The sequence below is a fragment of the Aegilops tauschii genome, chromosome 4 (assembly GCF_002575655.3).
Source record: "Aegilops tauschii subsp. strangulata cultivar AL8/78 chromosome 4, Aet v6.0, whole genome shotgun sequence".
NCBI lineage: Eukaryota > Viridiplantae > Streptophyta > Magnoliopsida > Poales > Poaceae > Aegilops > Aegilops tauschii.
In genome coordinates this window covers 78,394,096-78,466,184 of record NC_053038.3, presented here as the reverse complement: position 1 = coordinate 78,466,184, position 72,089 = coordinate 78,394,096, and the positions used below count along the sequence as shown (strand labels likewise).

At 45.2% G+C, this 72,089-nt stretch overlaps 1 protein-coding gene and 1 long non-coding RNA gene across 8 annotated transcripts; one reads left to right on the top strand and one right to left on the bottom strand.

Annotated features, from left to right (window-relative positions):
• The first annotated feature begins 40,010 nt into the window (after positions 1-40,010).
• Positions 40,011-43,256, top strand: LOC109735131 (uncharacterized). 2 transcript variants are annotated; one of them, XR_002226051.4, is made up of 5 exons: positions 40,011-40,415; positions 41,408-41,516; positions 41,826-42,057; positions 42,138-42,182; positions 42,994-43,256. It is a non-coding gene; the product is annotated as an uncharacterized lncRNA (long non-coding RNA). The 2 variants fall into 2 exon arrangements; XR_012181404.1 differs by having other exon boundaries at positions 41,408-42,057.
• A 21,216-nt stretch (positions 43,257-64,472) lies between these two features.
• On the bottom strand, positions 64,473-68,887 carry LOC120962768 (uncharacterized). Of its 6 annotated transcripts, none has more exons than XM_045227426.1 (10): positions 68,316-68,887; positions 67,395-67,511; positions 67,205-67,263; positions 66,698-66,744; positions 66,564-66,593; positions 66,261-66,458; positions 65,967-66,126; positions 65,732-65,822; positions 65,555-65,657; positions 64,473-64,883 (listed from the first exon to the last, which is right to left on the bottom strand). In XM_045227426.1, exons 1-6 carry the CDS (start codon positions 68,544-68,546, stop codon positions 66,448-66,450), a joined length of 495 nt encoding a protein of 164 aa, XP_045083361.1. In that variant the 5' UTR covers positions 68,547-68,887; the 3' UTR covers positions 64,473-64,883; positions 65,555-65,657; positions 65,732-65,822; positions 65,967-66,126; positions 66,261-66,447. The 6 variants fall into 6 exon arrangements, with proteins under 6 accessions (XP_045083361.1, XP_045083362.1, XP_045083363.1 ...); XM_045227427.1 differs by having other exon boundaries at positions 66,347-66,458; XM_045227428.1 differs by having other exon boundaries at positions 66,419-66,458.
• Positions 68,888-72,089: the final 3,202 nt, after the last annotated feature.

The window sequence follows — 72,089 nt, the reverse complement described above, 5'->3', positions numbered from 1 at the left end:
GTAAAGCTTCCCAATAAATCTGATGAGGCATGTCTTCATCGTCATGTTTATGAGTGGTAAGACCACTCTGTTAGGTTCTCCAAAGTTGAGGAAATGGTGATGGTGCCGGTAGACATCTCTCACGAAGTCCATGGCCTAGTCAGTTATGCGGGGTTCATCCCGTAGGTCGGTTGCAAGAACTAGTCTGCAAAGTTTAATTAGTGCAACTTTCCTTGTCTGTAGTAAGTACTATTGTTCAGTACTTGATTTGTGTTTGTGAACCCTCTATTGTTTAGTACTGCCGCTTTTGGTGTGTGGGGAGTCCTGAGAACGGTCTATGTTAATGTATGTCCACTCAATTTAGTCTGTATATTTTGAAGTATCCAGATCATCTTTTTTGTGATTTCCTCGTAAGGATTCACTCGTGTCACATCAAGTAAATCTTATTGTTTTACTGTCTAGATCTTATTGATTTAATGTCATGTTTTCTTTCTTTTGCTGCAATTTTACGATGCAGGTTTTGCCATGTGACATTCATCACAGAATAAATTGTTTGGTTTGCTCTACGATGGATATTTTTACCATGTGTCAGTAACGAAGGCACTGTCCATCACTTATATTACTGGAAAAAATGGGATCAGTGTGTTATCTGAGTACAAGATGAATCCCTATGATGAACTACAGTTTGGTTTAACAAACACGCCACAATTAGTCCTTCTTGTGTTTAAAATAAATGAAGAAAAAGACTGGATCACGGTCACGGAGCCTAGTCAAGTTAGAAAGCTGATCATAGCAGATCAGACACAATCGCCGTTGTCTCGCACAACGGTACCACCTTCAGCAACGGATCGAGCACCGGCAGTTGCTCTTGCACTGCGGCAGTAGCTCAGTTTGATCCAGCTGAGGATTGGGCACCGACCGCATCAGCGGATCAGGCTGATCTACCGGAGGATCGGGCATCGACACCGGCACCTGCTCCGACACCGGCACCAGCTCTACAAGGAGCACCATCTCCGGCAGCAGCAGCGGCACTACCAGTCGCACCGGCACAGGCACCAGCAACGGCTTCGGCACCTGCACCAACACTTGCACTTGCATCTATTCCGGCCCGTGCAACGGCAACGGAACCAGCAGTTGCACCGGCAACAGACTGGGCTGCAGTTCACACTTCATATACCAAAGTCCTTACAAAAACCAACATGTCCATCTTCTTGGTAAGCATTGGCCGCCCAAGTGCTTCGTTCTTTTCTCTTTCCATGTTGTTTCACATGATTCACTGTGTTGATCTAACTGTTTGTGTATGTCTTCTTGTTTGCAAACAGAGAATTCCTAGAGAAATGAGGGAGTCGTTCAACAATCCGGGCGACCGTGGCCAAGTTTCTCTTACCATCCGCAGCCTTGGTGTGAATGAACCTGCTCAATATACCGTAAGTACAAAGGATGGTCGCATGATGATTGACGCTAAAGGATGGTCAAGGTTCAAATCTAAATCATATCTTGCGGTAGGGGATGATGTCAAAATCAAACTTTCTCGGCACGGAGAGCTGGTCCAAATCAACTTTGAATTCTTCAGTAGCAGCACGCAACTGCCGAACTGATCTATCCTCCGAGAGATTTTGATGTAATACTATGGCATGGTGAAACAGGTGTCCTGTGTGTATAAGTAGTAGGACAATATCGTTGATAGAATTGCAACTCTGATTGCTTGTTAGGAACTGTCGTTTGATTTCATTCCAACAGGTGCCGTGCTTTATTCAATTTTGTGTATTCGCCTTGCGACAGCATCTAAAACCAGCGTCGTACCGACCGCTTGCAATATGAAAAGCGCTGAGGTAGAACACATGGGCCCCCAAACATGCAGGCCCACCGGCCTGTGGCCCAAAGTCCAGAACCGTGAGCCTGTCTGAGTATTTCTCAGCTGAACCCCCATAATGCCCGTGCTTTGCACGTAACATCAAGATGCATTTGTATGAGCATTTTATCTTGTGAGAGAAAAGAATGAACGAGGGAAGGCCTTATTTGCAAATGTGGAGAGGTGTGTGGGTACCTTTTTGCAAAATTGCCATAGTTTCCTTCCTATCCGTCAGATATAAATCGGACGGCCTATATTGCAGGATGGGAGGCACACCATCATCACCGACTCATCTATACCGTGTTAAAAAAAACTCTGTTTTTTTATAAATATATATGTTATTTATATTCCCCTTGATTTTTCTTATGTATAAAGTTGTGATATAAAAGATCTTTATATTTCTTTACAGAGGGAGTATCTATCTGTCAAAAATATATTTATGTGTAACTAGTTACTCCTGTCTTTCTACTTCCTTTCGCTGATATGTGGAGCATCCGGCAACGGGGTCCGCATGCCATATGCACCAAATTAGAGTGCACAACTGCACGGTAGACACACCCCGGTCATAGCGCCGCAGTAATGCCCAATGAGCCGTCAAATCACAAAAAAACCACCTTTCCAGCTTTAGCAGTAAGCTGGACGAACGAAGCGGCAATATTTCACTGGGCCTGAATCCCCTTCTCCCTCGTCTGCTTGTTCAGAGAAAGCCCCCACTCGGCGATTGCATAGGGTTTTCTCATGGAGAACCTGGTACGAATTCTTCATCCATCCCCGATAAATCCAAGTCCCTTGGTCGCGGGTACTCCTACGATGGCAGCCGCCGCCGTTGATGAATTTTTCTTCCTACTGAATCTAGTGTGTTTCATTTGCAGTGCCCAAAGTGCAAGGACCCTACAGGTTTTTGCGCCCTCGGCGAGACGCCACACTTGTTCCTTCTCATCCTAACACAGGATTTTAAAACGCGCACAGTATGTTCCTAGAATCCTCTTTTCTATTCGGGAGGGTGGGGTTTTTTGAACATGTTGTCGACTAATTTGTTAATTTGGATTGCTATATTTGGATAAAAGGTACTAGTACCATGGTCAACACTGACGTGAAGGAGGAAATTATTTCTAGATTTGGATATAGGGAATACATTGTGTTCTCATATTATTTTTCCTGCAGTGCATTCCTTTCTCTGCCAGAACACATGTACTCAAGATGCTCGGCCTTGCCATAACTGAATATACCAGTTTAATGGTCACAGTGAAGACAAGCCATGGATATAAGTTTTGAGTTGGGTTCATGAACCAAGAAGATCGCTGCTTTTTTTATGGCCGAACTTGGATAAACTTTCTCAAGTGTTACGGACTGAAAGTTGGCGCACGAATGTTGATGAAAATAGCAGAACCTGGTCTCATCTTCACTGCGATCTTCCACCCTGACGTCATTCCAATTGTTCATCCATGTTAGTTTTGTATCTGGTTCTTGCTTCTTGCATCGATTACTTCTTAATCCACCTATTCTGTCTAACTAATCACAATTTAACTTTAGAAGTAGCAACGAATCTCTCACGAAGATGCTACTTCTAACTAATATTTTCTTATAGTTAGTGGCACGTGTAGGTTTTTTCAGAGTTAAGAAGGCTACTCGTTTGTTATTCTATAAGAACTCGGTTGTTACTCATGGCACTGAAGTTGACTTGGACGACATCCACAAGTTCCTACACTTTATTGATCGTCTTGAGGTCCTTGTGGGGCGTTTCAATGGTGGAAGACCATGTGGGATATGTGTCCACTGCTGCACTCGTTGAACAGGTCCAACTGTGTTGAGAAACTTATGGTACGAGCTGTTTTCTATTATATATGTTGTTCATGAACTCTTGCTTATGCAAAGTTTTACAGTAGTGACCTTCTTGAAACAGGAACTGCCCAGGTCTATTGTTCCTATACAAATGCCTGACCATGGTCAGGTCAGACTTGCGCTTCGTCACAACATGATGTTTATGTCGACCTACTCCATTCCCCTTGGAGGTGAAAAGATACTTATTCATGGGTGGTCTCAAATAATGAAGGCCCGTCCATCTTGGAGAATAGGACAGAAGATTATGTTCCTGCTTTTTCATGGCTCTAAAGCGAATATCCTGTTTATTGACCACATTGCGAGACCAAGCCGCTTTCAGAAGGTTGTGGATGTGCGGGGTGGCGCCTGGGCCTTGTCCTGGGGCTTGGCGGCCTCACCCTTTGGTTAACTGTAGGCAAAGTAGCACTGTTCGAGGCGTGCTTTGTACGGTTGAACCTGTATAAGTACTCATACTGCTTTCAGCTATGGTTGTTAAGTGCCCCTACTAGTTTCAGTTAAGGTTGTTAAGTACTCCTGCTGCTTTTACAGTATGTCGTGTTTCTTCAGCCCTGTCTTCCTCCAGCCGCCAAAACCAAACCAGCGCCGGCGGGGCCGCCTGCTTCCACCTCCCACGGCTGGATGCGCCTCAGCGCATGCATCGCCGCCCCACCGTCTCCTAAATCATTAACGCCGACCTCTGAGGGCTCGTCGTCATCCTCCGCGCACTTTGCTGCACTCGCCGCGGCACTGCCCTCTCGTGTTGTCAACATAGTCAACAAACAAGAGGAATCGGCAGAGGACTGTACGTGGAGAGGATGATAGTAGGGGCCCACCATGTCCATGGCCGAACGCAAGGAAGTTCCTCAGTTTTTGTTATATATATACTCCATTGTCAGCGTATGGAAAAATAAAATGCTTCCTGCTAGTGGGTACCTGACATCTGGGACCCACGACATTGTCCGCGTATATAGTCAATAGACAAGAGAACAGCACAAGATCGGCTGACACCTGGGCCGTAGCTACTCGAGCAGTATTTTTTTTATTGTTGAGACGGAGCAGGGTTTCAACTGGACTGTGGCCCGTCTAATCCAGGCTTATATTTTATGTTCACCACATGACCAGCCCAGCTATTTTTTGTTTGTGAAAATGAGCCCAGTTTATTTTTTCGGAAGAATACCCAATCCAGGCCTACTTATTTTTCTATGCCCTGATGGGCTGCAACTCTTTCAAGATGAAAGTAATATGAAATGGGCTGTAAATATAAAAAACAAATGACAAATTGGCAATTACTTTATAATTTCTGAATTTTGTTACATTTTCAGATTCCAATTTCACTGGGCTTTAACCTAATTCAAATATATATTCAAAGTACTTTAGATCTGGCTCGACATTTTGGTATTAAAAATAGTTTGGAACCCACAAAAATATGCGAAATTTCGTTTAAATTTTTAACCCTGGCCCTGGACAACAACAAAACGGACTGCAATAAATTGCATAAGAAGTTGCAATGAGCTAAATATAAATTATTAAAAAATAGGGAATGGTCTGACTTGTGGGCCTATTAAGTTGACGCGTATCCAAGATTTTTTTTACTTATTATATACGACAACAAACAATTCTAGCAGATGTAACTGTTGGATGTCAATCCAACGGCCGTCGTGTTTCTTCAATCTGTGATCTTCTTGCTCCAGCCGCCAAATCCAGCGCCGGTGAGACCGCCTGCTCCCACCTCCCGTGGCCGGCTGTGCTGCCGCGCCTCGCCCCCCTACTACTCCCACCGCTGGCCAGGCCATCCCTCTACTCACCCACATCCCTCCACTATTGTGGCTTCGCCGCCTCCGGGTCATTCCCTTCCTGGGTCTCGCCGTCGTCCATCGCGTTGGTGTTCTCGGCACGGCGTGGTCAACGTTGTCAACAAACGACAACATCGGAAGAGGGACGTACATGGAAAGGCTGACAGTTCGGACCCACATGGTCCATGGCCGCACGCAAGCAAGTACCTCCTTATTACGCCAAAAAGAATGAATACTCCCACTGACAGCTCGGACCCACCAGCTATATCTTCGCACGCAAGGAAGTGCCTCCTTATTATGCACAAAAAAAATGAATACTCCCCCTGCTAGCTGGGACCCACCATAGTTGCTGGCTGACTTGTGGGCCAACTAAGTTGACGTGGACGGAGTGCTTTGTCAACTTAGTCAACAAACGATTCTATCACCGGTGACCGTTTGATTGTTAACATCTAAAGGTCGTCATGCTTCTTCAACTTCTGATTTTCTTGCTCCAGCCGTCCAAACCACCGCGTGATCTTGCCTCCCGTGGCCGGCTGTGCTGCCGCGGAGGCCTCACTGCCCCCTACTACTCCCACCGCTCGCCAGGCCCTGCGGTGACGACAGCCTCACACCACAGCTGAACCAGTGAACCCTCGTACTCCTCTCGACGTGGGCATCCACTGTCGCGTCTTCCCCGGCCGGCTCCGCGTCGTTCCCTTCCTAGGCCTCGCAGTCGTCCACCGCCTTGGTGCTCTCGGCGCGGCGTGGTCAATGTGGTCAACGAATGCCTTCCATCGAAAGAGTACTGTATGTTGAGAGGCTGACAGTTGGGTCCACGGCCGCAGCAAGGAAGTGCCTCCTTATTACGCGCAAAATAATTATTCCTCCACCTGACAGCAGGGACCCACCGGACGGGCCACCGTATTTCACGAAAAAAACATTTCCCCCTGACTGTTGGGACCCACCAGCTACATCTTCACACGGAAGGAAGTGCGTCCATATTACGGGCAAAAAAATGATTCGCCCCCCTGACTGCTGGGACCCACCAGCTACATCTTCGCACGCAAGGAAGTGCCTGACAGTCGGGACCCACCTGGTCGAAGCGTACGTAGCTTTGTCATTCTGGTCGCGAACGTGTACATACATACTGGTCGATGCAGAGGCGCGCACGTAGCATGTACATGTACGTACAGCGGCCAGGGTGCAAGAAAGAAAATACGGCCACGTACATACATACGGGCGGGGTCTCGAACGCCTACTCACGCATACGTATGGCCATGGCTCGTGTACATGGCTGGGTCAGAACGGAGAAACTGCGTCGTCGTCGTGTTCATGGGGAGCCAACCGGCTGGGTCGGAACGGAATGCGTCGTCGTGTTCATCGGGAGCCAACCGGCTTGGACGGAACAACCGATGGAAACGAGGCCTGGCGTACCGCAGAACGGAGGAAACGACCTTGTGTTCGACCGGCCACGGTGGAAACAGGATCCTGTTCATCGGGAGGGGTCTAGCGTACCGCAAAACGGAGGAAACGGACCTCCTACGGTCGAAACGGGGTCCTGTTGATCGGGAGGAGTGTGGCATACCGCAAAACGGAGGAAACGGACTTGTGTTGGAGCGCTACGGTCGAAACGGGGGTCCTGTTCATCGGGAGGGGTGTGGCGTACCGCAAAACTGGACTCCACGGGCTACTGTTCATCCACCGTCGACCTCCTCCAGCCTCCACGGGCTCCTGTTCATCCACCGTCGACCTCCTCTAGCCTCCACCTGCGACTGTTCATCCATGGGCTCCTGTTCATCCAGCCTCCACCACGCGCTCCTCCATCGGCTACTGTTCAACCAGCCCCCTCCACGGGGTCCAGTTCAACCACCCCTCCACGGGCTACTATTCATCCAGCCCTCCACCAGCTACTGTTCAACCAGCCCTCCACCGGCTACTATTCAACCAGCCCTCCACAGGGTCCCGTTCATCCATCCCTCCACGGGGTCCTGTTCATTCATCCAGCAGCAACGGCCTCTACTACCACGGGTTCCTGTTCAGGCAACCCCCACCGGGAACTGTTCATCCAAACCCCCCAACAACGCTTATTGTTCATCCAGAGGCAGCATTGATCGGCTTCAGTTAGCAGCCGTAGCGAAGGAATCACTCGGGTTCAGTTAACAGCAAGGGATCGATCGATCGCTCGGGTTCAGTGTAATGTGTAGCCTGCAGTGCAATCGCTCGAGTTCAGTTAGTGCCCAACGCCTCGCACACACGCGCATACGTACGAGAAAACCGCGTATCGCTCGGCCCCCGACCACCCACCATAACTGGGAACTCCCCGAAATTTTCCTCGCCCTCGCATCTACCACGGTTTTTTCTGTCATGGACGGCCCAAAGAATGTCATGCAGCCGCGTCTCCGGCCCGCCCAGGACGAAAAGCCCATTTTCTGTCATGATTTTTTGTCACAGAAGTAGGACCCCACCACATCTATGATGATACTGGGTTTTGTCACAATTATCGTCATAGAAGTGTCATAAGTATGACAGGAAAAAATTTCGTTCGGCCCAAAATGTCACGGATGTGTCTTTTTTTGTAGTGAAGGTACACATCAATAACATGTATATCAAATATACCTTTCACTTTGCCATCCTTCTTATCCGCCAAATACTTGGGGCAGTTCCGCTTCCAGTGACCAGTCCCATTGCAGTAGAAGCACTCAGTTTCAAGCTTAAGTCCAAACTTGGGCTTCTTCCCGGGAGCAGCAACATGCTTGCTATTTTTCTTAAAGTTCCCCTTCTTCCCTTTGCCCTTTTTTTAAACTAGTGGTCTTGTTATCCATCAACACTTGATGCTCCTTCTTGATTTCTACCTCCGCAGCCTTGAGCATTGCGAAGAGCTCGGGAATCGTCTTGTTCATCCCTTGCATGTTATAGTTCATCATGTAGCCTTTATAGCTTGGTGGAAGTGATTGAAGAACTCTGTCAATGAGACTATCATCCGAAAGATTAACTCCCAGCTGAGTCAAGTGGTTATGGTATCTAGACATTCTGAGTATGTGTTCACTGATAGAACTTGTTGGAGACTTCATATCTCTCAACTCGGGCATTTCTTGAAATATTAACTTCAACTCCTAGAACATCCCATATGCTCCATGACGTTGAAAACGTCTTTGAAGTCCCAATTCTAAGCCGTAAAGCATGGCACACTGAACTATCGAGTACTCATCAGATTTAGCTTGCCAGATCTTCATAACGTCCGGAGTTGCTCCTGCAGCAGGCCTAGCACCTAGCGGTGCATCAAGGATGTAATTCTTCTGTGCAGCAATGAGGATAATCCTCAAGTTACGGACCCAGTCCGTGTAGTTGCTACCATCATCTTTCAACTTAGCTTTCTCTAGGAACGCATTAAAATTCAAGGGAACGATATCACGGGCCATTGATCTACAGCATAGATATGCAAAAACTACCAGGACTAAGTTCATGATAAATTTAAGTTCAATTAATCATATTACTTAAGAACTCCCAGTTAGATAGACATCCCTCGAGTCATCTAAATGATCACGTGATCCATATCAACTAAACCATGTCCGATCATCATGTGAGATGGATTAGTTTTCAATGGTGAACATCTCTATGTTGATCATATCTACTATATGATTCACATTCGACCTTTCGGTCTCAGTGTTCCGAGGCCATGTCTGTACATGCTAGGCTCGTCAAGTTTAACCCAAGTATTCTGCACGTGCAAAACTGTCTTGCACCCGTTGTATGTGAACGTAGAGCTTATCACACCCGATCATCACGTGGTGTCTCGGCATGACGAACTATCGCAACGGTGCATACTCAGGGAGAACACTTATACCTTGAAATTTAGTGAGGGATCATCTTATAATGCTACCGTCGTACTAAGAAAAATAAGATACATAAAAAGATAAACATCACATGCAATCAAAATATGTGACATGATATGGCCAGCATCATCTTGTGCCTTTGATCTCCATCTCCAAAGCACCGTCATGATCTCCACCAACTATTGCTTCTACGACTTTTACAAAACATGATCATCTTGATCTCAATCGTAGCGTCGTTGTCGTCTCGCCAACTATTGCTTCTACGACTATTGCTAACGCATAGTGATAAAGCAAAGCAATTACATGGCGATTGCATTTCATACAATAAAGCGACAAGCATAAGGCTCCTGCCAGTTGCCGATAACTTTTACAAAACATGACCATCTCATACAAAAATGTATATCACATCATGTCTTGACCATATCAAATCACAACATGCCCTGCAAAAACAAGTTAGACGTCCTCTACTTTGTTGTTGCAAGTTTTACGTGGCTGCTACGGGCTTCTAGTAAGAACCGTTCTTACCTACGCATCAAAACCACAATGATCTTTTGTCAAGTTTGTTGTTTTAGCCTTCAACAAGGACCGACCGTAGTCAAATTCGATTCAACTAAAGTTGGAGAAACAGACACCCGCCAGCCACCTTTATGCAAAACAAGTTGCATGTCTGTTGGTGGAACCGGTCTCATGAACGTGGTCATGTAAGCTTGGTCCGGGCCGCTTCATCCAACAATACCGCTGAATCAAAATAAGACGTTGGTGGTAAGAAGTATGACTATATGATCGCCCACAACTCTTTGTGTTCTACTCGTGCATATCATCTACGCATAGACCTGGCTCGGATGCCACTGTTGGGGAACGTAGCATGCAATTTCAAAAAAATTCCTACGATCACGCGAGATCTATATAGGATATGCATAGCAACAAGAGGGGAGAGTGTGTCCATGTACCCTCGTAGACTGAAAGCGCAAGCGTTAGCTTAACGCGGTTGATGTAGTCGAACATCTTCGCGATCCAACCGATCAAGCACCGAATGTACGACACCTCCGAGTTATGCACACATTCAGCTCGACGACGTCCCTCGAACTCTTGATCCAGCAAAGTTTCGAGGGAGAGTGTCGTCAGCACGACGGTGTGGTGACGGTGATGGTGATGTGATCCGTGCAAGGCTTCGCCTAAGCACTACGACAATATGACCGTAGGAGTAAACTGTGGAGGGGGACACCGCACACGGCTAAGAGAACAATTGATGTGCTTTGGGGTGCCCCCTGCCCCTGTATATAAAGGAGGCGAGGAGGCCGGCCCAAGGTGGCGCGCCATGGGGGGGAAACTGACTAGGACTCCAGTCCAAGTCGCCCCCCTTCCTTCTTTCGGAGGGGGGAAAGGGGGAAGGAGAGGGAGAGGGGGAAGGAAAGGGGGGCCGCACCCCTCCCCTTGTCCAATTCGGACTGCCCATGGGGGGCGCCACTCCTTGTGGGCTGCCCTTTCTCTCCCCTATGGCCCATGTTGGCCCAATACTTTCCCCGGGGGGTTCCGGTAACCCCTCGGTACTCCGATAAATATCTGAAACACTCCAAAACCATTCCGGTGTCCGAATACTATCGTCCGATATATCAATCTTTACCTCTCGACCATTTCGAGACTCCTCATCATGTCTGTGATCTCATCCGGGACTCTGAACAATCTTCGGTCACCAAAACACATCTTATATTTACTAATTGGAGGCACCATACGAGATACGACGTTAATCCTCAAAATCAAGAAGTTTTGACCGTTTGATTAATATATAATGTATCCGTAGCCATTAGATGAAACATAAGGACGTGGTGTCCTATACAAGCACCTACGGGAGTATTGCTCCCTTGGGTCTCTATGTTTCCTAGAAATAAAGGGATCTCTTTCTTACGTAGTTGCACAACCTAGCTTTTGATCGGCACATCACGTTGGATCCTCCCTAATGTAGTGATGCGACCCAACTATGCCCTTCTCAGCATCTCCTATGCATGGCGTGTGTCTACCGTCACCGTCGTTGTCATCTTTACTTGGCAACGCCATCAGGGCTTTCCATCTAATCATGATTAACCGCAGGTTTTACCTACTGCCATACGGCCATCCGGTGATGTACATATCAGGATCCATGCATCCATCAAGCCAGAGTTTCTTCAACCTTCCTATTCTATGCCATGGGTTCGTTTGCTGCACTAGATTGTACGTATTTCAGTCTCTAATGGAAATAGATTGGTGCAGCTGTGTAGGTGACCGTGAAGCATATATTATTGCGCTTGCCGATTAATGTCTGACGAGGAACAAGCTGGCTCTATTGATTACTTGCCAGACTTGCACAGGTACGGAGCAAGAATTCGTTGACGGCGGATGCTTTAGTTAGCAGCAACATGCACATGGCCGTCTACACATGCCCGGTTGTGCAACCAGGTACGTGGATTGATTACGGTGTGAAAAAGAGAGTCCACGACCAATGCGTAGGGCAGCCTCCGGGTGACTTTTCACGGTGTTTGTTCTATAAATGCTAACGCATCTCCTCTCTTTTGGTTATTTCATTTACCTTCGAAGTCTAATATATATGTACCTAGCATTTGTCCTCTGTATAGATGAAAACTGAAAAGCAGATTTATCCTCACTAAATATCTCCATTAGATTTACTATTATGCTCTATTCAATTAACAAAGATTCAGTTGATAATTTGCAAAAGTACTGAAGTCATAGTTCGATTCATTTTTTGTATCCTTCATGTTATAAAGGATTTTATTTCAGCAGTTTAGTTGCTCTGACTTCAGCTACATAAATAAAGCAATATGTATAAGAGGTGCACCTTCTTATTTATTTTTATTTATTGTATTGCGGACAGTGCTACCAAATATCCTTACTTTTCTCATGCTACATTGAGATATTTGTAGATCTATGTGCTGGACGAAGAAACAAACTACCTACCGAACTATGTCATCTAATGCTAAAGCTAGCGTGTTCTGCTATACATGCTAGGAGTTTACTGGGATTATTATCTGGTGTGCTCTTTCTGTATTTGACAAGACTTACCAAGTTTTTGTTGGCATTTAAATAAAATAACTCCCCTTTTGGATAACAAAACTGCAGCTATTTAGCTATGCGCCGAATTAAAATGGTTACTTTATCTTCTATCTTATTTCAGGCTTGGGTGTACTTAAAAATTAATAAGGAAAATGTCATTTCTCAGTTGATCTAACCATTGGTATAATAGTTTATGCAACTTACTAATTAACTGTCGGTTATAGTGTACTATTTTGATAGAAAAAATGATTTGTAATGTTGATGCATTGCTAATGCTACTTACATTTTGTTTTCAGAGGTACCACTTTCACATTTTGTTTAGGTAGCTGATTCATTTTTTCTAAATAGCTTTTTGTGGATCTATTACTTGATGATAATAGCGAGTCAAAACTGTCTGAATTTTACGAGTATATAGCGAGTATAATTACTTAATACATTTTCCAAATATCATTTGAACGTTTTAAAATCATGTGGTTGTATCAACTATGGAAAATTGGATGCAATGGGCAAATAGTTAACTTCTTAATTATGTTTGTACAAACTAATGACTGTTTTTCTCTTCTGTAAAAAAATCTTTTATTTTGATATACTTCAGAAGGTAAAAGAGGAACATGTGGAATCACGTGGTAATTTTTGTATCATGGTAATTCTCCAGTTTGGTGGCTAATGTTTAGGTGAGTTTAATTTAGTAATTCAAGGTTTTTTGTAAACATTGTGACATCATAGTACCTCTTAATTACGATGGCATTGCTCATATGCAACGCAAAAAAATATAATACAATAAATGAGGTACATGTGTTAAGATCATGTGATCAAATGTTTTCCACTTACTTCCTGATTTTTTATAGTAGGTGAGATGTTTCTTTGAAATCTTAATATGATCCATTGTTGCTAATAAATTATGTTCATTTATCTTTGTTACTTGGAGATTCTTCTCCTGCAAACAATTTTATGGTTCTCTACTATTTGTATTAGAAAGAAAAAATTGTATATTTTCTACCTCATGGGGCTAAGTAAAAGAATGACGTCTACACTCGGGCTCTTGCAATACATTCGAGAGTGAAGAAGATCTCACAAAAGCCAAAACAATGAAATTATGTTTCAATATATTTATGCTGCTTTGCAAACATGGATGAGAATGCATTTTCCCTTAGATTTGGATCATGAAACGTGAATATATGATATAATGTACGTTCAAAGTTCGATATTTTCTGAAACTTGCCTAACATTTACTCATATCCTTCCCTAGAATAACCAATCTCAGATAGATTGGCACATCGTAAGAAATGTTTAATGATTTCAATCCTAGTATTTAATAGGTGAATTACTTGATTTCTGTATATACAAATATGTAAGTGTCTATGTATCCAATATGTAAGTGTCTATGTATCCAATAAGCTATTAATATCTCCTCTACTATTACTGAAGGAAATATGCACTAGAGGCAATAATAAAGTTGTTATTTCATATTTCCATATTCAAGATAAAGGTTTATTATTCATGCTAGAATTGTATTGATCAGAAACTTAAATACATGTGTGAATACATAAACAAATATTGTTTCCCTAGTAAGTCTCTACTAGACTAGCTCGTTGATCAAAGATGGTTAAGGTTTTCAAACCATAGACATGTTTTGTCATTTGATAACAGGATCACATCATTAGAAGAATGATGTGATGGACAAGACGCATCCATTAGCTTAGCATACTGATCGTTCAGTTTATTGCTATATGCTTTCTTCATGTCAAATACATATTCCTCTGACTATGAGATTATGCAACTCCCGGATACCGGAGGAATGCCTTGTGTGCTATGAAACGTCACAACGTAACTAGGTGATCATAAAGATGCTCTACAGGTATCTCCAAAGGTGTTTGTTGAGTTGGTATAGATCGAGATTAGTGTCACTCCGAGTATCTGAGAGGTATCTCTAGGCCCTCTTGGTAATACACATCATAAGCTTGTAACCAAATGACTAAGGAGTTAGTTACGAGATGATGTATTATGGAACGAGTGAAGAGACTTGCTGATAACGAGATTGAACTAGGTATGAAGATACCGATGATCGAATCTCGGGCAAGTAACATGTCGATGGACAAAGGGAATTACGTATGTTGTAATAACGGTTCGACCAATAAAGATATTCGTAGAATATGTAGGAGCCAATATGGGCATCTAGGTTCCGCTATTGGTTATTGACCGGAGAGGAGTCTCTGTCATGTCTACATAGTTCTCGGACCCGTAGGGTCCCCACGCTTAACGTTCGTTGATGATATACTGTTATATGAGTTATCTGATTGGTGACCGAATGTTGTTCGGAGTCCCAGATGAGATCACGAACATGACGAGGAGTCTTGAAATAGTTTAAAGGTAAAGATTGATATTCAGACACAGGAAGAGTTTTGGGATGCACCGGGTAGTCATCGGGTCACCGGAAGGGGTTCGAGGCACCCCTCCCCCCTGTAAGTGTATGGGCTTAATGGGCTAAGGAGGGGACATACCAGACCACAGGGGGCTGGTGCACCCCTCTCCTTGGCCGGCCAGTCCTAGGGAAGGAAAAAGGGGAGAGCTAGCCCCTCCTGCATTTCCCTTCTCATGGGAGAAAGGAAAGGGGGGGCGCCTCCCTCCTCTGCCTTTTTCCCGCACCTATACATGGCACGGGGAGCCACTTGGGGGGAGACCCCAAGTAGGTTTCGGCCTACTTGGGGCGCCCTCCTGGCTGTTCCCTGCTCCCCCCACCCCTCCCCCCACCTATATATATGTGGGAGGGGAGGCACTTAGCACACCAAAACATCATCTTAGCCGTGTGCGGCGCCCCCCTCCATCGTTTACACCCCCGGTCATATTTTCATAGTGCTTAGGCGAAGCCCTGCGGAGATAGATTCACCATCTCCATCACCACGCCGTCGTGCTGCCAGAACTCATCCACTACCTCACCATCTTGCTGGATCAAGAAGGCGGAGGACGTCACCGAGCTGAACGTGTGCAGAACACGGAGGTGTCGTGCATTCGGTACTTGATTGGTTGAGTGCAAGAAATTTGACTACATCAACCGCGTTAACAAACGCTTCCGCTTACGGTCTACGAGGGTATGTAGACACACTCTCCCCTCTTGTTGCTATGCATCTCCATGGATCTTGTGTGTGCATAGAAATTTTTTGTTTTCCATGCAACGTTCCCCCAAAGTGGCATCCGAGCCAGGTCTATGCGTAGATGATATGCACGAGTAGAACACCAAGAGTTGTGGGTTGTGATAGTCATACTGCTTACCACCAACGTCTTATTTTGATTCGGCGGTATTGTGAATGAAGCGTCCTGGACCAACCTTACATGTCCACGCACATGAGACGGGTTCCACCGACAGACATGCAACTAGTTTTGCATAAAGGTGGCTGGCGGCACTACTAGGAAAAACACTAGTAGTAGCGTTGTTTTTTCGCCTACTAGTAGCGCGGGGTCCCGCGCTACTACTATGGCGCTACAACTATTTTTTAGTAGTAGCGCGTGTTTTACCCCGTGCTACTACTATTAGTAGTAGCACTTCTATAATACCCATGCTACTACTAACTAATTAGGATTTTTAAAAAATCAACCAATTCCATTTTATACGCTCCAAACATCCATCGATCAGTTGCGTCAACTAGTACACGGTGCATTGGGTTGGAATTCCAGCACAAGTACTAATACAGGCTCCGCAAATCGATTAAACAAGGGAGATGAGCCTGCCGGAGCCTCCTGCTTCCAGGTTGCCTGATCATGTGCGCTGTCCACAGATCAAAGCTAGGTAAGACAAGATCTACCACAAAAAAAGCACAAGGGGCTCCCTTGTTAATTTTTCTGCCTCAGAGCATGAAGAACAGGGAGACGGGAAGGAGAGTGGACTCACTGTTGCTGGCCGGATGCGAGACGACCAGGTCGGGGGATCACATGAGCTCTCCCGCGTGGGGAGGGAGATGTTGAGTAGCGCGTCGGCCGCGTCCTCGCCGGTGGCGGACGTGCAGGTCGCCGTGCGCTGCTGCACAAGAAATGACACGACCCCCACGTACTGCGCCGCGGCCGACATCTGCACCTCGCCTGAGGCTGGAGAAGTAGCCGCTCAGAGCTTGGTCACGGGAAACCTGGGCGGCGGATGGATCCAGTGGTGGAGGAGGATGAGGACGCAGCGGCCAGCAGAAAGATATGAGTTAGAGAGAGAGACCGAGGGGACAGGACGCGTTGGTATTTTATACACGGCTGCTGTAGTTACAGCACAGCTGGCGACAAAGTACTAGTAGCGTGGTGTGTTTCACCTGCGCTACAACTATCTAGTTAGTAGTAGCGCAACTTTTGCAGACCGCGCTACTACTACAACATGTCCGGGTGGTACGACGGGAATCACTTAGTAGTAGCGCGAGATTTATACCCAACGCTACTACTATCAACTTAGTAGCAGCATGGGTTTATATCCCGCGCTACTACTAATTATCAGCAGCGCGGGGTAGATAACCCGCGCTACTACTAAGATTCTACCTATAAGGTATTTCCTAGTAGTGCGCGTGTCTGTTTTCTCCTACTTTAGTTGAATCAAATTTGACAACGGCCGGTCCTTGAAGAAGGTTAAAACAGTAAACTTGATAAATCACCGTGGTTTTGCTGTAGGTAAGAACGGTTCTTGCCAGAAGCCCGTAGCAGCCATGTAAAACTTGCAACAACAAAGTAGAGGACGTCTAACTTGTTTTTCTAGGGCATGATGTGATGTGATATGGTCAAGGCATGATGTGATATACGTTATTGTATGAGATGATCGTGTTTTGTAATTTATTGGCAACCGGCGGGAGCCTTATGGTTGTCTTATTATTATATGAAATCCAATCTCCATGTAATTGCTTTACTTTATCGCTATGCGTTAGCAATAGTTGTAGAAGAAATAGTTGGCGAGACGACCCCGCCGCAACGATGGAGATCAAGGAGTGGAGCCGGTGACGATGGAGATCATGACGACGCTTTGGAGATGGAGATCAAAAGCACTAGATGATGATGGCCATATCATGTCACATATTTTGATTGCATGTGATGTTTATGCTTTATGCATCTTATTTTTCTTAGAACGGCGGTAGCATTATAAGAAGATCCCTTCACTAAATTTCAAGGTAAAAAGTGTTCTCCCCGAGTATGCACCGTTGCTAAAGTTCATCGTTTCAAAGCACCTTGTGATGATCGGGTGTGATAGACTCTATGTTCACATACAATGGGTGTAAGCCAGATTTACACTTGCGGAATACTTGGGTTAAACTTCGCGAGCCTAGCATGTACAGACATGGTCTCGTAACGCTAAAAACCGAAAGGTCGAATGCGAGTCATATAGTACATATGATCAACATAGAGATGTTCACCATTGATGACTACCCCATCTCACGTGATGACTGGACATGGGTTAGTTGATTTGGATGACGTATCACTTAGATAACTTGAGGGATTTTATTTAAGTGGGAGTTCATTAGTAATTTGATTAATTGAACTTAATTTATCATGAACTTAGTCCTGATAGTATTTGCATATCTATGTTGTAGATCAATGGCCCGTGCTACTGTTCCCCTGAATGTTAATGCGTTCCTAGAGAAAGCTAAGTTGAAAGATGATGGTAACAAATACACAGACTGGGTCCGTAACTTGAGGATTAACCTCATTGCTGCAAAGAAGAATTATGCCCTTGATGCACCGCTAGATGACGGACCTGCTGCAGGAGCTGATGCAGATGTTATGAACATCTGGCAGGCTCGATCTGATGACTACTCTATAGTTCTGTGCGCCATGCTTTACGGCTTAGAATCGGGACTTCAAAAACGTTTTGAACGTCATGGAGCATATGAGATGTTCCAGGAGTTGAATTTAATATTTCAAACAAATGCCTGAGTTGAGAGATATGAAGTCTCCAACAAATTCTATAGCTGCAAGATGGAGGAGAACAGTTCTGTCAGTGAACACATACTCAGAATGTCTGGATACCATAACCACTTGACTCAGTTGGGAGTTAATCTTCCAGATGATAGTGTCATTGACAGAGTTCTTCAATCACTGCCAGCAGGCTATAAAGGCTTCATGATGAACTATAACATGCAAGGGATGAACAAGACGATTCCCGAGCTCTTCGCAATGCTCAAGGCTGCAGAGGTAGAAATCAAGAAGGAGCATCAAGTGTTGATGGTTAACAAGACCACTAGTTTCAATAAAAAGGGCAAAGGAAAGAAAGGGAACTTCAAGAAGAATGGCAAGCAAGTTGCTACTCCCGCAAAGAAGCCTAAAGCTGGACCTAAGCCTGAAACTGAGTGCTTCTACTACAAGGGAAATGGTCACTGGAAGCAGAACTGCCCCAAGTGTTTGGCGGATAAGAAGGATGGCGAAGTGAACAAAGGTATATTTGATATACATGTTATTGATGTGTTCCTTATTAATGCTCGTAGCAGTGCCTGGGTATTTGATACTGGTTCGGTTGATCATATTTGTAACTTGAAACTGGATCTACGGAATAAACGAAGATTGGCCAAAGACCAGGTGACGATGCGCCTCGGAAATGGTTCCATGGTCAATGTGATCGCCGTCAGCATGCTACCTACCTTCGGGATTAGTTTTAGACCTCAACAATTGTTATTTGGCGCTCGCGTTGAGAATGAACATTATATCTTGATCTTGGTTATTGCGAGACGGTTATTCATTTAAGTCAGAGAATAATGGTTGTTCTATTTCTATGAATAATATCTTTTATGGTCATGCACCGTTGGAGAGTGGTCTATTCTTGTTCAATCTCGATTGTAGTGATACACATATTCATAATATTGATGCCAAAAGATGCAAAGTTGATAATGATAGTGCAACACATTTGTGGCACTACTGTTTAGGTCATATTTCTTATCATCAATTTCATCCTCTCCCAAGATTGTGCAACATGCTCATGATCAAGTTTCTTAAAATTCATTATATCGTTCCTAAGGGAGATGATCTTAGCAGGCGGAAAGTACTTGGAAATAAAAGCATCTTTACACTTATTCCATGAATCTGTACTATTTTTAGGCAAAGATGAAAACCAAGTTTTAGCACGACCTCGTAGTGAGAACGGAGGTAGCTTCAATTTAACAAGATTGTTCTTTTGCATATCACATAATTCAACGAATATATTTAGATGGAATGCGGCATCTTCACTAGGAAGACCGGAAAATTGTTCTTTCATAACAAGATTCGGCAAAGCGACATTAATTTCATAAGATTCTGCACTAGTGGCGGGAGAAATCGGAGTACTAATAAATTCATTATTATTAGTATTGGAGAAGTCACACAACTTGGTATTCTCTTGACTCATTGTGACAAAGCAAGCAATCTAACACACAAGAAAACAAAAGGCAAACGAAAATACGAATGAAAGAAGGGCAAATAAAAAGGCAAATATTTTTTGTATTTTTGAAGAGGTTTTTGTGGGGGAGAGGAAAACGAGAGGAAAATTGCAAATAATATAATGCAAGAGATGAGAGTTTATGATGGGTACTTGGTAGGCTTGATGTAGACCTCCCCGGCAACGGCGCCAGAAATTCTTCCTGCTACTTCTTGAGCTTGCGTTGGTTTTTCCCTTGAAGAGGAAAGGGTGATGCAGCAAAGTAGAGATACGTATTTCCCTCAGTTAGAGAACCAAGGTATCAATCCAGTAGGAGGTACAAGCAAGTCTCCAATCTATGAACCTACACAAACAATCAAACACTTGCACCCAACATGATAAAGGGGTTGTCAATCCCTTCACGGTCAATTGTAATGGTGAGATCTGATAGAGATAGATATAAAAGATTACTACAACATAAAATAAATTAAATATAAATAAAGTGCATGATGACCCACAAGTATAGGGGATCTATCGTAGTCCTTTCGATAAGTAAGAGTGTCAAACCCAACGAGGAGCAGAAGCAAATGACAAGCAGTTTTCAGTAAGGTATTCTCTGCAAGCACTGAAATTGTCGGTAACAGATAGTTTTGTGATAAGGTAATTTGTAACGGGTAACAAGTAACAAAAGTAAACAAGGTGCAGCAAGGTGGCCCAATCCTTTTTGTAGCAAAGGACAAGCCTAGACAAACTCTTATATAAAGGAAAGCGCTCCCGAGGACTCATGTGAATTATCGTCAAGCTAGTTTTCATCAGGCTCATATGATTCGCGTTCGTTACTTTGATAATTTGATATGTGGGTGGATCGGTGCTTGGGTACTACCCTTACTTGGACAAGTATCCCACTTATGACAAACCCCCCTCGCAAGCAGCCGCAACTACGAAGGAAGAATTAAGGTAAACCTAACCATAGCATGAAACATATGGATCCAAATCAGCCCCTTACGAAGCAACACATAAACAAGGGTTTAAGCTTCTGTCACTCTAGCAACCCATCATATACTTGTTACTTCCCAATGCCTTCCCCTAGGCCCAAACAATGGTGAAGTGTCATGTAGTCGACGTTCACATAACACCACTAGAGGAGAGACAACATACATCTCATCAAAATATCGAACGAATACCAAATTCACATGACTACTTATAACAAGACTTCTCCCATGTCCTCAGAAACAAACGTAACTACTCACAAATCATATTCATGTTCATAATCAGAGGGGTATTAATGTGCATAAAGCATCTGAACATATAATCTTCCACCGAATAAACCAACCAGCATGAACTATAAGGAGTAATCAACACTACTAGCAACCCACAGGTACCAATCTGAGGTTTTGAGACAAAGATCGGATACAAGAGATAAAATAGGGTTTGAGAGGAGATGGTGCTGGTGAAGATGTTGATGGAGATTGACCCCCTCCCGATGAGAGGATTGATGGTGATGACGATGGTGATGATTTCCCCCTCCCGGAGGGATGTTTCCCCAGCAGAACAGCTCCGCCGGAGCTCTAGATTGGTTCCGCCCAGGTTCCGCCTCGAGACGGCGGCGCTTCGTCCCGAAAGCTTCCTTATGATTTTTTCAGGGAAAAAGACACCTTATACCAGAATATGGGCATCGGGGGGCTTCCAGGTGGCCCACGAGGCAGGGGGCACGCCCAAGGGTAGGGCGTGCCCTCCACCCTCGTGGATAGTGGGTGGCCCCCCTCTGGTGCTTTCTTCGCCCAATACTTTTAATATATTCCAAAACTGACTTTTGTGGAGTTTCGGGACTTTTGGAGTTGTGCAGAATAGGTCTCTAATATTTGCTCCTTTTCCAGCCCAGAATTCCAGCTGCTGGCATTCTCCCTCTTCATATAAACCTTGTAAAATAAGCGAGAAAAGGCACAAGTATTATGACATAATGTGTAATAACAGCCCACAATGCAATAAATATCGATATGAAAGCATGATGCAAAATGGCCGTATCAGTGCAGCAAGGTAATTTTGGGTTTTTTGGTTTATAGATCTGAAAATATATGGTGGAAAACAGACCCGGGGGCCATAGGTTTCACTAGAGGCTTCTCTCTTGAAGAAAAATAATTCTGTGGGTGAACAAATTACTGTCGAGCAATTGACAGAAAAGAGCAAAGTTATGACGATATCCATGGCAATGGTTATGAATATAGGCATCACCTTCGTGTCAAGTAGACCGACTCCTGCCTGCATCTACTACTATTACTCCACACATCGACCGCTATCCAGCATGCATCTGGAGTATTAAGTTCATAAAGAATGGAGCAACGCCTTAAGTGAGATGGCATGATGTAGAGGGATAAACTCAAGCAATATGATGAAAACCCCATCTTTTTATCCTCGATTGCAACAATGCAATACGTGTCTTGCTACCCCTACTTTGTCACTGGGTGAAATCACGCAAGATTGAACCCAAAACTAAGCACCCCTCCATTACAAGAAAAACCAATCTAGTTGGCCAAACCAAACCGATAATTCGAAGAGAAATACAAAGATATCAAATCATGCATAAAAGAATACAGAGAAGATTCAAATAATATTCATAGGTAAGCTGATAATAAATCCACAATTCATCTGATCTCGACAAAGACATCGCAAAAGAAGATTACATCGGATAGATCTCCAAGAACATCGAGGAGAACATTGTATTGAGAATCAAAGAGAGAGAAGAAGCCATCTAGCTACTAGCTATGGACCCATAGGTCTATGGTAAACTACTCACGCTTCATCAGAAGGGCAATAGGGTTGATGTAGATGCCCTCCGTGATCGATTCCCAATCCGGCAAATTGCCGGCAAAGGCCCCAAGATGGGATCTCAAGGGTACAGAGGCTTGCGGCGGCGGAAAAGTATTTTCGTGGCTTGTTCTGATGGTTGGGGAATATTTGGGAATTTATAGGCCAAAGAATAGGGTTAGAGGAGCTCCGAGGGATGCACAAGGCAGGGGGCGCGCCCTGCACCCTTGCCGTCGCCTTGGGACTCCTTTTACTTGCACGCCAAGTCCTACATGTGTCTTCTGGTCCAAGAAAAATCATCGTAAAGTTTTATTCCGTTTGGACTTCGTTTGATATTCCGTTTCTGCGAAACTCAAAAACAAGGAAAAAACAGAAACTAACACTGGGCTCTGGGTTAATAGTTTCGTCCCAAACATAATATAAAATAGCATAGTAATGCATATAAAACATACAAAATAGATAATATAATAGCATGGAACAATAAAAAATTATAGATGCGTTGGAGACGTATCAAGCATCCCCAAGCTTAATTCATGCTCGTCCTCGAGTAGGTAAATAATAAAAACAGAATTTTTGATGTGGAATGCTACCTAACATATTTATCCATGTAATTTTCTTTATTGTGAAGAAATATGCCCTAGAGGCAATAATAAAGTTATTATTTATTTCCTCATTTCATGATAAATGTTTATTATTCATGTAGAATTGTATTAACCGGAAACGTAGTACATGTGTGAATACATAGACAAACAGAGTGTCACTAGTATGCCTCTACTTTACTAGCTCGTTGTAGGCTAGGAATGATAATGATGTAGCCAAGTAGGCTAGGAATGACGTGATCGAGTTCAAACTCGTACGTAATGAAGGTTACCAAGAGTTGTTGAATCGCAGTGCGGACTCGATTCAGTTGTCGGTGTCCTTGAGGGGTTCTAACAACTCAGAACCCGTTGGAAAAATGGAATCGGCAAGAATATTAGTTGATGAAGAACTCATAAGAAGTTATGTTGCTCGTGATAATCTCGAGATACCAGGGGGTAATACTCGACGACAGATCAAAGTAGAGGTTAGATTGGGTTTTTCTCTGCAGAAGTCAAGTGCTTAAACTTGCATGAGAAATGGTGTTCAGAGGAGAACGTGGTCGGAACCACGATTGCAAAAGGCCAGATCCCAGATATAAGATGAACTTATACCAAGGGAATAACTAATTTTAAAAGAAGCTTCGATGAGAAGATCTACATCGTGTCCATGGGCATGAACACAAAGTTCAAGGTCGACTCCCACTTCTCCAATGCATATCCTTTCATTTACTTCTCGCGTTCGATGAAGTTGTAGTGTTGAAATTTTATATGGCAAAATACCAGAAGAGTATGACTCGCGAAAACTTTTGAGTTCAACATATTAAGGAAGGCATAGGTTCAGCCATTGGGGCTTCTTAGAACATATACCACGAACTTCAGAAGTAAATAACACAAGCTCGAAAGTAGAGCATGGTTGACAAAGCAGAGGATACTATTTACCAGGGGCATTATGTATCCAAGAAGAGACTCACAAAGTTATTGAATATGAAGGACGTCGTCGGATAAAATCCAATAAAGGTTTTGGTGGTCCTCAAGGGATCGGATGTGAGCATCGGTACTCAACCAGAAGAAGAAAGAAAGCAAGGCAATCGGAATATCAAAACAACTGACTAATTCAAGCTCAAATGCAAAGGAATTATGAGTTCCAAATCAAGGGATCAGAAGCAACGTTCTGATTAGGGATGGATAAGTTGAATAGTCTTAGGGGTACAATCGACGGCAATTGGATTGGCTGAGAACCAGCTCATGTTCAAAATGACATCTGAGCCAGATAGATAATTTAAAAGGATCAACCGATGATTGCGTGCATTCGCACTCATGTTGAATCACAGGGTCAAAATGACGGTGTCAAAGGAGACTAATGAATATTGCCAGATATATGGGAAGCATCCATAATGCAAGTAGACAAGTATTTGCAGAGCAATAAAGCTGCTAAGGATTTTCAGAGGATTGAATAGTATTTCAAAGACTTTTGTGAAACACCTGAACAACTGGGGATGAGCGGATACTCGGAAGTGCGAGAAATTATTCTTAGGGGTATTCAGGTGGCAAAAACTGTATAGCAGTAAGCTCAAAGGATTCTTGGAACAACGGAGAGCGGTTCGGGGCATCTTGTCTTAACAAGATCAACTTGGAATAGAATTAAGAATGACGGTTGTAAGTATTTATCCATAGGGATAGATCAGTGGTAGGGAATTGCAAAAGCAACGAGCACAAAGTCTCGAAAGAGTATCGGGGAGTAACTTCGAAATCTTCTGGTGCGTAGGCGATCATCTGTGATAAGGGGCTCTCTGGGAGACGTAGTTACGAGAACCTAGAGTCAGATTTAGTAAAATCATTTAACCCGAATAGAAGAGAGATCAGAGTCCCAGAGTAAGGATCGAGGAGTAAAAGATCCTAATACCACCCAATGGCGACGTGGGCCCGTAAGACACACAGCCATGTTAGTAAAAGTTTTGTAATGTCTAGGCTCGACTTCGGCCAAGGAGTGTGGAAAGGGGGATTCCTACAGGCAGTCGGCTCTGATACCAACTTGTGACGCCCCCGATTTGACCGTACACTAATCATGCACGCAAATGTGTACGATCAAGATCAGGGACTCACGGGAAGATATCACAACACAACTCTACAACATAAATAAGTCATACAAGCATCATAATAAAAGCCAGGGGCCTCGAGGGCTCGAATACAATTGCTCGATCATAGACGAGTCAGCGGAAGCAACAATATCTGAGTACAGACATAAGTTAAACAAGTTTGCCTTAAGAAGGCTAGCACAAATGTAGCAACGATCAAAAAGGCAAGGCCTCCTGCTTGGGACCTCCTAACTACTCCTCGAAGCCGAACTCCATGTAGAATCATCCTCGGGATCTCTAGCTCCTGTACTCCAGCATCTGGTTGCGACAACCAGGTATGGAAAGGGGAAAAGAGGGAGAAAAGCAACCGTGAGTACTCATCCAAAGTACTCGCAAGCAAGGAGCTACACTACATATGCATGGTTATATGTGTAAAGGGCCATATCGGTGGACTGAACTGCAGAATGCCAGAATAAGAGGGGGATAGCTAATCCTGTCGAAGACTACGCTTCTGGCCACCTCCATCTTGCAGCATGTAGGAGAGAGTAGATGGTAAGTTCACCAAGTACCATCGTCTAGCATAATCCTACCCGGCGATCCCCTCCTCGTCGCCCTGTTAGAGAGCGATCACCGGGTTGTATCTGGCATTTGGAAGGGTGTGTTTTATTAAGTATCCGTTTCTAGTTGTCATAAGGTCAAGGTACAACTCCGGGTCGTCCTTTTACCGAGGGACACGACTATTCGAATAGATAAACTTCCCTGCAGGGGTGCACCACATAACCCAACACGCTCGATCCCATTTGGCCGGACACACTTTTCTGGGTCATGCCCGGCCTCGGAAGATCAACACGTCGTATCCCCACCTAGGATCAACAGAGAGGTCAGCACGCCGGTCTAAAACCTATGCGCGCAGGAGTCTGGGCCCATCGCCCATTGCACACCTGCACGTTGCGTACGCAGCAGGAAGCAGACCTAGTCCCCTTAATACAAGCGCGAGCTTACGGTCCAATGCGGCGCGCGCCACTCAGTCGCTGACGTCATAAAGAGCTTCGGCTGATACCACGACGTCGAGTGCCCATAACTGTTCCCGCGTAGCTGGTTAGTGCGTATAGACCAAATGGCCAGACTCAGATCAAATACCAAGATCTCGTTAAGCGTGTTAAGTATCCGCGAACGCCGACCAGGGCCAGGCCCACCTCTCTCCTAGGTGGTCTCAACCTGCCCTATCGCTCCGCCATAAAGTAACAGTCGGGGGCCGTCAGGAACCCAGGCCCACCTCTACCGGGATGGAGGCACCTGTCCTTTCAGCCCCCTCACCAGAATCACTTGCGGGTACTCAACGAGCCGACCCGACTTTAGTCACCACATGTGTCATGTATATAAAGTATATAGTATATACCCATGATCACCTCCTGAAGTGATCACGGCCCAGTAGTATAGCATGGCAGACGGACAAGAGTGTAGGGCCACTGATGGAACACTAGCATCCTATACTAAGCAGTAGGATAGCATGTAAGGGTAACAACTGTAGCAACAATGACAGGCTATGCATCACTATAGGATTAACCGAAAGCAATAACATGCTACACTACTCTAATGCAAGCAGTATAGAGAAGGAATAGGCAATATCTGGTGATCAAGGGGGGGCTTGCCTGGTTGCTCTGGCAAGGAGGGGTCGTCGTCGACGTAGTCAATCACAGGGGCAGCAACGGTCTCGGGGTCTACCGGAGAGAAGAGGGGGAAGAAACAGTAAATATAAAGCAAACATAGCATCACAAAGCATAACATGGTAATATGTTGTGCCGGGTGTGACCTAACGTATGGCTACATGATAAAGGTGGAAGGGGAATTCAACCGGGAATGTATTCCCGGTTCCGGACCTGTGTCAGACAGATGACCGGAGGGGGAATGTTCCATGTTCAGATAGTTAGAGGCATCTGACAGGTAAACGGATCGCGTATCCGGATTCGTTGGATTTTTCTGAGCAACTTTCATGTAGAAAACATTTTCATCTGAGTTACGGATTATTTTATATGAATTTTTAAAGATTTAAACATTTTCTGGAATTATTTAAATTAACAGAAATAACAGAAAAGGAATATGACGTCAGCATGACATGAAGATGACGTCAGTAGTCAACAGTCACACTGACCAGGTCAAACCTGACCAGTGGGGCCACCGGGACCCACATGTCAGCCTCTATGGGTTAATCAGTGGATTAATTTGACTAACAGTGCTAGTTAGGGGTGTGGGCCCCGTTAGTTAGTGACAAATTAGTGATTTAAACTAATTACAGATTAATTAATGTTTTATCTATTTATAAAACCTGTTTAATTAGCGCGGGGCCCACATGTCAGTGGCATCGGGGGCGGTCACGTCAACGTTGACCCAAGTCAACAGGTCAAAGGGGGCCCCTAGGCCCACCAGTCAGTGGCCCAGGTGGTGCCTCGTGGACGTCACGTCGGACACCGGCCGGAGACACGCCGGAGTTGACTCCGACGAGCCAAACGTGGCGGCGCGGCCTGGGGTGGGCGCGGGTTTCGCGCACATGGGGTCTGCGGGGTTGTGGCTGGGCGCGTTCGACGCGGCTCGGCGCCACGCGTCCAACGGTGGTGGCTGGAGTGGCTGGAACGGACGGGGGCGAGCGCTTCGAGCTCACCGGCGGCGAGGTGCTTCGGGCGAGCAACGGCAACGGTGGTGCGGCGCGTTCGTGAGCGAACTGAGAGGATGGGCAAGGCGTACGCTTTGCGGCGAGGCCAACGGTTGCGAGCCCGTGACCATTTGGTCACTGGAAGCACGCCGGCGGCGAGCGGAGGCGGCGACGCGTTCGGGCGTTCGTTGAGGTAGGTGCTAAGGGGCACGGGGAGGGAAGCAAGTGGCATGGGCGGCTTCAGCGAGCGGTCCTGAGCACGCTCGTGTGCTCGGGTGAGCATGACGATGCCCACAGCAACGGCGGCGAGCTATGCGGCGGAGCTGCGTTCGAGCGGCGATGGCAGCGGCGGCTACGGTGGTGGATTCGTGCGGGGGGAGCGAGGAGAGAGACGCGGTGGCTCAGCGGGAGCCGTAGGGAAGTGGCAGCGTGCTCGGGGAGGCTTATCGGAGGCGTACGGCGGCGGGGATCGACGACGGCCGGGGTCGGGGAGGAGCTCGATCCCAAGGCTGTGGTGGCGCCGGGCTCGATCCAGAGGGCGGAGAGGAAGTAGAGGAAGTCGGTGGAGCAGTCGGGCTCGTCGGAGAGGCACTCGGGGCTCGGTGGCCGTGAGGACGGGCGAGGCACGGCAGCGACCGCGTCGGCCTCCTCTCCAAAACGAAGGAGAGGGAGTGGGAGAAGGGGGAAGTGGGTGAGGGGGAAAAGATCTCGGCGGGAGCCAGGGCGCCGATGTTGGCGTCCTTATCCTCCCCGCGGCGCCTGTAGCGGCGTTGTCGGCGAGGTGGATTCGGCGGCGACCATGGGCACGGTCGGAGGAACAGGGAGGGGGAAGGGGCGATCCAGCGGGAGGTGGGCCGGCTTGCTAGGACGGGCCGAGGCCCAGGGGGCAGGGGGCTTTCTCTCTCTCACCTCCTCTCTTTCTTTTAGTTTAGTTTTTTTTAACTTCTGTTTCAAATAGTTTAGGCCAGTTAAACACTTTGCAAATATGTTGATTCACCACCAATATTAAATATGCATTATTTGGCACAAGATGAACATTTTAGTTTTGACTTTTGAAAACTTTAATTGTTTGAGTTGATTTTGAATTTGAAATTTGAATCGGTTTTGAACTAACCCAAGATTAACTACAGTGACAGAGGTGACGTGGCATCATTAGCAGCGAATTACTGTAGTCTAATTATCCGGGCGTCACAATTCTCCTCCACTACAAGAAATCTTGTCCCGAGATTTAAGAGGGGAGTAAGGGGGAAAGTTCTGGTTACGATATTCTAACGGATCTTCTCGAAGAAGTTAATCCTTTGGTTGATGTCTTCAATTCTTTATTCCAATGCATCATGATGAAGTCGTCATCCTTTCTTCGGGAACTCCATCGTACTTACGAAAGGATAAGGGGGCATTACGGAAAAACGGGCCGCTACAATGTTTGCTTATCTAGTAAATAACATCAGGGAAGGCGGCGGGAGGTAACCCTCGAATTGAAACTTAAGACATTATCGAGAGCAAGTAAGAAGGTGCAAAATAGAAGTTTCAAGCGCATAGACAATCGTTCGTTGCCTGATACGAAATGTGACAGGGGTTCAGAGCAAATGGGAAAGTATTGCGTCTGGTACCAGAATAGATCACTAGGTAGGTGGCCGGTGAATTACATACGAAGTCAAGCTCAAGGAATAACTTTGGCAATAAAGTCTACAGGAGAGTCAGGTTTCGATCTTGTGGAACTGTGGGTTATGGGCCCACCATGTGGGTTAAAAGTAGGAAGGGCGGAGACGTCTTGCATGATCACGTAAGCAAGGCATGTCAGAGGATAGCCTATCTTTTATGTCGGCAACAACATCGGTACCAAGGGCGAGGGACGAAGAGAACCATTTTCCTGCTCGTCGAAACGAGGCGGACCAATAGGCAAAGTTCTCGTCCATCGGTGGTTACCGGAATATCATCGACAATAGTAACAGGGTCTTACTGACAGAATTGTACACCGAGGTGTTTACATAAGCAGGAGAATACTACTGCTTAGATCATATAGATCACCAGAAAGGTTAAACCAAACAATGGAAAGGAAAATATGATTATCAGATTAAACAGAACAATGGAAAGGAAAATGTGTTTAAACACATATTTCAAGGGTATATCCTTCCCAAGGACAAGCAGAGCATGATATCCATGACAGGATATAATGTAGAAAACTCTTTTAGGTACGGGAGAGAATTTTCATGACATTACCCATACGGCGGTGTTTGGATAATTGAGCAGGAAACATTTAGCATTGGGCTTCAAATGTTCCTGTTGAAAATCGGAGTACCATAGACATGCTTCGAGATAGCATTGACATGGTCAACAGGTGAAGATCAGACTTTGGAAACAAAAAGGATCCATCAGGAACAACCTATAGAATAAGTCTTACAATTTCCTCACGGAAGAATGACTAACCTTGCCAAATAGGAAACTATAACAATAGGTCCTCCGGCCAGGTGTGCTAGGCATGACATCACCTTACCGGGTCATATAAAGACCAATGTTATAACTCTTGGAAATATGTTCCAACCATCATATCTGACCGAGATTCAGTTCTGATTGGTGTCAGGATACCTCAGACTTAGGATGCCTGAGAAGAAAAGGTGCGGCACAATTTGACGAGATGACATTGTAAGATTCTCGGGAAATGAACTATGGAAGCGAGTTCCGAAACAAGAGTCCATCAGTAAACCAACGAGAGGATGAGGAGGTGGCTGATGGAATCAGCGACAATTCATCGAAATCAACAAAAGATGGATTTCCACAACTATGTGAACAAGGAGATAACATTTGTCAGATCAAATGGTATAAGGATGTATGCTCGAGGAAAACATACACAATTAAACATTGGTTGAAAGGTGCACCGAAATATGGGGTTAGGTAGCATGATCAATGTTAGAATGGTGGTTCAGCAACTGATAGGCTAAGAATGAATTATCGATCATTAACTTCAAAGCAATAGGGTTGCTAGAAGTGCAGAATCCAAACAACACCGTCCACTTGTGGGTACCCCGGTTGGAATCAACACGAGGACCAAGAAAGAATGGTGATGGTGAGAAGTATCATTATAGCAAGAATTCTTAAGAGGTGGAGCAATCTCCACAACATTCTTGACATCAAAGATGGTAATACTCCGCGGTAGAACTTAACATAAGTTGGATAGCAGGGAAATCAAGATACAACACAAAATGTGAATAAGTTTGTGTTGGGGGGAGGCAAGAATGTTGTCGATGATAACACAATTCATCGAGGGGCAAGGATGGTATTTCTCATCCTGAATTTCGACACACAACTTGGAAGAAGTCAAATTGTTGACAATGATCACGACAAATTTGTCGAGAGGTTTTCAAGAAGATGTAACAGATCGACGATGACATCAAGTCAAAGGAATGATGAAAGCGAAAGGTTATTGGAACCACGGGTAGGACACAAACTCGAAATCAAGTTTGCTGTTCAAGGAGAAGTGATATGACGAGGAAGATCGACGTAAGATTAGCTCACCGTCGAAGGTTGTGCTCCGTGATTAAGGACCAGGTAGCACAGTTAAAATCAGCACGATAATGATGTAGCCGAGTAGGCTAGGAATGACGTGATCGAGTTCAAACTCGTAAGTAATGAAGGTTACCAAGAGTTGTTGAATCGCAGTGCGGACTCGATTCAGTTGTCGGTGTCCTTGAGGGGTTCTAACAACTCAGAACCCGTTGGAAAAATGGAATCGGCAAGAATATTAGTTGATGAAGAACTCATAAGAAGTTATGTTGCTCGTGATAATCTCGAGATACCAGGGGGTAATACTCGACGACAGATCAAAGTAGAGGTTAGATTGGGTTTTGCTCTGCAGAAGTCAAGTGCTTAAACTTGCATGAGAAATGGTGTTTAGAGGAGAACGTGGTCGGAACCACGATTGCAAAAGGCCAGATCCCAGATATAAGATGAACTTATATCAAGGGAATAACTAATTTTAAAAGAAGCTTCGATGAGAAGATCTACATCGTGTCCATGGGCATGAACACAAAGTTCAAGGTCGACTCCCACTTCTCCAATGCATATCCTTTCATTTACTTCTCGCGTTCGATGAAGTTGTAGTGTTGAAATTTTATATGGCAAAATACCAGAAGAGTATGACTCGCGAAAACTTTCGAGTTCAACATATTAAGGAAGGCATAGGTTCAGCCATTGGGGCTTCTTAGAACATATACCACGAACTTCAGAAGTAAATAACACAAGCTCGAAAGTAGAGCATGGTTGACAAAGCAGAGGATACTATTTACCAGGGGCATTATGTATCCAAGAAGAGACTCACAAAGTTATTGAATATGAAGGACGTCGTCGGATAAAATCCAATAAAGGTTTTGGTGGTCCTCAAGGGATCGGATGTGAGCATCGGTACTCAACCAGAAGAAGAAAGAAAGCAAGGCAATCGGAATATCAAAACAAATGACTAATTGAAGCTCAAATGCAAAGGAATTATGAGTTCCAAATCAAGGGATCAGAAGCAATGTTCTGATTAGTGATGGATAAGTTGAATAGTCTTAGGGGTACAATCGACGGCAATTGGATTGGCTGAGAACCAGCTCATGTTCAAAATGACATCTGAGCCAGATAGATAATTTAAAAGGATCAACCGATGATTGCGTGCATTCGCACTCATGTTGAATCAACAGGGTCAAAATGACGGTGTCAAAGGAGACTAATGAATATTGCCAGATATATGGGAAGCATCCATAATGCAAGTAGACAAGTATTTGCAGAGCAATAAAGCTGCTAAGGATTTTCAGAGGATTGAATAGTATTTCAAAGACTTTTGTGAAACACCTGAACAACTGGGGATGAGCGGATACTCGGAAGTGCGAGAAATTACTCTTAGGGGTATTTAGGTGGCAAAAACTGTATAGCAGTAAGCTCAAAGGATTCTTGGAACAACGGAGAGCGGTTCGGGGCATCTTGTCTTAACAAGATCAACTTGGAATAGAATTAAGAATGACGGTTGTAAGTATTTATCTATAGGGATAGATCAGTGGTAGGGAATTGCAAAAGCAACGAGCACAAAGTCTCGAAAGAGTATCGGGGAGTAACTTCGAAATCTTCTGGTGCAGTAGGCGATCATCTGTGATAAGGGGCTCTCCGGGAGACGTAGTTACGAGAACCTAGAGTCAGATTTAGTAAAATCATTTAACCCGAATAGAAGAGAGATCAGAGTCCCAGAGTAAGGATCAAGGAGTATAAGATCCTAATACCACCCAATGGCGACGTGGGCCCGTAAGACACACAGCCATGTTAGTAAAAGTTTTGTAATGTCTAGGCTCGACTTCGGCCAAGGAGTGTGGAAAGGGGGATTCCTACAGGAAGTCGGCTCTGATACCAACTTGTGACGCCCCCGATTTGACCGTACACTAATCATGCACGCAAATGTGTACGATCAAGATCAGGGACTCACGGGAAGATATCACAACACAACTCTACAACATAAATAAGTCATACAAGCATCATAATAAAAGCCAGGGGCCTCGAGGGCTCGAATACAATTGCTCGATCATAGACGAGTCAGCGGAAGCAACAATATCTGAGTACAGACATAAGTTAAACAAGTTTGCCTTAAGAAGGCTAGCACAAATGTAGCAACGATCAAAAAGGCAAGGCCTCCTGCTTGGGACCTCCTAACTACTCCTCGAAGCCGAACTCCATGTAGAATCATCCTCGGGATCTCTAGCTCCTGTACTCCAGCATCTGGTTGCGACAACCAGGTATGGAAAGGGGAAAAGAGGGAGAAAAGCAACCGTGAGTACTCATCCAAAGTACTCGCAAGCAAGGAGCTACACTACATATGCATGGTTATATGTGTAAAGGGCCATATCGGTGGACTGAACTGCAGAATGCCAGAATAAGAGGGGGATAGCTAATCCTGTCGAAGACTACGCTTCTGGCCACCTCCATCTTGCAGCATGTAGGAGAGAGTAGATGGTAAGTTCACCAAGTACCATCGTCTAGCATAATCCTACCCGGCGATCCCCTCCTCGTCGCCCTGTTAGAGAGCGATCACCGGGTTGTATCTGGCATTTGGAAGGGTGTGTTTTATTAAGTATCCGTTTCTAGTTGTCATAAGGTCAAGGTACAACTCCGGGTCGTCCTTTTACCGAGGGACACGACTATTCGAATAGATAAACTTCCCTGCAGGGGTGCACCACATAACCGAACACGCTCGATCCCATTTGGCCGGACACACTTTTCTGGGTCATGCCCGGCCTCGGAAGATCAACACGTCGCAGCCCCACCTAGGCTCAACAGAGAGGTCAGCACGCCGGTCTAAACCCTATGCGCGCAGGGGTCTGGGCCCATCGCCCATTGCACACCTGCACGTTGCGTACGCAGCCGGAAGCAGACCTAGCCCCCTTAATACAAGCGCGAGCTTACGGTCCAATGCGGCGCGCGCCACTCAGTCGCTGACGTCAAAAAGTGCTTCGGCTGATACCACGACGTCGAGTGCCCATAACTGTTCCCGCGTAGCTGGTTAGTGCGTATAGACCAAATGGCCAGACTCAGATCAAATACTAAGATCTCGTTAAGCGTGTTAAGTATCCGCGAACGCCGACCAGGGCCAGGCCCACCTCTCTCCTAGGTGGTCTCAACCTGACCTGTCGCTCCGCCATAAAGTAACAGTCGGGGGGCCGTCAGGAACCCAGGCCCACCTCTACCGGGATGGAGGCACCTGTCCTTTCAGCCCCCTCACCAGAATCACTTGCGGGTACTCAACGAGCCGACCCGACTTTAGTCACCACATGTGTCATGTATATAAAGTATATAGTATATACCCATGATCACCTCCTGAAGTGATCACGGCCCAGTAGTATAGCATGGCAGACGGACAAGAGTGTAGGGCCACTGATGGAACACTAGCATCCTATACTAAGCAGTAGGATAGCATGTAAGGGTAACAACTGTAGCAACAATGACAGGCTATGCATCACTATAGGATTAACCGAAAGCAATAACATGCTACACTACTCTAATGCAAGCAGTATAGAGAAGGAATAGGCAATATCTGGTGATCAAGGGGGGGCTTGCCTGGTTGCTCTGGCAAGGAGGGGTCGTCGTCGACGTAGTCAATCACAGGGGCAGCAACGGTCTCGGGGTCTACCGGAGAGAAGAGGGGGAAGAAACAGTAAATATAAAGCAAACATAGCATCACAAAGCATAACATGGTAATATGCTGTGCCGGGTGTGACCTAACGTATGGCTACATGATAAAGGTGGAAGGGGAATTCAACCGGGAATGTATTCCCGGTTCCGGACCTGTGTCAGACAGATGACCGGAGGGGGAATGTTCCATGTTCAGATAGTTAGAGGCATCTGACAGGTAAACGGATCGCGTATCCGGATTCGTTGGATTTTTCTGAGCAACTTTCATGTAGAAAACATTTTCATCTGAGTTACGGATTATTTTATATGAATTTTTAAAGATTTAAACATTTTCTGGAATTATTTAAATTAACAGAAATAATAGAAAAGGAATATGACGTCAGCATGACATGAAGATGACGTCAGTAGTCAACAGTCACACTGACCAGGTCAAACCTGACCAGTGGGGCCACCGGGACCCACATGTCAGCCTCTATGGGTTAATCAGTGGATTAATTTGACTAACAGTACTAGTTAGGGGTGTGGGCCCCGTTAGTCAGTGACAAATTAGTGATTTAAACTAATTACTAATTAATTAATGTTTTATCTATTTATAAAACCTGTTTAATTAGCGCGGGGCCCACATGTCAATGGCACTGGGGGCGGTCACGTCAGCGTTGACCCAAGTCAACAGGTCAAAGGGGGCCCCTGGGCCCACCAGTCAGTGGCCCAGGTGGTGCCACATGGACGCCACGTCGGACACCGGCCGGAGACGTGCCGGAGTTGACTCCGACGAGCCAAACGTGCCGGAGTTGACTCCGACGAGCCAAACGTGGCGGCGCGGCCTGGGGTGGGCGCGGGTTTCGCGCACATGGGGTCTGCGGGGTTGTGGCTGGGCGCGTTCGACGCGGCTCGGCGCCACGCGTCCAACGGTGGTGGCTGGAGTGGCTGGAACGGACGGGGGCGAGCGCTTCGAGCTCGCCGGCGGCGAGGTGCTTCGGGCGAGCAACGGCAACGGTGGTGCAGCGCGTTCGTGAGCGAACTGAGAGGATGGGCAAGGCGTACGCTTTGCGGCGAGGCCAACGGTCGCGAGCCCGTGACCATTTGGTCACCGGAAGCACGCCGGCGGCGAGCGGAGGCGGCGACGCGTTCGGGCGTTCGTTGAGGTAGGTGCTAAGGGGCACAGGGAGGGAAGCAAGTGGCATGGGCGGCTTCAGGGAGCGGTCCTGAGCATGCTCGTGTGCTCGGGTGAGCATGACGATGCCCACAGCAACGGCGGCGAGCTATGCGGCGGAGCGGCGTTCGGGCGGCGATGGCAGCGGCGGCTACGGTGGTGGATTCGTGCGGGGGGAGCGAGGAGAGAGACGCGGTGGCTCACCGGGAGCCCTAGGGAAGTGGCAGCGTGCTCGGGGAGGCTTATCGGAGGCGTACGGCGGCGGGGATCGACGACGGCCGTGGTCGGGGAGGAGCTCGATCCCGAGGCTGTGGTGGCGCCGGGCTCGATCCAGAGGGCGGAGAGGAAGTAGAGGAAGTCGGTGGAGCAGTCCGGCTCGTCGGAGAGGCACTCGGGGCTCGGTGGCCGTGAGGACGGGCGAGGCACGGCGGCGACCGCGTCGGCCTCCTCTCCAAAACGAAGAAGAGGGAGAGGGAGAAGGGGGGAAGTGGGTGAGGGGGAAAAGATCTCGGCGGGAGCCAGGGCGCCGATGCTGGCGTCCTTATCCTCCCCGCGGCGCCTGTAGCGGCGTTGTCGGCGAGGTGGGTTCGGCGGCGACCGTGGGCACGGTCGGAGGAACAGGGAGGGCGAAGGGGCGACCCAGCGGGGAAGGTGGGCCGGCTTGCTAGGACGGGCCGAGGCCCAGGGGGCAGGGGGCTTTCTCTCTCTCACCTCCTCTCTTTCTTTTAGTTTAGTTTTTTTAACTTCTGTTTCAAATAGTTTAGGCCAATTAAACACTTTGCAAATATGTTGGTTCACCACCAATATTAAATATGCATTATTTGGTACAAGATGAACATTTTAGTTTTGACTTTTGAAAACTTTAATTGTCTGAGTTGATTTTGAATTTGAAATTTGAATCGGTTTTGAACTAACCCAAGATTAACTACAGTGACAGAGGTGACGTGGCATCATTAGCAGCGAATTACTGTAGTCTAATTATCCGGGCGTCACACTCGTTGAATCAAAGATGGTTAAGTTTCCTAGCCATAGACATGAGTTGTCATTTGATTAATGGGATCACATCATTAGAGAATGATGTGATTGACTTGACCCATTCCGTTAGCTTAGCACTTGATCGTTTAGTATATTGCTATACCTTTCTTCATGACTTATACATGTTCCTATGACTATGAGATAATGCAACTCCCGAATACCGGAGGAACACTTTGTGTGCTACCAAATGTCACAACATAACTGGGTGATTATAGAGGTGCTCTACAGGTGTATCCGATGGTACTTGTTGAGTTGGCATAGATCAAGATTAGGATTTGTCACTCCGATTGTTGGAGAGGTATCTTTGGGCCCTCTCGGTAATGCACGTCACTATAAGCCTTGCAAGCAATGTGACTAATGAGTTAGTTGCGGGATGATGCATTACGGAACGAGTAAAGAGACTTGCCGGTAACGAGATTGAACTAGGTATGAGGATACCGACGATCGAATCTCGGGCAAGTAACATACCGATGACAAAGGGAACAACGTATGTTGTTATGCGGTTTGACCGATAAAGATCTTCGTAGAATATGTAGGAGCCAATATGAGCATCCAGGTTCCTCTATTGGTTGTTGACCGGTGATGTGTCTCGGTCATGTCTACATAGTTCTCGAACCCGTAGGGTCCGCACGCTTAACATTCTGTGACGATCGGTATTATGAGTTTATGTGTTTTGATGAACCGAAGGTTTTTCGGAGTCCAAGATGTGATCACGGACATGAGAGTCTTGAAATGGTCGAGACATAAAGATCGATATATTGGATGGCTATGTTTGGACATCGAAATGGTTCCGGGTGAGTTCGGGCATTTTCCGGAGTACCGGGAGGTTACCGGAACCCCCCGGAGAGCATATGGGCCTTAATGGGCCTTAGTGGGAGAGAAGAGAAGGCAGCCTAGGAGCGTGCCCCCCAAGCCCAATCTGAATTGGGTGAGGGGGCCGGCCCCCCCTTTCCTTTCTCCTTCCCCCTCTTCCTTCTATTCCTAGTGGGACTAGCAAAAGGGGTGTCCTACTCCCACTAGGAGGAGGACTCCTCCCCCTTGGCGCGCCTAGAGAGGCCGGCTGGCCTCCCCCGTCCCTCCTTTATATACGGGGGGAGGAGGGCACCCTAGAACACACAAGTTGATCATTGATCCCTTAGCCGTGTGTAGTGCCCCCTCCACCATAATCCACCTCAGTCATATTGTCGTAGTGCTTAGGCGAAGCCCTGTGCCGGTAGCTTCATCATTACCGTCATCATGCCGTCGTGTTGACGAAGCTCTCCCTCGACACTCTGCTGGATCGTGAGTTCGTGGGACGTCACCGAGTCGAACATGTGCAGATCACGGAGGTGCCATACTTTCGGTACTAGGATCGGTCGATCGTGAAGACGTACGACTACATCAACCGTGTTGTCATAACGCTTCCGCTTACGGTCTACGAGGGTACGTAGACAACACTCTCCCCTCTCGTTGCTATGCATCACCATGATCTTGCGTGTGCGTAGATTTTTTTTTTAAAATTACTAATTTCCCCAACAGTGGCATCCGAGTCAGGTTTATGCGTAGATGTTATATGCATGAGTAGAACACAGGTGAGTAGTGGGCGATAATAGTCATACTGCTTACCAGCATGTCATACTTTAATTCGGCGGTATTGTTGGATGAAGCGGCCCGGACCGACATTACGCGTACGCTTACGCGAGACTGGTTCTACCGACGTGCTTCGCACACAGGTGGCTGGCGGGTGTCAGTTTCTCCAACTTTAGCTGAATCGAGTATGACTACGCCCGGTCCTTGTTGAAGGTTAAAACAGCACATAATTGACGAAAAATCGTTGTGGTTTTGATGCGTAGGTAAGAACGGTTATTGCTCAGCCCCGTAGCAGCCACGTAAAACTTGCAACAACAAAGTAGAGGACGTCTAACTTGTTTTTGCAGGGCTTGTTGTGATGTGATATGGTCAAGACGTGATGAGATATAAGTTGTTGTATGAGATGATCATGTTTTTCTGAAGTTATCGGCAACTGGCAGAAGCCTTATGGTTGTCTCTTTATTGCATAATATGCAAGCGCCAAAACTTTATCGCTATGCGATAGCAATAGTTGCAAGAGCAATAGTTGGCGAGCCGACCATGTGACAACACGTTGATAGAGATCAAGATGATGGAGATCATGGTGTCATGCCGGTGACGATAGAGATCATGACGGTACTTTGGAGGAGATCAAAGGCGCAAGATGATCATGGCCATATCATGTCACATATTTTGATTGCATGTGACGTTTATCTTTTATGCATCTTATTTTGCTTAGTTCGGCGGTAGCATTATAAGATGATCTCTCACTAAATTTTAAGGTATAAGTGTTCTCCCTGAGTATGCACCGTTGCGATAGTTCGTCATGCCGAGGCACCATGTGATGATCGGATGTGATAAGCTCCACATTCACATACAACGGGTGCAAGCCAGTTTTGCACACGCGGAATACTCGGGTTAAACTCGACGAGCCTAGCATATGCAGATATGACCTCGGAACACTGGAGACCGAAAGGTCGAGCGTGAATCATATAGTAGATATGATCAACGTAGTGATGTTCAACATTGAAAACTACTCCATCTCACATGATGATCGGACATGGTTTAGTTGATTTGGATCACGTGATCCACTACACCACGCACCATAATTCCCTACTGACGTCTGTTGGGAAAAAGTCACTATTGCCGAGGAAACCTGTGTACGCTGACCTGCTGTTGGTCGGGAATGGTACAACATATAATGTCCAACAGTCGGTCGGGGATTCTATTATGGCCCATGGAGCATCGGTTGGTAAATAACCCCGACCAACAGTCGGACGCTAAAGTGGGCCTCGTACGCCAATAGCCCAAAAAATTAGCGCCAAACCGGCCCAGCCCGCGAAGTTTTCCCCCTCAAAATCACAAGGATGCCGCCGCCCCACGCTCCATTCGTTCCCCATCCACGAAATCCCTAGATCTCTCCTACTGTTCCCCACGCAGCCGGCGCCCCACGCCCGACCGCCGCCTGCGGCTACCGACGACCGGCGGTCTATCCCACCGTTGCCCCACGCGCCCTTCCTCTATAGCATCGCTCCACGCCGCCCTGCCCCTACAGCGCAACCTAACTCCGTCCTGCCTTTCTCCGCCGCCGGCTCCACACCCTCGTGCTCTCTCTCTGGTTGGCCGCCTCTCTCCAGCATCCCTGGCCTGACCTCCCCATCTCCACCGTCCAGCTCACGAAGACCCACGCAACGGCAGATTTGGATCGGGGCAGCGTGCGCCTGGTCAAGGGCATCCCTCTCTGTCTTTGGCTGGGCAGGGGCACCGAAGCGGCTGAGGTACAGCTCCTGCCTCCATACATTCCTCCGTCTTTGCGTCCAGTTATTTTGCCGCATCAATTTTGTATTACAAAGTTTGTTAAGAGATGAACTGGGAGTGAAGGAGTTCGCCGTGGATTATGGGTAGAAGACTGTGTTATTTGCCCCGTCAGTATTCTATTGGTGTTGTTTATGTGGATTTAATATTTTTTATAGTACTGAGTTATGTTAGATGAAAATCGATTTATGTTAGATTTATTTTTTATTACAGTACTGAATTCTGTTGGTAGTCTGCAGCTTCTTTGTCAAAAATTGTGAAAATAACTTGGTTCTCTCGAAAGTGAAGCTTCTGTGCAGTACAAATGGATGTGTTTCTAGTGTTTGTGCCGCTCCAGCTAATCAAATTTCTTGGCTGAGTTCACGACAATGGCGTGTCAGCATACTGCCATCCAACTACCCAAATACTCAATTAACTTTTTCTTACTGAAATCTTCTTCATACTTTACTTTCTTACTGAATTCTTCTTCATGTCGCCCACGAAAAACAGTTCTTCCTTGCTTGTAGGATGGCTCAAGCCAAACATAGACAGCCTTGCGACATGGCTGTCTTGCTTTCCTTGTTTCACTTCATTTTAGTGTACACCACTTTGCTGGAGGACCACATCCAGCCGGAGGAAAGAACCATGGAATCATAATGCAGAACTCCCGCTGCATTGTTTTCGCGTCCTGCCTCTCAAAGAAAAGGACTTGGCCCACAATGGCCTGAATCAAGCTCATCTTGAATCATTGTAGCATATAGACATATAGACAGGTTTATTGTTGTCATGTTTCCCTGCAAGCAACTACAACCAAAATTAACCTAGAAACTAACATTGTGTAGACTGATTATGATGCATACAAAAGATGCTGTGTAGCAGATATGATTTTCTTGATGTAGTGCCTCATAAGTCTTCTGTTTGATCCACTAATATTTTCTATTTTCAGCGATGTACTCATATAGTTTGTCTTTTGCAGGAGGGAAAATGGCAAGCACAAGCGGAAAAGCTAAAGATGGTGGGATCATGGAGGAACAACAGCGGTAGAGTATAAACTACAGAGAAGTAGGACCATAGAAGAAAATGAAGTTAGTCATCCTGCTGAATCAAAACTGTATTATATCCATCCACATACCAAAATTGTAGTATATCCCTGCAGCAGACTCTGTTCTGGACATAAATAAACACATATGCATGTAATCATTCTCAAAACACAAACAATATGCTCCCTCCGTCCCAACATAAATGTCTCAACCTTGGTACAACTTTGTACTAGAGTTAGTACAAAGTTGAGACACTTATTTTGGGACGGAGGGAGTATACTATAACAAAACAGTAGGCAGTGTTGTTGTAAACATGTCTACTCATCATAAATCTCCTTACCTTTTTTCTTATAGTCTCGCAGTGCTATCACCAAAAAGAATCGCGCCAATGAAGTGCCTCATACATCCGGGAGCAAGAGTCACAAACAATATATATATGATAATTTTCTTGTAGCCTCCTAGATCTTCTCATGAGGTTTTTGTCAATGTTGTGATCACAAGGGATGCAACGCTGCCTTATGAATATGATGGTTTACGATTTGTCGCCGATGTTGTCACAAGGTCCATTGCATGGCCATCTAGCAAGGTAATCACCAACAATATGTGTTTTGTCTACTTGGCTCAAATTGTTTCACGTGTCATACTGATTCATGTTCACTTTGGTAGATGAAACCCTACAAGCCAGGGCATCTTCCTCATCCCGCCACTAAGGTATTTATGTTGTGATTCACTATTGATGTGATCCTGCTGTTATCATGACCATTGGTACTGTACAAGAGCTTCTTGGTGCTCCCTAGCTAGCTAAAAGTGCATGAAGAGTTCATCATGTAATCTGGTCATCATGGAATTTATCAAGGTATCCTAGCTCAAAGTGAATGAAGATTCCATGATGACCAGATTCCATAAGTTTATCATGGAATCCTTGCTGCTACTTATTTAGTAATAGTTGCTTCCCTGTTTTCATTTAGGCCCAGTTTGGATGCAAAGTATTTTTTAATACCATAGTTTCTGGAAAAAAAACTGCAGTTTTGAAAATACTTTGAGGTGTTTGGTCCAATTATATACCATGGTTCTACAAACTGTAATATCCCCAATGTATCTATTGCTGCCATCAGGAACATAGCATTATGTTTTTTGTGTCCATGTATCAATTGCTGCCACCAGGAAGATAGCAACATCCCTTTCAGTACCATTCAATTTATGGCCACTACTGAAGAGTAAACAAAGATAACTGAAATACTGTACTTCTCACATGGATAGAAAACACCAGTAAGGTGTATCTCTAATACTTAGCTATATTGTACCAGTTCCCTAGAAAAACAAGTTACATGGACACATAGCTCTTGTGTTCAAGAAATAAAAATTACAGTTTCAATTACGCCTTTTAAACCACACTCCATGTTAATCTTGTCTGAGGTATTCTCTTACACAAAGTCAAACATCAACAGATGACAGATGCATGTGAAACTAGTAGTGAACTGGACTGCATGTATATTAATTGTATGCTCTTTTGTCTTTCCAGGATGCTGTCAGGTTGTGTATGGAAGACAAGAGGAATAAGAAAGAACCATGAAGCTGTCAGTTTGCGTCAACTAGATATCTTCTGTAATGGAGGAAAACGAATGCATCTTGTAGCTACCAGTTTGTAAAGGATATCTTGTGTAAGAGCAAGCATTGAATCGTCAGACATGCATCTATCATTTTATAAACCTATCGGGTGTTTCGGTCACCCAGACAAATGTTTCTTTTATTTAGTTACCTCTATGATGAGAATTATTAGTGTTATTTTTGTTTGGTTCTGGTTTAATATTTGAGAGTACATGCAAGTTATTGTAACTTGATAGATAGTGATGAGATATGTAACCTGATTGATATTGTTTTGATAATATAACATGCCAAATACCATTGGCAAAGTGCAGATGAACCGTCGGTTGGCAAAAGGAAGCACTGTCCTACTGATAGTCCGGAAAGGTTCATGCTAGGGCCAACATAAAGTTGGTTGGCAAACATAATACCATTGGATTGTTGGTCGAGAAAGGTTCATGGCAGGGCCAATGTAAAGTTGGTCGGCAAAGATATTGCCATCAAACAATCGGCCGGGAAAGGTTTGTAAGAGAAAATCGGTCGGGAAAGGTTCATGCTAGGTCCAACAGAAAGTTGGTCGGTAATGTTTCCTTTAGCCGTCCAACAGTCGGTCGGGAAAGATATGTCGGTTGGGAAAAGGCTTTCCCGTCTGGACTTTCCCCAGCAGACCTTGTCGGTCGGCAATAGTCTTTCCCAACCGACTGTTTGTTGGGAAAGTAGTGTTGTGGTGTAGTGATCATTTACATGATTGGGGGGATATCTATCTAAGTGGGAGTTCTTAAGTAATTTGATTAATTGAACTTTAATTTATCATGAACTTAGTCCTGATACTATTTGCATAACTATGTTGTAGATCAATAGCTCGCGATGTAGCTCCCCGTTTATTTTTGATATCTTCCTAGTGAAAAACTATGTTGAAAGATGATAGTAGCAATGATGCGGACTAGGTCCGTGATCTGAGGTTTATCCTCATTGCTGCACAGAAGAATTATGTCCTTGATGCACCGCTAGGTGACAGACCTATGCAGGAGCAGATGCAGACGTTATGAACGTTTGACAAGCTCGGTATGATGACTACTTGATAGATTAGTGCATCATGCTTTACGGCTTAGAACCGGGACTTCAAAAATGTTTTGAACGCCACGGAGCATATAAGATGTTCCAAGAGTTGAAATTGGTATCTCATACTCATGCCCGTGTCAAGAGGTATGAGACCTCTGACAGTACTTTGCCTACAAGATGGAGGAGAATAGCTCAACGAGTGAGCATGTGCTCAAAATGTCTGAGTACTACAATCACTTGAATCAAGTTGGAGTTAATCTTCCCGATAAGATAGTGATTGACAGAGTTCTCTAGTCACTATCACCAAGTTGCTAGAACTTCGTGATGAACTATAATATGCAAGGGATAACGGAAACGATTCCCAAAGCTCTTCGCGATGCTGAAATCAGCGAACGTAGAAATCAAGAAAAAGCATCAAGTGTTGATGGTTGACAAGACAACTCGTTTCAAGTAAAAGGGCAGGGGAAAGAAAGGGAACTTCAAGAAGAATGGCAAGTTGCCACTCCCATGAAGAAGCCCAAAGCTAGACCCAAGCCTAAAACTGAGTGCTTCTACTACAAAGGAAATGGTCAGTGGAAGTGGAACTGCCCTAGATACTTGGCAGATAAGAAGGATGGCATAGTGAACAAAGGTATATTGGATATACATGTTATTGATGTGTACTTTACTAGTGTTTATAGCAACCCCTGGGTATTTGATACTGGTTCAGTTGCTATGATTAGTAACTCGAAACAGGAGTTACAAAATAAACAAAGACTAGTTGAGGGCAAGGTGACGATCTGTGTTGGAAGAGATTCCAAGGTTGATAAGATCACCATCACACACTCCCTTTACCTTCGGGATTAGTGTCGAACCTAAAATAAATGTTATTTGGTGTTTGGGTTGAGCATAATATGATTGGATCATGTTTATTGCAATACGGTTATTCATTTAAGTCAAAGAATAATTGTTATTCTGTTTACATGAATAAAACCTTCTGTGGTCATACACCCAAGGTGAATGGTTTATTGAATCTCGATTGTAGTGATACACATATTCATAATATTGATGCCAAAAGATGCAAAGTTGATAATGATAGTGCAACTTATTTGTGGCACTACCGTTTAGGTCATATTGGTGTAAAGCGCATGAAGAAACTCCATGCTGATGGGTTTTTGAATCACTTGATGCTTGCGAACCATGCCTCATGGGCAAGATGACTAAGACTCCGTTCTCCGGAACAATGGAGCGAGCAACTGACTTATTGGAAATAATACATACTGATGTATGCGATCCGATGAGTGTTAAGGCTCCCGGCGGGTATCGTTATTTTCTGACCTTCACAGATGATTTGAGCAGATATGGTATATCTACTTGATGAAACATAAGTCTGAAATGTTTGAAAAGTTTAAAGAATTTCAGAATGAAGTGGAGAATCATCGTAACAAGAAAATAAAGTTTCTAAGATTTGATCGCTGAGGCGAATAATTGAGTTACGAGTTTGGCCTTCAACTAAAACAATGAGGAATAGTTTCACAAACTCATGCCACCCGGAACACCACAGCGTAATGGTGTGTCTGAACATCGTAATCGTACTTTACTAGATATGGTGCGATCTATGATGTCTCTTACTGATTTACCGCTATCGTTTTGGGGTTATGCATTAGAGACAGATGCATTCACATTAAATAGGGCATCGTCTAAAAATCCGTTGATACGACACCATATGAACTGTGATTTAGCAAGAAACCTAAGCTGTCATTTCTTAAAGTTTGGGGTTGCGATGCTTATGTGAAAAAGGTTCAACCTGATAAGCTCGAACCCAAATCGGAGAAGTGCGTCTTCATAGGATACCCAAAAGAAAATTTTGGGTACACCTTCTATCACAGATCCGAAGGCAAGATCTTTGTTGCTAAGAGTGGATTTTTTCTATAGAAGAAGTTTCTCTCGAAAGAAGTGAGTGGGAGGAAGGTAGAACTTGATGAGGTAATTGTACCTTCTCCCGAATTGGAAAGTATTTCTTCACTGAAATCAGTTGAAGTGATGCTTACACCAATTAGTGGGGAAGTTAATGATGATGATCATGAAGCTTCGGATCAAGTTACTACCGAACCTCGTAGGTCAACCAGAGTACGTTCCGCACCAGAGTGGTATGGTAATCCTATTCTGGAGTTCATGTTACTTGACCATGACGAACCTACGAACTATGAGGAAGCGATGATGAGCCAGATTCCACGAAATGGCTTGAGGCCATGAAATCTGAGATGGGATCCATGTATGAGAACAAAGTGTGGACTTTCGTTGACTTGCCCGATGATCGGCAAGTCATAGAGAATAAATGGATCTTTAAGAGGAAGACGGACGCTGATAGTAGTGTTACTATCTACAAAGCTCGAATTGTCACAAAAAGGTTTTCGACAAGTTCAAGGTTTGACTATGATGAGTTTTTCTCACTTGTAGCGATGCTTAAGTCTGTCCGAATCATTTTAGCAATTGCCACATTTTCTGAAATCTGGCAAATGGATGTCAAAACTACATTCCTTAATGGATTTCTTAAAGAAGAGTTGTATATGATGCAACCAGAAGGTTTTGTCAATCCTAAAGGTGCTAACAAAATATGCAAGCTCCAGCGATCCATCTATGGACTGGTGCAAGCATCTCGGATTTGGTATATACTCTTTGATAAGTTGATCAAAGCATATAGTTTTATACAGACTTGCGGTGAAGCTTGTATTTACAAGAAAGTGAGTGGGAGCACTACAACTTTTCTGATAAGTATATGTGAATGACATATTGTTGATCGGAAATGATGTAGAATTTTCTGGAAAGCATAATGGAGTGTTTGAAGAGAGTTTTTTTTCAAAGAAAGACCTCGGTGAAGCTTCTTACATATTGAGCATCAAGATCTATAGAGATAGATCAAGACGCTTGATAATTTTTTTCAACTAATACATACCTTGACAAGATTTTGAAGTAGTTCAAAATGGAACAGTCAAAGAAGGAGTTCTTGCTTGTATTGCAAGGTGTAAAGTTTAGTAAGACTCAAAACCCAACCACGGCAGAAAATAGAAAGAGAATGAAAGTCATTCCCTATGCCTCAGCCATAGGTTCTATAAAGTATGCCATGCTGTGTACCAGATCTATTTTATACCCTACACTGAGTTTGGCAAGGGATTACAAAGTGATCTAGGAGTAGATCACTGGACAGCGGTCAAAATTATCCTTAGTGGAATAAGGATATGTTTCTCGATTATGGAGGTGACAAAAGGTTCATCGTAAAGGGTTACGTCGATGCAAGTTTTGAAACTGATCCAGATGACTCTAAGTCTAAGTCTGGATACATATTGAAAGTGCGAGAAATTAGCTAGAGTAGCTTCGTGCAGAGCATTGTTGACATAGAAATTTGAGAAATACATACATATTCTGAATATGGCAGACCCGTTGACTAAACTTCTCTCACAAGCAAAACATGATCAGACCTTAGTACTCTTTGGGTGTTAATCACATGGCGATGTGAACTAAGATTACTGACTCTAGTAAACCCTTTGAGTGTTGGTCACATGGCGATGCGAACTATGGGTGTTAATCACATGGGGTTGTGAACTATTGGTGTTAAATCACATGGCGATGTGAACTAGATTATTGACTCTAGTGCAAGTGGGAGACTGAAGGAAATATGCCCTAGAGGCAATAACAAAGTTATTATTTATTTCCTTATTTCATGATAAATGTTTATTATTCATGCTAGAATTTTATTAACCGGAAACTTAGTACATGTGTAAATACATAGACAAACAGAGTGTCGCTAGTATGCCTCTACTTGACTAGCTCGTTGAATCAAAGATGGTTAAGTTTCCTAGCCATAGACATGAGTTGTCATTTGATTAACGGGATCACATCATTAGAGAATGATGTGATTTACTTGACCCATTACGTTAGCTTAGCACTTGATCATTTAGTATATTGCTATTGCTTTCTTCATGACTTATACATGTTCCTATGACTATGAGATTATGGAACTCCCGAATACCGGAGGAACACTTTGTGTGCTACCAAACATCACAACATAACTGGGTGATTATAAAGGTGCTCTACAGGTGTATCCGATGGTACTTGTTGAGTTGGCATAGATCGAGATTAGGATTTGTCACTCCGATTGTCGGAGAGGTATCTTTGGGCCCTCTAGGTAATGCACATCACTATAAGCCTTGCAAGCAATGTGACTAATGAGTTAGTTGCAGGATGATGCATTACGGAACGAGTAAAGAGACTTGCCGGTAACGAGATTGAACTAGGTATGAGGATACCGACGATCGAATCTCGGGCAAGTAACATACCGGTGACAAAGGGAACAACTTATGTTGTTATGCGGATTGACCGAGAAAGATCTTCGTAGAATATGTAGGAGCCAATATGAGCATCCAGGTTCCGCTATTGGTTATTGACCAGAGATGTGTCTCGGTCATGTCTACATAGTTCTCAAACCCGTAGGGTCCGCACGCTTAACGTTCTGTGACGATCGGTATTATGAGTTTATGTGTTTTGATGTACCAAAGGTTGTTTGGAGTCCCGGATGTGATAAGGACATGACGAGGAGTCTTGAAATGGTCGAGACATAATGATCTATATATTGGATGGCTATGTTTGGACATCGGAATGGTTCCGGGTGAGTTCGGGCATTTTTCGGAGTACCGGGAGGTTACCGGAACCCCCCGGGGAGCATATGGGCCTTAATGGGCCTTAGTGGGAGAGAAGAGAAAGCAGCCTAGGAGGGGGCGCCCCCCCCCCCAAGCCCAATCCGAATTGGGTGAGGGGGGCGGCCCCCCTTTCCTTTCTCCTTCCCCCTCTTCCTTCTATTCCTAGTGGGACTAGGAAAAGGGGAGTCCTACTCCCACTAGGAGGAGGACTCCTCCCCCCTTGGCGCGCCTAGAGAGGCCAGCTGGCCTCCCCCCTCCCTCCTTTATATACGGGGGAGGGGCACCCTAGAACACACAAGTTGATCATTGATCCCTTAGCCGTGGGCGGTGCCCCCTCCACCATAATCCACCTCGGTCATATCGTCGTAGTGCTTAGGCGAAGCCCTACGCCGGTAGCTTCATCATCACCGTCATCACGCCGTCGTGATTTAATTACCTACTATACCCCCATCCTGGTTTATAAGTAGGATTTAACTAATAAAATACGAATGCATGTCGCCAAACATTATATAGTTGGATTCATATTTTAACACAGTTTCCAATTATATAATTTTTATAACATGCATTAACATGTTGTTGGTTAAATTTAAGGGCAAAGTATCGCACAGAATATAAAGGGGACTATAGACCAAGACGGAGGTAGTAGAACCCGGCCACTCTCTACACAGCGATGCAACTGTCGGCCGGCTTGTAGGCGACCATTTCCTGCGTGTTCAACTGCTCTATGCGTGTGGTTGCTTGAGGTTCAGGCGGCCGCGGCGCACTCTGCTCGCGTCCCGCCGCGCGCGCTCTGCTCTCGCGTCCCTCCGGGTGCTCTGCCCTCATCCCTCCACGCGCACTGCCAGTGTTTGAGGCTGGCGCACGATCACGCACGTTCGTGTGCATGCGGTTGCGTCGGGCGCGGCGCGACAATGCAGCTACCTGCTGCAAAAACTGCCATGCGGACACGCGGAGAATCCAGGCTTTCCGGCCCCCATTTATTCATGCGGCCATTTACCTTCATCTCTCACGTCACACGACACAATAAGCACACCCACGACAACACATACAGAGAGGACATCCAGCGGTTCCAATGGCGATCCCCGTGGCTCCAATGGCGCTCCCAGCGGCCGACGACGACAACGGCGGGCAGTTCACCACGCATCACGTAGTGGACACCCACGTGAGGGGGAAGGCCCTCTCGGTGGTGTACACGAACGATCCAGTCTCGGTGGAGAGCTCCATCCAAACTATGGAGCAGTTCCTTGCTGAGGACAAGTACCAAGTGGTCGGCTTCGACCTCGAGTACACCATTGGTCGTGCCGGGCACGATCAGAAGGTTGCCGTCGCCCAGTTGTGCGTGTGACATGACGTCCTCGTCTACCACTACCACCTTGCCACAAGGCCTTGCGAGCGTTTCTCCAGGTTTATCAACAACTCCGACTACAGTTTCGCTACAGTGGACACCACCAACGATCTAAAAGAGCTCAAGGTTTCGGGCTTGAAATGCCTGAATCTTGTCAACATCCAGCACCACTACAAGGTCTGGGGCAGCGACAAAAACAAACTGAACTCCCTGGTTGACCTCGCCTCGGCCATCATCGACCCCTACTACATGAAGATGAAGAATGAGAGCAAGAAGGACAAGAACGCCTGGCATAGTGTGTGGCATGAGAGACTGGGTGAACAACATGTCAAGTACGCGGCCAAGGACACGTACACAAGCTACGAGATGTACAGGCGGATCGTTGACATGAGGAAGTGTCTTCTTCCTGCCCCAGACGAGGGATCGAGCCACAGAGCAGTGGCGGGAGCGTCACAAGAAGTAGATGACTAGACGATTGTTTCTCCTACTTTAGAATGCATGCAATTGTTTATTGAGGTGTGTGCAAATGATCTGTATAGTCACTTATGTAATTGGATGCTTATTTCAGTTATATATATACATGTTATTCTTCTATAGACAGATCAAATCACATGGCTTATTAGCAGCAATCATCTGTGTTATTATTGGTCTTCGCACACATCTGTGATTACGGACCTGTTTGCCGGGTATCACACACATCTTGTTCAGTTGAACCGTTTCCATTGTGTTTCCTAATCACACACAGTTCATCCTAGTGAACTGTATGTTGTATATCACAAACACCTTCATCTAGCTGCCCGTTTCTTTTGTTCCTCCTCGTCGCAAACAGCTAATTGAACTTAATCGTATTCCCTGCATCGCACACGCAACTAAAATCTGAACCGTGTTTGATGCATCCGCCATCGCAAATGTTTTGCACCTTTTTTGACGGGTTTTTACACCACCGTTTGTGATTATGGCATCGCACACAGTTTCGTTGAAGGGTCTCTAATCGTAGTGTCGCGTTTGGACCATCCTGCAGTAGTGACCCCCTCTCCCCCTCCCCCTTCCTCCCCCCTTTGCCATCTCCTCCTTTCCCCTCTCCCCTCTCTAAGTAACTTACCCACCATTATTGCCCTTCTTTTCTCTTTCTTCTACCTCTCTTCTCTCCCCATTAATGCCCCCCTCCACCATAATTCTCCTCCATAAATGGCCTCTCTTCTCTATCTTCCTCATTTATTTGGCTCTCCTCCTTCCATACATATATATCCCTTTCCCACTCCTAGATTTGTCTCATAGGTACCTAGTGAAGGAAATATGCCCTAGAGGCAATAATAAAGTTATTATTTATTTCCTTATTTCATGATAAATGTTTATTATTCATGCTAGAATTGTATTAACCGGAAACATAATACATGTGTGAATACATAGACAAACAGAGTGTCACTAGTATGCCTCTACTTGACTAGCTCATTAATTAAAAATGATTATGTTTCCTAACCATAGACATGAGTTGTCATTTGATTAACGGGGTCACATCATTAGGAGAATGATGGGATTGACTTGACCCATTCCATTAGCTTAGCACTTGATCGTTTAGTATTCTGCTATTGCTTTCTTCATGACTTATACATGTTCCTATCACTATGAGATTATGCAACTCCCGTTTACCAGAGGAACACTTTCTGTGCTACCAAACGTCACAACGTAACTGGGTGATTATAAAGGTGCTCTACAGGTGTCTCCGAAGGTACTTGTTGGGTTGGCGTATTTCGAGATTAGGATTGGTCACTCCGATTGTCGGAGAGGTATCTCTGGGCCCACTCGGTAATGCACATCACTATAAGCCTTGCAAGCATTGAAACTAATGAGTTAGTTGCGGGATGATGTATTACGGAACGAGTAAAGAGACTTGCCGGTAACGAGATTGAACTAGGTATTGAGATACCGACGATCGAATCTCGGGCAAGTAACATACCGATGACAAAGGAAACAACGTATGTTGTTATGCGGTTTGATCGATAAAGATCTTCGTAGAATATGTGGGAGCCAATATGAGCATCCAGGTTCCGCTATTGGTTATTGACCGGAGAAGTGTCTCGATCATGTCTACATAGTTCTTGAACCTGTAGGGTCCGCACGCTTAACGTTCGGTGACGATTTATATTATGAGTTATGTGTTTTGATGTACCGAAGGTAGTTCGGAGTCCCGGATGAGATCGGGGACATGACGAGGAGTCTCGAAATGGTCGAGACGTAAAGATCGATATATTGGACGACTATATTCGGACATCGGAAAGGTTCCGAGTGATTCGGGTATTTTTCGGAGTACCGAAGAGTTACAGGAATTCGTATTGGGCCTTAATGGGCCATACAGGAAAGGAGAGAAAGGCCTCAAAGAGTGGCCGCACCCCTCGCCATGGACTGGTTCGAATTGGACTAGGGAGGGGGGTGCCCCCTTCCTTCCTTCTCCTTTTTGCTTCCCTTCTCCTACTCCTACAAGGAAAGGAGGAGTCCTACTCCCGGTGGGAGTAGGACTCCCCCCTTGGCGCGCCCTCCTCTTGGCCGGCCACCTCCCCCCTTTGCTCCTTTATATACGGGGGCATGGGGCACCTCTAGACACAACAATTGATCTCTTGATCTCTTAGCCGTGTGCGGTGCCCCCTCCACCATAATCCACCTCGATCATATCGTAGCGGTGCTTAGGCGAAGCCCTGCGTCGGTAGCAACATCATCACCATCATCACACCGTCGTGCTGACGGGACTCTCCCTCAAAGCTCGGCTGGATCGGAGTTCAAGGGACGTCATCGAGTTGAACGTGTGCTGAACTCGGAGGTGCCGTACGTTCGGTACTTGGATCGGTCGGATCGTGAAGACGTACGACTACATCAACCGCGTTGTGCTAACGCTTCCGCTTTTGGTCTATGAGGGTACGTGGACAACACTCTTCCCTCTCGTTGCTATGCATCACCATGATCCTGTGTGTGCGTAGGAAAATTTTGAAATTACTACATTCCCCAACAGTGGCATCCGAGCCTGGTTTATGCATAGATGTTATATGCACGAGTAGAACACAAGTGAGTTGTGGGCGATACAAGTCATACTGCTTACCAGCATATCATACTTTGGTTCGGCGGTATTGTTGGATGAAGCGGCCCGGACCGACATTACGCGTACGCTTACGCGAGACTGGTTCTACCGACGTGCTTTGCACACAGGTGGCTGGCGGGTGTCAGTTTCTCCAACTTTAGTTGAACCGAGTGTGGCTACGCCCGGTCCTTGAGAAGGTTAAAACAACACTAACTTGACGAACTATCGTTGTGGTTTTGATGCGTAGCTAAGAACGGTTCTTGCTCAGCCCGTAGGAGCCACGTAAAACTTGCAATAACAAAGTAGAGGACGTCTAACTTGTTTTTGCAGGGCATGTTGTGATGTGATATGGTCAAGACATGATGTTATATTTTATTGTATGAGATGATCATGTTTTGTAACCGAGTTATCGGCAACTGGCAGGAGCCATATGGTTGTCGCTTTATTGTATGCAATGCAATCGCCCTGTAATGCTTTACATTATCACTAAGCGGTAGCGATAGTCGTAGAAGCAATAGTTGGCGAGACGACAACGATGCTACGATGGGGATCAAGGTGTCGTGCCGGTGACGATGGTGATCATGATGGTGCTTCGGAGATCATGATGGAGATCACAAGCACAAGATGATGATGGCCATATCATATCACTTATATTGATTGCATGTGATGTTTAGCTTTTATGCATCGTATTTTTCTTAGATCGACGGTAGCATTATAAGATGATCTCTCACTAAATTTCAAGGTATAAGTGTTCTTCCTGAGTATGCGCCGTTGCGAAAGTTCTTCGTGCTGAGACACCACGTGATGATCGTGATAGGCTCTACGTTCATATACAACGGGTGCAAAATAGTTGCACACGCAGAATACTCAGGTTAAACTTGACGAGCCTAGCATATGCAGATATAGTCTCGGAACAATGAGACCGAAAGGTCGAGCTTGAATCATATAGTAGATATGATCAACATAGTGATGTTCACCATTGAAAACTACTCCATCTCATGTGATGATCGGACATGGTTTAGTTGATTTGGATCACGTGATCACTTAGATGATTAGAGGGATGTCTATCTAAGTGGGAGTTCTTAAGTAATATGATTAATTGAACTTTAATTTATCATGAACTTAGTCCTGGTAGTATTAGCATATCTATGTTGTAGATCAATAGCTCGTGTTTAGCTCCCCTGTTTTATTTTGATATGTTCCTAGAGAAAAATAAGTTGAAAGATGTTAGTAGCAAAGATGCGGACTAGCTCCGTGATCTGAGGTTTATCCTCACTGCTGCACAGAAGAATTATGTCCTCGGTGCACCGCTAGGTGACAGACCTATTGCAGGAGCAGATGCAGATGTTATGAACGTTTGGCTAGCTCAATATGATGACTACTTGATAGTTTAGTGCACCATGCTTAACGGCTTAGAATCGGGACTTCAAAGACGTTTTGAACGTCATGGACCATATGAGATGTTCCAGAAGTTGAAGTTAATATTTCAAGCAAATACCCGAGTTGAGAGATATGAAGTCTCCAACAAGTTCTATAGCTAAAAGATGGAGGAGAATAGCTCAAGCAGTGAGCATGTGCTCAGATTTTCTGGGTACTACAATCGCTTGAATCAAGTGGGAGTTAACCTTCCAGATAAGATAGTGATTAACAGAGTTCTCTAGTCACCATCACCAAGTTGCTAGAACTTCGTGATGAACTATAGTATGCAACGGATGACGAAAACGATTAACGAGCTCTTCGTAATGTTGAAATCGACGAAGGTAGAAATCAAGAAAGAGCATCAAGTGTTGATGATTGACAAGACCACTAGTTTCAAGAAAAGGGCAAAGGGAAAGAAAGAGAACTTCAAGTAGAATGATAAGCAAGTTGTCACTCCCGCGAGGAAGCCCAAAGCTGGACCAAAGCCTGAAACTGAGTGCTTCTACTGCAAAGGAAATGGTCACGGGAAGCGGAATACCCTGAATATTTGGTGGATAAGAAGGGTGGCAAAGTGAACAAGAGTATATTTGATATACAGGTTATTGATGTGTACCTTACTAGTGTTTATAGTAACCCCTGGGTATTTGATACTTGTTCGGTTGCTAAGATTAGTAACTCGAAACAGGAGTTACAGAATAAACAGACACTAGTTGAGGGTGAAGTGACGATGTGTGTTGGAAGTGGTTCCAAGATTGATATGATCATCATCGCACACTCCCTATACTTTCGGGATTAGTGTTAAACCTAAATAAATGTTATTTGGCGTTTGCGTTGAGCATGAATATGATTTGATCATGTTTATTGCAATACGGTTATTCATTTAAAGTCAGAGAATAATTGTTGTTCTGTTTACATGAATAAAACCTTCGATGGTCATACACCCAATGAAAATAGTTTGTTGGATCTCGATCGTAGTGATACACATATTCGTAATATTGATGCCAAAAGATGCAAAGTTGATAATGATAGTGCAACTTATTTGTGGCACTGCCGTTTGGGTCATATCGGTGTAAAGCGCATGAAGAAATTCCATAAAGATGGATTTTTGGAATCACTTGGTTATGAATCATTTGATGCTTGCGAACCGTGCCTTTTGGGCAAGATGACTAAAACTCCGTTCTTCGGAACAATGGAACGAGCTACTGACTTGATGGAAATAATACATACCGATGTATGCGGTCCAATGAGTGTTGATGCTCGTGGCGGGTATCGTTATTTTCTGACCTTCACAGATGATTTGAGCAGATATGAGTATATCTACTTAATGAAGCACAAGTCTGAAACATTTGAAAAGTTCAAAGAATTTCAGAGTGAAGTGGAGAATCATCGTAACAAGAAAATAAAGTTTCTACAATCTGATCGTAGAGGATTATTTGAGTTACGAGTTTGGCCTTCATGTAAAAAACAATGTGGAATAGTTTCACAGCTCACGCCACATGGAACACCACAGCGTAATGGTGTGTCCGAACATCGTAACCGCACTTTATTGGATATGGTGCCATCTATGATGTATCTTACCGATTTACCACTATCGTTTTGGGGTTATGCATTAGAGACAGCTGCATTCACTTTAAATAGGGCACCATCAAAATCCGTTGAGACGACGCCTTATGAATTGTGGTTTGGCAAGAAACCAAAGTTGTCGTTTGTTAAAGTTTGGGGCTGCGATGCTTATGTGAAAAAGTTTCAACCTGATAAACTCGAACCCAAATCGGAGAAGTGCGTCTTCATAGAATACCCAAAGGAAACTGTTGGGTATACCTTCTATCACAGATCCGAAGGCAAGATATTCATTGCTAAGATGGATCCTTTCTAGAGAAGGAGTTTCTCTCGAAATAAGTGAGTGGGAGGAAAGTAGAACTTGATGAGGTAACTATACCTACTCCCTTATTGGAAAGTAGTTCATCACAGATATCTGTTCCTGTGATTCCTACACAAATTAGTGAGGAAGCTAATGATGATGATCATGTAACTTCAGATCAAGTTACTACCGAACCTCGTAGGTCAACCAGAGTAAGATCCGCACCAGAGTGGTACGGTAATCCTGTTCTGGAGGTCATGTTACTTCACCATGGCGAACCTACGATCTATGAGGAAGCGATGATGAGCCCAGATTCCGCGAAATGGCTTGAGGCAATGAAATCTGAGATGGGATCCATGTATGAGAACAAAGTGTGGACTTTGGTTGACTTGCCCGATGATCGGCAAGCCATTGAGAATAAATGGATCTTCAAGAGGAAGACGGACGCTGATAGTAGTGTTACTATCTACAAAGCTCGAATTGTCGCAAAAAGGTTTTCGACAAGTTCAAGGTGTTGACTACGATGAGATTTCCTCACTCGTAGCGATGCTTAAGTCTGTCCGAATCATGTTAGGAAATTGCCGCATTTTATGAAATCTGGCAAATGGATAAACAAAACTGCATTCCTTAATGGATTTATTAAAGAAGAGTTGTATATGATACAACCAGAAGGTTTTGTCAATCCTAAAGGTGCTAACAAAATATGCAAGCTCCAGGGATCCATCTATGGACTGGTGCAAGCATCTCGGAGTTGGAATTTACGCTTTGATAAGTTGAGCAAAGCATATAGTTTTAATACAGACTTGCGGTGAAGCCTGTATTTACAAGAAAGTGAGTGGGAGCACTACAACATTTCTGATAAGTATATGTGAATGACATATTGTTGATCGGAAATAACGTAGAATTATTCTGCAAAGCATAAAGGAGTGTTTGAAAGGAGTTTTTCAAAGAAAGACCTCGGTGAAGCTGCTTACACTTTGAGCATCAAGATCTATAGAGATAGATCAAGACGCTTGATAAAGATTTTTCAATGAGTACATACCTTGATTTTGAAGTAGTTCAAAATGGAACAGTCAAAGAAGGAGTTCCTTGCCTGTGTTGCAAGGTGTGAAATTGAGTAAGACTCAAAGCCCGACCATGGCAGAAAATAGAAAGAGAATGAAAAGTCATTCCCTATGCCTCAGTCATAGGTTCTATAAAGTATGCTATGCTGTGTACCAGACCTATTGTATACCTTGCTCTGAGTTTGGCAAGGGAGTACAATTTTGATCTAGGAGTAGATCACTGGACAGAGGTCAAGAATATCCTTAGTGAGGACTAAGGATATATTTCTTGATTATGGAGGTGATAAAAGAGCTCGTCGTAAAAGTTACATCGATGCAAGCTTTTTACACCGATCCAGATGACTCCTAAGTCTCAATCTGGATACATATTGAAAGTGGGAGCAATTAGCTAGAGTAGCTCCGTGCAGAGCATTGTAGACATAGAATATTTGCAAAATACATACGGCTCTGAATGTGACAGACCCGTTGACTAAACTTCTCTCACGAGCAAAACATGATCATACCTTAGTACTCTTTGGGTGTTAATCACATAGCGATGTGAACTAGATTATTGACTCTAGTAAACCCTTCGGGTGTTGGTCACATGACGATGTGAACTATGGGTTTTAATCACGTACATATGTGAATATTGGTGTTAAATCACATGGTGATGTGAACTAGATTATTGACTCTAGTGCAAGTGGGAGACTGAAGGAAATATGCCCTAGAGGCAATAATAAAGTTATTATTTATTTCCTTATTTCATGATAAATGTTTATTATTCATGCTAGAATTGTATTAACCGGAAACATAATACATGTGTGAATACATAGACAAATAGAGTGTCACTAGTATGCCTCTACTTGACTAGCTCGTTAATTAAAGATGGTTATGTTTCCTAACCATAGACATGAGTTGTCATTTGATTAACGGGATCACAATATTAGGAGAATGATGGGATTGACTTGACCCATTCCGTTAGCTTAGCACTTGATCGTTTAGTATTCTGCTATTGCTTTCTTCATGACTTATACATGTTCCTATGACTATGAGATTATGCAACTCCCGTTTACCGGAGGAACACTTTGTGTGCTACATAACGTCACAACGTAACTGGGTGATTATAAAGGTGCTCTACAGGTGTCTCCGAAGGTACTTGTTGGGTTGGCTTATTTCGAGATTAGGATTTGTCACTCTGATTGTCAGAGAGGTATCTCTGGGCCCACTATGTAATGCACATCACTATAAGCCTTGCAAGCATTGTTACTAATGAGTTAGTTGCGGGATGATGTATTACGGAACGAGTAAAGAGACTTGCCGGTAACGAGATTGAACTAGGTATTGAGATACCGATGATCGAATCTCGGGCAAGTAACATACCGATGACAAAGGGAACAACGTATGTTGTTATGCGGTTTGACCGATAAAGATCTTCGTAGAATATGTGGGAGCCAATATGAGCATCCAGGTTCCGCTATTGGTTATTGACCGGAGAAGTGTCTCGGTCATGTCTACATAGTTCTCGAACCCGTAGGGTCCGCACGCTTAACGTTCGGTGACGATTTATATTATGAGTTATGTGTTTTGATGTACCGAAGGTAGTTCGGAGTCCCGGATGAGATCGGGGACATGACGAGGAGTCTCGAAATGGTCGAGACGTAAAGATCGATATATTGGACGACTATATTCGGACATCGGAAAGGTTCCGAGTGATTCGGGTATTTTTCGGAGTACCGAAGAGTTACGGGAATTCGTATTGAGCCTTAATGGGCCATACGGGAAAGGAGAGAAAGGCCTTAAAGGGTGGCCGCGCCCCTCCCCATGGACTGGTCTGAATTGGACTAGGGAGGGGGGTGCCCCCTTCCTTCCTTCTCCTTTTTCCTTCCCTTCTCCTACTCCTACAAGGAAAGGAGGAGTCCTACTCCCACCGCCTTGGCGCGCCCTCCTCTTGGCCGGCCGCCTCCCCCCTTGCTCCTTTATATACGGGGGCAGGGGGCACCTCTAGACACAACAATTGATCTCTTGATCTCTTAGCCGTGTGCGGTACCCCCCTCCACCATAATCCACCTCGATCATATCGTAGCGGTGCTTAGGCGAAGCCCTGCGTCGGTAGCAACATCATCACCCTCATCACGCCATCGTGCTGACGGAACTCACCCTCAAAGCTCGGCTGGATCGGATTTCGAGGGACGTCATCGAGCTGAACGTGTGCTGAACTCGGAGGTGCCGTACGTTCGTTACTTGGATCGGTCGGATCATGAAGACGTACAACTACATCAACCGCGTTGTGCTAACGGTTCCGCTTTCGGTCTACGAGGGTACATGGACAACACTCTTCCCTCTCGTTGCTATGCATCACCATGATCCTGTGTGTGCGTAGGAAAATTTTGAAATTACTATGGTCCCCAACACCTAGCTCATCTGTTGGAAATATGCCCTAGAGGCAATAATAAAATGGTTATTATTGTATTTCCTTGTTCATGATAATTGTGTGTTGTTCATGCTATAATTGTATTAACTGGAAACCGTAATACATGTGTGAATACGTAGACCACAACATGTCCCTAGTAAGCCTCTAGTTGACTAGCTCGTTGATCAATAGATGGGTATGGTTTCCTGACCATGGACATTGGATGTCATTGATAACGGGATCACATCATTAGGAGAATGATGTGATGGACAAGACCCAATCCTAAGCATAGCACAAGATCGTGTAGTTCGTTTGCTAGAGCTTTTCCAAATGTCAAGTATCATTTCCTTAGACCATGAGATTGTGCAACTCCCGGATACCATAGGAGTGCTTTGGGTGTGCCAAACGTCACAACGTAACTGGGTGGCTATAAAGGTGCACTACGGGTATCTCCGAAAGTGTCTGTTGGGTTGGCACGAATCGAGACTGGGATTTGTCACTCCGTATGACGGAGAGGTATCTCTGGGCCCACTCGGTAATGCATCATCATAATAAGCTCAATGTGACCAAGTGTTTGGTCACGGGATCATGCATTACGGTACGAGTAAAGTGACTTGCCGGTAATGAGATTGAACAAGGTATTAGGATACCGACGATCGAATCTCGGGCAAGTAACGTACCGATTGACAAAGGGAATTGTATACGGGATTGATTGAATCCTCGACATCGTGGTTCATCCGATGAGATCATCGTGGAGCATGTGGGAGCCAACATGGGTATCCAGATCCCGCTGTTGGTTATTGACCGGAGAGTCGTCTCGGTCATGTCTGCATGTCTCCCGAACCCGTAGGGTCTACACACTTAAGGTTCGGTGACGCTAGGGTTGTAGAGATATTATGCGGAAATCCGAAAGTCGTTCGGAGTCCCGGATGAGATCCCGTACGTCACGAGGAGTTCCGGAATGGTCCAGAGGTAAAGATTTATATATGGGAAGTCCTATTTTGGCCACCGAAAAATGTTCGGGATTTTTCGGTATTGTACCGGGAAGGTTCTAGAAGGTTTCGAAGTGGGGCCCACCTGCATGGGGGGACCCACATGAACGTGGGTAGTGGGGGCAAGGCCCCACACCCCTGGTCAAGGCGCACCAAGATCCCACCTTAGAAGGAATAATATCATATCCCGAAGGGATAAGATCAAGATCCCTAAAAAGGGGGGATAACAATCGGTGGGGAAGGGAAATGATGGGATTTCTTTCCCCCACCTTTGCCAACGCCCCAATGGACTTGGAGGGCAAGAAACCAGCCCCCTCCACTCCTATATATAGTGGGGAGGCGCATGGGAGCATCAACCCCAAGCTCTGGCGCCTCCCTCCCTCCCGTGACACCTCTTCCTCCCCGCTTGCGCTTGGCGAAGCCCTGCCGGGATCCCGCTACTTCCACCACCACGCCATCGTGCTGCTAGATCTCCATCAACTTCTCCTCCCCCCTTGCTGGATCAAGAAGGAGGAGACGTCCCCGCTCCGTACATGTGTTGAACGCGGAGGTGCCGTCCGTTCGGCGCTAGGATCATCGGTGATTTGGATCACGACGAGTACGACTCCATCAACCCCGTTCTCTTGAACGCTTCCGCGCGCGATCTACAAGGGTATGTAGATGCACTCCCCTCTCTCTCGTTGCTAGATGACTCCATAGATTGATCTTGGTGATACGTAGAAAAATTTAAATTTCTGCTACGTTCCCCAACATCATCTCTCTCCCTCTCCATTAGTTAGCTAGAGTCATCTCTCCTCCCAATAACTAGATCTAGCTAGCTATATAGCCATCCACTTTCGATCCCTATAGGTAGCGAAGGCCTCATCTAACCGTGCTCGATCTCTCTCGGGAGATAGGTTAGTAAAAATTTGTGCATTTAAAGAATGGGAATATGTGTGTTTGCAATATGAAGGGATTTGTGTGAGTGACATGCCTCCTGAGTTGCTTATGTTTTGCCGAAATGACGATTTATTTCCGTTCGGCGAATTTCAAGCAAACTCGATATGTCCTATTTTTAGTCAAGGCCATGCCAAATTTTTGTATGACTTTGATGCATGCATACATTTTGTTTATAATCCCTTTTCTGTTATACCGTGTAGTCGGTCATGAAGGTGAGTGGAAGGAAGGTGGAGTGATACTTGCAATCCGCGGTGATGGACACGTATGCAAATAATCGGACTGGGATTAGATGTATGTGTACAAGATGCAAAGAAGGAGTCATTTTGGACCCCTTTGATTGTGGCGGTTTGAAGATGCACCTGCTCATGAATGGTTTAATGGATGGCTATACTCGGTGGATAAGTGAAGATGATGATGAGGACGTCCACATGGCAGGGAATAATGACATGGGGCTAGACAAAGAGAGGACCGATCGACACGAAGACGATGGCGCCACACATGGCGGCGGGGAAGAGTGCGGACATGGCGGCGGAGAAGATTCCGGACACGGCGTACAAAAGTCTGGACATGGCAGAGAAGAGGCGGCGAACACGCCGCAGTCTTCGACACTATTAAGTTCAGTCGTGCGGAACCCTCATGTTCTAGACATGCTTTGCAAGAGTACGACTAGCGACAGAGCTGCTTCTAGAGAGGAGGCCAAGCTGGCGCAACGAAGTAGACTCGAAGACTCCATTGTATGATGGTTGCGATCCGAGGTGACCCGCTTGAGTTTCATGCTCGAACTTCTAGAGACGAAGGCCAAAAAGAAATGGACAGACACAAGCCTCGATGAGCATTTGAAGTATCTACATAATAAAGTTCTTCCCGGTGGGAACCTGTGTCCTACTATTGTCGAGGAGACCAAGAAAATCATTTGCCCTCTTGATCTGCTGCACATTAGATACCACGCATGCACCAACGATTGCATCATTTATTGGGAGGAGCACGCGGAAAAAACCAGCTGTCTAGTGTGCAATGCTTCTTGATACAAGAAGGCTAAAAAGAAAGCTCCTCATAAAGTTGTATGGTACTTTTCGATCACTCCCGTTTGCAGCGGTATTTCGTAGATCCTAAGGAAGTAAAGCTAATGCACTGGCACATGGAGAGGAAAAAGCCCAACGATGGAGATGATCCGAAGTTGAGACACCTTGTAGATGCTAGCCAGTGGAGAGCATTCAATGCCGAATATCAATTTTTTGCAGAAGATGCAAGGAATATCTTGCTTGGCGCGAGTACCGATGGGATGAATCCATTTGGAAACCAGAACACCAACCACAACACATGGCCTGTCTTTGTATGGATGTACAACCTCCCCCCATGGAAGTGCATGAAGACAAAGTGCATACACATGAGCATGCTGATTCAAGGACAAAAACAACCGGGAAATAATATTAACTTGTATCTGGGTCTAGTAAAAGAGGAGCTAGACACGTTATGGAAATCGTCGGTCAAGACATGGGACGCCAGCACAGGAGATTGTTTCTATATGAGAGTCGCGCTGATGACGATGGTGCACGACTATCTCGGTTACGGGAACGTCTTAGGCCTGGTGTGTGATGTCTACTACGCAACCTTCTTCTTGTAGACTCGTGTTGGGCCTCCAAGCACATAGTTTTGTAGGATAGTAGGCTAGCTTGCCGTGGTGTTATTATAACTAAAAAAGCTTGGAAAATAGAAGAATCGCCTAGAACAAGAGACAATGATAACATAATTAAATCATATGGCAATCCCACAACGTGCGACAACGAGTCACTCCAAAGTTCCTATCACGGAGAACATAAGATGAAATTGCTTGTAGGGTACGAAACCACCTCACAGTTATTCTTTCTGATCAATCCATTGAGCTATTCCTATGAGTGTCACAAACAGCCCTAGAGTTCGTAGTAAAATAACACCATATGATACACATCAATCAACCCTAATGTCACCTAGATACTCCAATTCACTACAAGTATCTGTGGGTCAATTATACGATATGCATCAAACAACTTCAGATTCATAATATTCAATCCAACACAAAGAACTTCAAAGAGTGCCCCAAGATTTCTATCGCAGAAACAAGGATGAAAACGTGCATCAACCCCTATGCATAGATTACCCCAATGTCACCTCGGGAATCCGCGAGTTGTGTGCCAAAACATACATCAAGTGAATCAATAGAACATCCCATTGCCACCACGGGTATCCCACACAAGACATACATCAAGTGTTCTCATATCCATAAAAGTATTCAATCCGATAATAATAAAACCTCAAAGGTAAAACTCAATTCATCACAAGAAGATAGAGGGAGAAACACCATATGATCCAACTATAGTAACAAGGATCGCGGTACAAGTTTGGTAACACATCCTCTTCTCCATCGACTCCACTTGTGGTTACTTCTTATCTTTACTTTGTGCAAGCTTATTTTTGTATCTCATGCTTGCTTGTGAGCTTATTGTTGTGCTTATCTTATATGTTGTCCGCCTAGTTGCATATATAGACAACCTACTTTGTGGTTAACCCTAACTAGATGACTCGGTGCGCCAATGGTGCAAAAGGCGAGAGGGAGCCAACTATTGTGAGAATATTCAGACACCCAAGTCTTTGCTGCTGGTACATAGATGCTTAGTTACAATGTGATACACAAAGGAAGTAGATAGGAAGGGATACATTATTAGCTTATGAAAACCAAACGTGGCCAACACTGCCGCATCCTCTGCTTGGAAGCCGCTTTTTTTCACCGGATCTAACATAGATACATGATCACAAAAGGAAGCAAGACCATCATATATAATGGTCTACTTACTCATTCAGGTTAGTGATCAGGTGGCTGGAACCGCAAAGTAGGGGCTTGACAAACAATAAAAATAGGTGTTGCTCCTCGTCTCCTCCTCCTGAGTCTGGATCGAGGCCTCTCCCCTCTCTTCTCTTGAATGACAGCTTGAAGGAAAGGACACACAAAAGCGCAGTCCTATACATTAACTAACCTGACAGAAAACAGAGACAAATGTAGATATGGTTATCTATTATGCCGCTGATAAAAAAGTAAAACACTAAACAGAGACAAATAGAAGAATAGTGAGGACTGGAGTAACCTCTACATAATAATTCAAATTGCATCATTGAACGTATGAATGACAGAGAGCCCCAAAGAAATTGGCTTTATCAGGTATATGAATGACATTACAGAGAGAATTACCAAATTATCACGTAAGTGACATGATAGAAAGAAGAAGGTGCTCCATGCTTGTTGCTTGAAACTCCATCAACTACCAGTGCATACACTACATAGGTTAATAATAAACTAATCCTTGAATTCCTCTCTCGTTATATTATCACTGGACACATACTTTTTTGTGTGGCTAGTGGATGCTGGAATTTTGCTACTGCGACGCTACAAATCTTGTTTTGTTTTTACCCAAGGACCTTATTATGGTTTGAAAAGTAGTAGTAGTATAGTACTTCGCTAGTTAGCATCCTCTCCTCTCCTCTCAAGAGAAAAAAAGAGAAGAAATGGGTAGGTGTCTCAACTGGACATCTGAAGAGTATCTGACCACCACGCTTAAATCAAACAGAGTGGAAGCAAAAACAAAACAAAAACCTGAATCAGCCTAGAACCAGACGGACTTAACACAAAGGTTAGAGAGGTGAAAGGGACCTTGATGAGCACAAGAGCGGTTTTGGCTGTCAGCGGTGGGGAAGGAGCTTCCTTTGGCTGTCAGCGTCGTCCCGGTGGCTGGCCGCTGTAGCTCCAACCCAACCTTAAACCAACAGAGATGAGACGTGGTCATGGAAGCGAAGAGAGGAAATCGAGAGAGGGTGGGAGGGGGCAGACCATGATGCTGCTGTTGCTGCTGCTTGTCATGGGACTGGAACAAGGAGTAGTGGACCTTGATGAGCACAAGAGCGGTGTCCATGGCGCCTACCTACAGAGACAAGACGAGACCAGTTATAGGTGACACCAAATAGTACGTCATTTTTATAATACACAACCTCCAGTTATCTAGCTTTCAATAATATAAGAAAAAATCCAATTATATGTATACCAGCTATCTTTTGCTATCATATACCTCCAATTATATGTATACCAGAAAAAATCAACCTCAAACTGCAAGCACACCCAGTCAGTCTCTGGTCACCGAGTCAAAGCACTGCCATAGAGAAATTCTTTTCCTATCATACACCTCCTATGGCCGCCTCTCCCGTTTCACACCCGCTCTCATCGCCACCCTGAAATATAAAGAGGCTGAAGAATAGAAATAGATAGGAAAATATGTTTACCTATGGCACACAAGGTCAACAGATATAGATGAAATTTTTGTGTTTTCTGTATTAACAAATCTACGACATCTTCACCGACACACCTATATAATGAATTCCGAAGTACTTCATGGGCACCAATCAAAAGCTAATATATAGTTCAATATATCCACATGCTGCTCCCACTCACTAGAAGAGTAGAGGAGAGATCACAATTGAGAGAGGGTCAATGGGGGGTTGAGGGCGCTGGGAGCCGCAAGACCTGCCGTCCATGTTGTCGGTCTGCACATTTCACTTATTTTCTACAAGAGCAAACCAAACGAAGATAGCATTAGCATGTTGTATCTTACGCAAGTGACCAGAAGATGAGAATGCTTGCCGGCAAAGGGGAGCAAGGAAATAATAACCTGAAAACATCCAAGGAAGTAGTAATCCACCTAGCAAGAAAAACAAAGGCCATGGAATATTCAGTCAGCATTCCGAGACCTGACTTGCCATCTGGATACATATCTTGAGAGTCACAAGAGATGATCTATTTTACCTGTGCCTCTTGTCAAGTCTTCCCAGCCAGCCGAGAACCCTGTATATCTGTTAGAGCAGCCAAAACAGAACAAATACAATTAACTTCGAATTATAGAAGTTGACAATTGCACAGAACATATGTAATAAACTGTCAAAATTGTAAAGTAGGTATTAAAGAAGATAGAATCATGAGTGTGAGTGTGCTGTCTGAAAGTGCATTGATGCCTATTTTGTACAGTGACCTAGAGAAAACTCCAGTACATTAAAAGGAAGGCTAATACATTACGTGTGATTAATGGATGACTTGTTAAGATGTAGGGACATACATTGATTACAATTTTTTTGCAATTCAAGCTGTAGAAAACAGATCATCTCATCATTAATCAGGTTATCCTTGTGTAGCCCATCATTATACGTAGATATTAGAGGTAAATTGTTATCCAAAAATATATAAATGGTTCAATCTATTTTCAGAAACTAAAATTTCTATTTTTTATGTGATCCACATTATAGAATAAGTGCTAACCTTTTGATGAGTCTCTGCAATATCAATAAGCTAGATCCAAATAATGCGCTCGACTTGCTCTGCAAATATATACATGGTTCAGCCCTACTTTTAGAAATTAGGATTTCAGTCACAGTTGCAACTCCAACACCAAAAAGAATTGACTATTCATTTTCTGTAAGTTCAGACAGAAACAAAGGACAATGCTTACCTGATAGAAACCAACAGAGTTGAAACCTAGACTCTGATTGAGAAGTCCAATTAAGATGCCATTGAGCACTCCAAATCCCATGACGGTCCTCGCGTCGAAAGGTTTGTGCTTAAAGGGCTTCATACATAATGCCACATGAAGTCAATAGAATAGAACAAAGAGATGCCAGGTTGTCAACATGGTTGCTGCATAATAAAGAATAAGGGTGTTCTTATTTGTAGGGATAACATTTCTGCCAAGTTATACATGACTTTCAAAGATCAGTAAACTGAATTCGAAATTTATAGGTTGTAGAGGGGAAAAAATGGCAGTCATAACATGAGACACAAAATGATACTACAAACAGGGGATATGCAAACGTCAATGATCTGAACAGAAGCTCTAAATAATAAAGAAACATTAATTCATAAGAATTGAAACTCACTGCCTCCAGTTCCATAGACCAATACTCAGTTTTATGTGAGTAAAGTTTTCTAACACGTGAGAATCCTTTGATCAAAATGTTGACTACATAAATAAAATTAAACAAGAGCAGTGAGCTTTCCATGATGGCATCAGTAGTGCTCACTGGATGTTCACGTTATCTTTCCATTTTGACTGTTGGAGAACTGGAGGTGAGCATGCTTGGACGTTGCTGAAATTTCATCAAACACCTTATAGGCATAAACAAAAAAGAATTTGCACAAGGAAACAGATGAGCTGAAGAGAGAGGGTAGGAGGCAGGGGGAGAGATTAGATTCTACAGAAGGCAGGGGAATAGCCAGGCGCGACATCTCCTGCCTTGCCATGGCCGGTTGCACCTCGGGGCCGGCAGCTGCCCTCTAACACACACACACACACACACAGAGAGAGAGAGAGAGAGAGAGAGAGAGAGAGAGAGATGTAGAGAGGGGAGAGAGCCTGACTGAACCTGGGACTCACCGACGATGGCATTGGCGCTATGGACCAGCGCTGCGGCTCGAGCTCATCCTGGGGTCTCCGCTGCACGCGTGCAGATGCTCCGTGGACCACCGATGGGCTCGAGCTCGCCGGGGTCGCCACAACACGCGTGGAAATGGAAGCAGGGGCGGGGGCTCGTGGCCAGATGGAGGAGGTGCCGACGACCACAACGACCTTGTCCGGGTTGAGCTCGTCCTCCCGCGGCTTCCTCATGACGGCAGCTCTTGGCGCCGCTCACCTGCGAGCGCAGCGGCGACGACGGGGCCGGCAGATCTGCGAGTGCCATGGCCATGGCTCGCTCTCCCTCTTCTCTTCCCTTCACGTCGCCTGACCCGCTCGTTCTCCCTCTTCTCTTCTCTTCCCTTCCCTTCCCTTCTGAAAACGGGAGGGGGGAGATTGCGGGCGGAGGCTGGCCGGAGGAGACAGGCGCGAGTGGCGGCGGCGGCTGGCCGGGTGGACGAGACGACAAGGGCAGGGAGGCGGGCGCGGTCTAGCTAGGGTTTGGAAGGAGAGAGAGAGAGGAGAGGGGCGCGGCGCAAGTGCGGGATGGGCAGAAGGCTAGGTTACCTCCACCGGAGTGGCTGCCTTTTATACGCCCGTGCGAAATGACGAAAATGCCCTCGACGGGGCACAAAATTAACAGGCGGTGGCACGAGCACTATTCATAGCGTTTATAGGGCGACATGGATGGCACGGTTCTGCCTAGCAGTTCTTCAAGGTTTATATGTTCAATATGATAAGAAATAGCTAAAAATTGGTAGTTGTCTATTCACCCCCACCCCCTCCCTCTAGTCAAGCATATCGACTCTTTCAATTGATATCAGAGCCTCATCTCTTTTTAAGGGCTTAACTACCTAATGTGCATGGTCGACGATGGGGTTAGGGATGGGAGATCCCCGTGGTCGTGGAGATGGCCACACACCCGAGATGATCTAAATGAGGCTATTGCATCACTTAAATTATCTATGACGATCAAAGTCAAATCTATGTTAAAGAATTCCTTGATGGCATCAAACTTTGCACCGATCCCTTACAAGTGGTTAAACCTACTTCCTCGGATTCGGATGCCAACTCCATTAAGGAGGCGGCTAATAGCATTAAACCTACTGCTCCTCAAGGAAAGAATGGGTCAGCCACCCATGCTGAGGTTGCCCCTCCCCCAATCTATGCAGGACCGGTCCCCTCACCTCATATCAACACTCATGGCCCTCCTCCTAAGCTTGACTTGAATAATTTTCATGATTGGGTTTTTCGTATCAAGTCTCATTTGAATCATATCTCAACTCAACTTTTGGGGGTTATTGAGCAAGGCTTCTACCCTCATGATCCAAACAACATGATACCAAGAGAAGAAGTGGAAAATCAACTCAATCACTCTGTATTGTTCATTCTTCAAGCTGCAATGCCTCCGTAAGAGCTTTATCACTTGCGCCCATTCACTCGTGCTAAGTATGCATGGGAGCACATCAATCCTTGTACAAGGGAAGCTTGAGCATTCAATGCTCCAACTTTGAGGTCATACTTGATGAGGTCAATGAGTTTGTGCTGACTGATGATGAAGATCCTCGTGATATTTATCGAAGATTGACTACTCTTGCGGCCGTCTAACTCTGATACCATGGGAGCAATGACACGGATGACAGTTGGGTCAAGCGCAATTTCCTCAAGCTATCATGCCATTCAACAAGAGAATGTCCTCAGTGATCCATCAACACTAGTGGATAAATGGCTAGCCACAACTTTTGTTGGTAGCGCCATCTCCCATCAACATCAGCACTATTTTTTCAAATAGTGTTGGCGTCGGCATATTTTGTATGACATTGATATAACCTTAGTACCGGCCTAGTTTTTTTGTCAAGCCATAGGTACTTGCTGTTGGAAATATGCCCTAGAGGCAATAATAAATAGGTTATTATTATATTTCCTTGTTCATGATAATCGTTTATTATCCATGCTAGAATTGTATTGATAGGAAACTCAGATACATGTGTGGATACATAGACAACACCATGTCCCTAGTAAGCCTCTAGGAGACTAGCTCGTTGATCAATAGATGGTTACGGTTTCCTGACCATGGACATTGGATGTCGTTGATAACGGGATCACATCATTAGGAGAATGATGTGATGGACAAGACCCAATCCTAAGCCTAGCACAAGATCGTGTAGTTCGTTTGCTCAGAGCTTTTCTAATGTCAAGTATCATTTCCTTAGACCATGAGATTGTGCAACTCCCGGATACCGTAGGAATGCTTTGGGTGCACCAAACGTCACAACGTAACTGGGTGGCTATAAAGGTGCACTACAGGTATCTCCGAAAGTGTCTGTTGGGTTGGCACGAATCGAGACTGGGATTTGTCACTCCGTGTAAACGGAGAGGTATCTCTGGGGCCACTCGGTAGGACATCATCATAATGTGCACAATGTGACCAAGGAGTTGATCACGGGATGATGTGAGTTACGGAACGAGTAAAGAGACTTGCCGGTAACGAGATTGAACAAGGTATAGGGATACCGACGATCGAATCTCGGGCAAGTAACATACCGATAGACAAAGGGAATTGTATACGGGATTGATTGAATCCCCGACATCGTGGTTCATCCGATGAGATCATCGTGGAACATGTGGGAGCCAACATGGGTATCCAGATCCCGTTGTTGGTTATTGACCGGAGAACGTCTCGGTCATGTCTGCATGGTTCCCAAACCCGTAGGGTCTACACACTTAAGGTACGATGACGCTAGGGTTATAGGGAAAGTATGTACGTCGTTACCGAATGTTGTTCAGAGTCCCGGATGAGATCCCGGATGTCACGAGGAGTTCCGGAATGGTCCGGAGGTAAAGATTTATATATGGGAAGTCCTATTTTGGTCACCGGAAAAGTTTCGGGTGATATCGGTAATGTACCGGGACCACCGGGAGGGTCCCGGGGGTCCACCAAGTGGGGCCACCAGCCCCAGAAGGCTGCGTGGGCCAAGTGTGGGAGGGGACCAGCCCCAGGTGGGCTGGTGCTCCCCCCCACCAAGGCCCAAGGCGCATGGGAGAGTGGGAGGGGGCAAACCCTAGGTCCAGATGGGCCTTAAGGCCCACCCTAGTGGCGCCCCCCTCTTCCCCTTGGCCGCCCCCCTAGATGGGATCTAGGGCTGGCCGCCACCCCTTGGGGTGGGAACCCTAGAGGGGGCGCAGCCCCCCCCCCTATATATAGTTGAGGTTTGGGGCTGCCCATAGACACGAGAACGTCTCTCTTTCGGTGCAGCCCTACCCCTCTCCCTCCTCCTCCTCTCCCGCGGTGCTTGGCGAAGCCCTGCGGGATTGTCACGCTCCTCCATCACCACCACGCCGTCGTGCTGCTGCTGGATGGAGTCTTCCCCAACCTCTCCCTCTCTCCTTGCTGGATTAAGGCGTGGGAGACGTCACCGGGCTGCACGTGTGTTGAACGCGGAGGCACCGTTTTTCGGTGCTTAGATCGGAATCAACCGTGATCTGAATCGCTACGAGTACGACTCCTTCATCCGCATTCTTGCAACGCTTCCGCATCGCGATCTACAAGGGTATGTAGATGCACTCCTTCCCTCTCGTTGCTAGTAAACTCCATAGATTGATCTTGGTGATGCGTAGAAAATTTTGAATTTCTGCTACGTTCCCCAATAGTGGTATCAGAGCTAGGTCTATGCGTAGTTTCTATGCACGAGTAGAACACAAAGCAGTTGTGGGCGTAGATGTTGCCAATTCTTCTTGCCGCTACTAGTCTTATCT

What these genes read in the sequence shown, in the direction of transcription:
- LOC120962768 (XM_045227424.1), bottom strand. Translation starts at nt 68,546, where the DNA reads ATGAGGAAGCCGCGGGAGGACGAGCTCAACCCGGACAAGGTCGTTGTG. An exon ending in ACTCTGTTGGTTTCTATCAG is followed by an intron (nt 67,264 to 67,394) that starts GTAAGCATTGTC and finishes ATATATTTGCAG; the next exon opens with AGCAAGTCGAGCGCATTATT. An exon ending in AGACTTGACAAGAGGCACAG is followed by an intron (nt 66,594 to 66,697) that starts GTAAAATAGATC and finishes TTTTCTTGCTAG; the next exon opens with GTGGATTACTACTTCCTTGG.